Source organism: Diadema antillarum, unplaced genomic scaffold, assembly GCF_040938485.1.
Source record: "Diadema antillarum isolate AM-2024a unplaced genomic scaffold, OU_Dant_1.0 scf00000015, whole genome shotgun sequence".
In the NCBI taxonomy this organism is placed as follows: Eukaryota; Metazoa; Echinodermata; class Echinoidea; order Diadematoida; family Diadematidae; genus Diadema; species Diadema antillarum.
Genome location: NW_027270904.1, coordinates 4,158,585 through 4,219,214, shown reverse-complemented (window position 1 = coordinate 4,219,214; position 60,630 = coordinate 4,158,585). Strand labels below are relative to the sequence as shown.

Below are 60,630 nucleotides of genomic sequence, written 5' to 3'. Positions count from 1 at the left end.
AAATGCCTTGATCACAATACACTCCATGTATAATTACTCCTGATGCGCATAATATAATAATCCCAATGGAAACACGGGCAGTAAAATTTACTTTACCTCAACGTACATCGACAGTTCATATTCAAACAGACTTAATAAACTACAAGAATATATTATTTTTAATGATCAATAACAGTTCCAGAATTTACATTGTAGTCAATAGTTGTTGTTTTTTTCACAAAGAGCTTTGACATTGGCATATATTTATATATATATATATATATATATATATATATATATATATATATATATATTATATGTATACATATATAAATCCCATTGCCTAACATGGAGAGCGATTTGTTGAAAACGGCGTATACACAACACACAAAACACCAATATGATTTTCATGAAGTGGCCGAAAGTTACAATGAATGAAAGTACTGTGATATAGCAATGCAAAATGAATTTTCCCCCCTTCATTACGCACATATTATTATGTATACGCGCGCACGCACACACACATGCTGTATACCAGTAGAGTCTCTGATACTATGTGTACATAATATACAAAAGTTAATATACATAATTTGGGGCTGAAAATAATGTAAATGTCCGTGAGTAAAGTTTGTTCATAGACCGTACTGTTGAAATAAACCAATGAATTAACAGTTGACTGAAACAAAGATATCAGTTCACAGATCTCTTCATAGTGACATAATTTTCAGTCCTTCTCTATGTATGTATTTTTGTAGTTCAACGTCAATCTTAAGCTCAATTTTCAAAGTTCAAAAGATTGTTACATTTAGCCACCACAAAGTAAAATAGTATATTTGATACCACGATGGACCTGTTAAAACGAAGATCATATTTATAAAATGCCTATATCCTTCTGTTTATTTCTACAGTGACATGCAGTAATCGACTACATGATTGAATTATGATTGGTTTATACACGTAATTGGTTTAACATATAATCTAATTGGTTTAACATATAATCTAGAAAAAAACATATCTATGTGCTCCGTGCATTGCCCGGCCTGACGTAAAACTGTGTACAGTAACACTTTTTTCAAGCAGCAGAATCCTATAAATCGAAGCAAAACAATTATGCTTTCATTTTCATAGTCCATCATTATGGTTCACGTTTCTTATTTTACGCGTAAGTCCATCCCATTACCACTCACGGAATGCATATGGCATAAATTACATAAGATGAGAAATTGGTTTCAACTGAAACAGCACTAGAAAGAAAGCAGTTAAGAGTAAAATGAAAAATTCATCATCTTTACTCCTTAGATATTAATACGAAAAGTTTAGAATCCTCTCCGTCTATATTATTATACTTCTCGTACTGAGATTAGAAGAGAAAGCTAACTGCGAACTTTTGAGAACTGTAGAGCAATTAAATCTCCTTCTGTAGTTTACATTATGCAATTCATGATTATTATGATGTAATCACACAACCCCACAACATGTTTCATGGCCTGCTACGATTTAATCACATTATATTCGGGACCGTATGGGAAATGTGTTATGTTGCGCGCGCCATCTTCGGTCACAACGAGTATATTGTGCTCCCTGTAGCCTCCTGCCCCAGGCTCTCCTTCCGGTATTGTGATCATTGGTTCCATGGACACCACCATGTTTGGTTCAAGCACCGTTTCAATGTCTTCTCGCAATTCCAGAGCTGGGAAGGAATGAGAAAGATAAGTGTGATATGACCTGTGTTAGTGCTCTTTAAACACGGCGTTTTAGCAGAATACCAAGGAGGTACTGAGAATACTATCTGTCAACAGACTATACGTACGGGCTACATTTCTAGTATGAACCGAACCGAAGGTATGATATGCTTCAAGGACAAGTTCACCTTCATAGACGTGTGGGTTGAGTGAATGCAGCAATATTAGTAGAACACACCAGTGAGAGTTTAAGGAAAATCGGACAATCCGTTCAAAAGTTATGAATTTTTGAAGTTTCTGCTCAGTCACGGCTGGATGAAAAGACTACCATAGCTTGTGATGTCACATGTGTACTACGATATAAAGAAAGAATAAAGAAAATTCAACATATTTCCATTTTCTTGCATATCAAAAGAACACTCGACTTCTCTCTTTCAGAAGGCAGGGGGGGATAATATTACCCTTAACATACGTCAGTAACAAGTCGAAGAAATGTGCATTTTATTCAAAAAGTAAAGTTTTGTGGAATTCTCTTTTCATTTTCCTTATATCGTTGAACGCATGTGACATCATACACTGTAGTAGTCTTCTCATCCAGCAGTGACTGCGCAGATACTTTAAAAATTCATACCTTTTGAACGGATAGTACGATTTCCTCAAACTTTCACTGATGTGTTCTACTAATATTGCTGCATTCTCTCAATCCTTATGTTTATAAGAATGGACTTGTCCTTTAAAGGGGATGGCTAGTAACCGATCAGTGGGAATCAGTGGGAATGCTTAGGGATGATTGTTCCAATCCTTGTGGGATTCATTTAAGAGTACATTATATATCTACTGTTGTGTGAAAATTAGTTGCTTCAGAACGGTCTCATATTCAAGTAATGTGCAGATTAATGCCCCGTCACTGACCAGGGACGCTTACGTGGAAACATTAAACTGCACATTACTTGAATATGAGACCATTCTGAAGCAAATTATTTTCACACAAGAATAGACATATAATGTACTCTTAAATGAATCCCACAAGGATTGGAACAATCATCCCTCAGCATTCCCACTGATTCCCACTGATCAGTTACTAGCCATCCCCTTTAAATGAAACCCAACTTTCGGCTTATATGTGAATTGAGTGAATGCAGCAATATTAGTGGAACACAAGAGAGATGGATTTGATTAAGATATCTCACTCAATGCGGGGCAAATTGAAAGCTCGTGAAAGGTGCATCCATTATAAATGCTTTAATCTTCTTCTGCTTGCGCCTAATTTGAAATTACCTGAAGGGATCCCCCAACGTGTCTGGACCTTCGCCTGATTGGCTAGAGTATTAATTAAGATATCACAATAAGTGGCTTTGCTTAATTCTTATTCCTTTGAGAAATTGTCATATGCAAGGGAAAAAAACAGTCGCGATAAAATGAGAGCCGACTGCATCTTTTTAAAGGTATTTTTCCTTTGGGAGCAGTTATAAAAACAAAAAGTATTCGAGTTATCACACTAATTGATGAAATTGTATAAATCAGTTGCATTACAAAACATCCTACCATGAAATAATCTTGCAATAAAGTCTGAAATATGAGGAGATATCACTGTTTTTCTCAATAAACCGTAACTGTAGACGGTTTATTCTACAGAAACAATTTTATCAAAGCTACTGTTCACATTCTGTTTATTTAACAATACTGAACATTGATTATACTGATTAGCATTTTTACATCGGTTGTTTTTATTCTTCACTTACATTTTTAGAGCTATTTTGAAGCACTACAGCTGAATTTTTGTTTCATCTGCATATGGTTAATAATCCCTTTAAGTGATGTTTGCGGGAACAGTGACGAAGATATTTTCAGTCCCTTGTACTCATTCATTATACCGGTGTCGCACTTTCGTATTTCAAACACCACGATCCATTTTGGCACAATAAAAAAGTTGCAATGGGGTGGGGTGGGGGAGAGTGGCCCCTCTCCGTTCCGTCGCATTTTATGAAGAGGTCTTCTTACATGATTTGTAATAAAGACTAACTTTGATATAAAGAGCTTCTATTTTTGGGTAGAAGACCAGTTACACCGACATGAATAGAATATCGTAAGTGTGTGTACCGAATGGAGGTTTACTTCGCGAATATGAATATATTAAAGTAGCTGGAAAAAATATGAGCTTCATGGTGTCGAGGACCTCGAACCTGCAAGTAATAAAACCAGATTTGTCTTTTTTTTTTCTTTTTTCTTTTTTGGCTTTTGCGACATGCTTCTCGACAAATTTGCCGACAACGAACTTCCGGAACTATCGCATCAGTCTAAGATATAAGGAAACTGAAAATAATAGAACACCAAAAGGAAATTAAAAAAGAGAAGAAAGAAAAAAATCGAAGTACAGATTTACACTCCTTCGGGATGAATGTAGGCCCTAAATGGTTTATCAATACATTATAATGTTTTAAACGCACGATGTATTTATCTGTTTGTGACCGCTTAGGGAGAGAGCGGAGATATAAAAATCAAAGTCCAACAGCCATATTACAGTTCAACAGTTGTGGTTTTTGTGGTGACGATTAAGAAATGAACAGGGAACTGTGGGAAGGACGACGTGGTATCTCGCCTTTGACGTATGTGAGACACACGGGACAGTTAACCCATGTCAAGTCACAGAAACCATATTTTTTGTGTTTGCGTGTGTGTGGTGTTGTCCACATTTTTTTTTAAATCACTCTGTTACTATTCATCGAATCAGTACCATGAGGTAGAGTGCAGTATATTTTCATATGAACCATTTCTTTTGCATAGGTTATTAGAAAAAAGGAGGGGAATAAAAGGAAGGACGGAAGTCGAAACTAAACGCATAATCCTAACCTGCTTCCCTTCCATAGTAATGACACAGAACGCCGAATGAGTGGCCGTAACCGAAGCTGCGGTACTTTAACAAGTCGTACTCGCGGTACACGTCGTTCAGTTCGGCCGCGATGTCGCAGCACCTCACTCCAGGCTTGATAAGTTTCATCCCTCGGCGGTGCACCTCGCAGTTCTTCTCCCACAACTCGAGGTGATGGTCGGACGGAATATGGTCGAAAAAGAGTGTCCGTTCCAGGGCTGTGTAATAGCTGTGTTATCATGCATGTGTGGGATAAGTTCAGAGTCCCCATGATTCAGTGACGCATCGTAAAAAAAAAAGTTTGTTCACATTTTTACACAACAATACATAATCACCACATATGCAGTACAATGTCAAAATCATCATCAGTATTGTATCATTTTGGTAACATAAGCACGTGTCTGTAATGCTCCCTTTGTAAACACATGGCACACGTATACACAACACTTTGCACTGAATCAGTGTGAAATTTGGGAGGGGTTTGAATAATTGCCACGTCCATCATAGCCTCACTCTACACAGTATTGTTTAATCGAGGGGAAAAAATCTATCTTTGAGAAATCGCTGAAACCCTTGTACAATATGACGCCAAAAAATAAAATTCTTCTGGAATTGAAAGAAAAAAAGAAAGACAAAATTTTAGTACAAACTTGCATGCGAGTGAATCAGAGTCTTGTGACACTGTGACATCTCGAATTATCTGATTTACATAAGTTTTTTGACTATTATAGATATCACTATTTCGTGGAAATATAATACGCAATTTTTGATATGATGATTTACTTCATATCTGATTTACTTTATATCAAATTCTATATGAACAGGGACCGGATGCAGCAGACTCCAATTTCGATTCGGTGACCACAATCTGTTGAGACATAAGGCGGTTGTACCTCTAACCAAGGCACTTTATCTTCATTGCTTATAGTCACTCGGAGGTTACCTAAAGCCGCTGATCCCGTGGTTGGTTGCTGACAAGCATTCATTGCTTCTACAGTAGCCACTTAACAAATATATCATAATTATGATAATACAGAATACGCTATAGTTATTATGGTCATCTAGTTCCATCTTAAGGAGATATGGTGATGCGAGGAATGTTAAGTAACCATTAATTTGCTAACTTACCCAGCGATCATTGGGAATGTGTTCATGTTCAGGATGTCTCCTTTTCGCACTTTCCGTGAAGTCACGGGATTATGAGCACCGTCAGTATTGATACCAGACTGGAACCAGATCCATGCTGAAAATATGAAAATAAAGGTATATGTAGTGACATTTGACATGAATTTTTCCTAGCTTCATTTTCACATTTCACAATAAATTGCATCTGCCTGTAAACCGTTTACATGATGAAAAACTTGTGAAAATTTTGAGACAAAGGTATACTTCTATCTCATCTACTCCCGTATACTTCTATACCGTTCTTTCGGTTAGATTCTACGCTATTCCTTTAACGCAGCGACGTCCGGGGTAATTAAGTCGACCTAGACATAACGGGTGGCTAATGATGTGCAAAGTGTGAAGATTGTTCCTTTGTATTTTTATCTGCAGATTTCACTTGGAGGTCAGCTATAACTTAATCACACATAGTAGTCATCATACGAGATGTGGTAAATGTAGTACAAACCAATTAACAAAACTTGAGGTCTATCTAACGAATCCATACTAGGGCTTTTTACACTTGTAAATTTTTGCTTAGTCCCGTACCAACGGTGGGGCGGGGGGGGGGGGGGGCCTTAACCCCACCGTTGGTACGGGACTATCCTTAGCCCACTTTCTGTTCTGAGTGTAAACAGAACGAAAAAATAATCCGGGGCTAAGCGACGGAGACGAAGTCCGACCCCCACTGACCAATCAGAAACGAGGTAATCAAGTGCTGCCGGTGCGTGCGTGTACGTGTACAGTGCACAGCGTAATCATGAATATTCATGTGCTTTGGAAAGTACCGGACTAAGAAATACGAGTCTAAAAAGGTCAATTTTCTCCTTAGCCCCGGACAAGAGCTTAGTACCGGACTAATTGGCGAGTGTAAAAAGCTGAAAAAAATTGGTACGGGACTAACGATAGTCCTGGGTCAGAGAAAGTACGGGGTTAAGAAACACAAGCGCAAAAAGGGCTTAAGTGAATGTCGGGTTGACTGAAAGTAGACTGAAAATACACTCCTGCGTGGAATAGGCGGACTCCAGTTAATGACGTTATATTATTGCAATTTAACAAAGAACTTGTAAGGAAAATCTTGGATATTTGTCTATTGCATCTACCGTATGTATGTATGTGTGTTTGTGGCGTGTTTCGATGTCTTCGCTGGTACCTGCCCGGATAGTGTATAGTGATATTCGCAGCGTGCTAGTACTCACTGTCTCTTAGCTCTGCGTGGGGGAAACATCGGGCGATCTCTCGTACCATAGCTTCCGTGCCACGCAGAGCGATTTCGTGTTCGCCAACGCCTTCAGCTACGGCTGCAACCACGGCTTCGCCACCGAGATCGCAGATTCGAGCTCCTTCGGTGATCAAAGCGATCTCCTCGTCGGATTTGATCGTCCTCCGCATCATCATCGGAGTGCCGACATCGACCACCTCCTTTCCCGCCACGGCCTGATCGAACTTTGCCTTGATGTCCAGTGTCATGTGGTCGAATTCGCAGCCGACCTTACCTTGGACGCTGTCGAGCTCCTGTTGGACGGCAAACCAGAAATTGTCACGATGCCAGTCCGTGAAGATGACGTTGTCGCCGGTGCTGGTTCGTCGCCACGGCTGTCCGGCGTCGATACCGGCCGAGATACTGATGACTTTGTCCTGGGTGACTACCAAGCCGTAGGGTCGACCGAAGGCGCAGTAGAGGAAGTCGGAGAAGTAGTTGACGTTGTGGATGGAGGTGAAAAGGACGCCGCCAATGTCGTTTTCTGCCATGTACCCTCGTACCATATCTATACGTCTGCTCATTTCGTCTTGGGAAAATGTTGGCTTGACCTATACGGCGTCAAGGAAAGGGGAGGACATGAAAGGGGAGGAGTAGGTGATTGGCGAGGTTCCATGGGTCAATGGTATGCAGTATACATCGGAATGCACCCTCCCCTAAACTGAGTATAACTTCCATGTTTCCATGTTACTGCATTAATATGATTAACAAAAGACATTGTATGGAAACATATAAATTATACTTAGTGTATAGGGGAAGGAGCATTCTAATGCCTTCTGTTAGTCATCGACAGAATCTTGGTTTGGATTTTGTTTTCTTTTGTGACGGATCCAAGAAATCTTAGGAAGAACAGCAGAAAATACATAGCACATTATTTAAACATTCTTTTGGACACATAAGTGATGATCTGGTAATAATACGAACTACTTCAAGTTGCTAGAACGTCTCATCCTTGCCCACATGAAACTGTTGGTCCAACATGAGCTTCCAAACAGACAGGTAGGTTTCCGAACAGGTCGCACAAAGATCAGCGACAGCCCATCAAATTGGGCAGCTCACTTGCGATATTGAATATGTCTTTGAAGTTAGTCAACAGGTGCACTTCTACAGACTTAACTAAAACATAATGCTACAGTCTTGCAGTAGGGTTTCAGCCTCGAACTTCAGGGACTGCGAATGGTCCCAGACCGTCACCTGGTCCGGTTCATATCCAATTTCATCTCAGACCGCAGCTTCATCCTCAAGACCTGCGATGGTAAGTTTAGTCGCCTTCGAAGGCTCAGAAATGGATTTTCCCAAAGGCTCAGTTCTGGCAACCATATCCACATCATCGACCTTCCCTAAACGACCTCAGCACAGTATATGGCTATGGCGACTACGTTGTCCTGCTTTACTCTGACAAGAGCTGGTCAAGGGTAGAAGAAGACTTTCTTCAGACATCACTGCAGCTGCAGAGTACCTGAAACTATGGAGACCCAAACTCAGGATGACCCAAACCACTGTTATATGACTTTCCATTTTGCAAACAGGGACGCCAACTGAAGATCAATCCTGGAGACATAATATTACCATGCGATTACACTAATATACCTTGGAGTTAAGCAAGATCGCTAGCTCACCTAAGAGCATGCAGCATCTTCAGTAGAGTCACACTGTGCGAAAATCTTATCTAGAAACAACCTTCTGCACCGTCACGCATATGGTTATCTTCGGGAGTCTTCACAAGCACTCGATCTTCGAACGAGTGCACTCTTCTTGGTCTACAAGGGCCGCAGAATGTGCTAACCCTGTCTAGTGTGTCCCGCCCATGCCAAGAAGCTGGATGTGACCCTCAATAACTCCGTGAGTATCATCACATGCTGCCTCCTTCCTGCACCAGCAAAGTGCTTGCCTGTGTTTTCAGGTATTGCTCCACCAGCTCCAAGCAGAGAAAACCACACTCATCAGCTGGTGAAGAAGGCCACTCAAGACCCTTCAAGCCCTATTCACACTTGAATCAAGATGTACAGTGCGTATCGAAAAAAAAAAGGTTATCCACATTTGGAGGGCTATTATTCTAAAATTTCAGCTATGGATTGCACAATGTTAGTTGTGAGGAAAGAGGAACTCTTCCTCTTTCCATCGATTCCTAGTTATGTTGACAAACGTTATACATGACTGAGCACATGAACAATAACAAATTGAAGTTTTCCACTTTTGGGTGTTATTGTGAAGGAACCAGGGAGCACCTCCCTGAAGGATGCATGTCTCACTGCGTGGATGAGATCTGCCAATGAAAGTGATCAAATCATCAATCCAGCCTGCACGACTGCATGCTCGCCTTTAGGGTTTCTTCTAACACTCTATGGTTCATATAAACCTTCATCATGGCCAATTTGTCGATAATAAACTCCTTGGTCCTTCCCTTAAAAGCTAAACCATTATCCATTTTCTCTCTTCATATTGAAGGCATGGTTTGTTGCTGCGAGCTAAGTGTATGAACAGAGAAAATGGACTGTATGGGTTGGTCTCTGTCGGAGGGACATGTTATCGGACTGGTGGTTATGTTAAAGGTTGTGAACCATAAAATGTTAGACAAACCCTAAACACAAACCCTAAACACAAAACTGCATTCGTACAGGCAGGCATATTTGGCCACTTTCATGGACAGATCTCACCCATGCAATGGGACATGCATTGTTCCTTCACAATAACATGCAAACTTGGAAAAAGTGCAATTCATCATTGTCTTTAAAGTTCATGCGCTCACTCACGCATGACATTTGTAAACATAATTAGGTACCAATGGAAAGAAGAAGAGTTCTTCTTTCCTCACAAGCAACATTGTGGTCTCCATAGCCGACAATTATGAAATAGTAGCCCTCCAAAGTTGGCTTACCTCTTTTTTTTTCTTCTTTTTTTCTTTTTTGATAAGCCCTGCTATAACCTTTGGACCCTAGCGTCTTCACTCTCGCCCCAATGTACCATCACACCAGACATCAAGCCCCACATGGAGTCCCCGTCATCATCATGGGAGAGACTGGGGAACACTCATTCGCATGCGAATAGGAGTTGACCGCTTTAATGCCAACATGCAGTGCTGGAGTCAATGCCCTTCAGCATCCTGTCCGTGGAGTCACCCACAACAGAAAGGTCATCACATCCGGCATGAGTGTTCCGGCCTTGGTCCATCCGCAGGAATAGATATTGACCTGTATTCCATGCAAGATCCCTGTCCTGGATTCGGCAACTTCACAACGATGTATATTAAAGTAGATCATACAGAAAAACAGAAAGAAAGCCAACGGTAAGTTTTCTCATCATACTACATGACGCGTACGATAAATAGAATATCTCAGAAGACCTCTGTATTGGGATTGTGAGATTCATTGCAAGGGCACAACTATCTCGAGCATGCGCAGAACACCGATGGCAATGTTTCTATCAGGGTGATGAGTTGGCTCAGTTAGTAGCACGTCTGCCTCCAGATCCAAAGGACCCGGGTTCAATTCCCGAGTGCAGCTGAGCAATGTTGTGTGTCATCATCCGTCCCCTTAGTAGAAGAGGAAAAAGATTCTGCACCTCGGATAGGACATGAAATAGAGGTACGTGTGTGAGGGAGTCACAACTCATGCACGTAAAAGATATCCCTCTTCATTATTTCATCTCAAAGAGCAGGGTGCATAACCCGGTGAAGTGGTCCCGCCTCATATCAAACTGGACTCCATGGAAGACCATCTAGTGCAGCTGAATATTGGCCATCCAACCATCTTCTCAGGTGGAAAATGAAACAAACAAACAAACAAACAAATAAACAAACAAAATCAGTGATTTCTACTACATGAGATACTGAAAAAAAAGACCACGTTTCTATTCGTCTGGGCGAACTCTGTATTCAATATTGGTCCAGTAACCCCAGTTAAAAGTTAGTCTGAGAAGAAAGAGTAACATTAGATAAGCACAACAGTGAAAATTTGATCAAAATCAGATGAACAATAGGGATGTTATGAAATTGTACATTCATGAACAGTTACTATAAATGTGCAATTGAGTGAGTTGGTGTCATCGCCTAATAACTTGTGAAATATTTTATACCCAAAATCTTGCAGTTTCAATAAGCAGTCTCAAATTCCAATTGTTTACAACTTACGCATCATTCTTTTGAATTTATTCGGACGGAAATTACAAAATGTTTTACACGTTTATGGCAGGATAATTGAATATTTGACAGCTTATGTGTTACGATCAATAGAAAATTGCGAGGTGATGAAACCATCGGCTGACTCTGAAATGAACTGAAATGATAATCGAATCTTTACAATTCAATAACTTATAATAACTAATCATACAATTTTACAATTTCTCTTCAGACTGATTTGAACTGATCCGAATTGGCTTTTAACTCACTCGACCAAACAGAATAATTGTTTCATGATGATGATGATGATGATGATTACTATTATTATCATTAATGTTATTATCATTATTATCTTTATTATTACCTTGTCTCCATTGGGCATTGATATAAGTTTCGGCATGCTGTCATAGGTTGCCGACTGCACGCCTGAACAGTGTCGAACAAGGCTGCCAGGATGATTGTACTTGAATGCGTTTTGGAGTGACGTGGAGCTCGCAACTCCTCCGATGACTGATGCACCTGCACCTCCGCAAGACAGAGAGGTGGGATGGAGGCCACTTCTCAACAGGTTACCCTTAGCCCAAGCACAGGTGGCGAGTTGGCGATACATGCCTAATGCTTCGACGATAAACTTCGAGGTGCAACTATCAAAACAATCCTGTAAGGTACGAGTAAGCAACCAAAAACAATGTTTCAAACACGACGTCGAAATAAACAAGTGCTTAAAAAGCGAATCAAACAACTATCGAAAATACTGATGACCTTTACATTATCAGTCAGCATGGAGAAACTGTGTAAAAGTCACGATGTTATGAACAAACAGACCCACAGATGTTGCCTCCTGTCATCCCGAAATACCAGCATTCGCGACTAGAGCGCGTCGCTTAAGTCCCCGACTCCAGGTCCTTTGGCTTCCAATAGCCTACAGTTTAGAGGTGTGAGACCCGAAGGTACTTTTAAAAAGGCCCTCGATCCCGCTTTAGTAATTGCGAGAGGGGTGGTAGCCAACTTGTGAGTGCCACCTGGTGCCACCGAGAGGACGACGAGATAAAGCCTCACTTTCCGACCTTTTTATGGGTTTCACTATTAAAGGGGAAATCCAGTCCAAATATAAGTTAGTCTAATAAAAAAGAGTGAAACCTTATGAGTTCAGTGGTAAAAATTTGACTAAAATTGGATGAAAATAAGAAAGTTATGACATTTTTGAAGTTTTGCTAATTTCTGCAAAACAGTTCCTGTACAGCGGGTATGAATATGCAAATGAGTGAGCTAACCACGTCATAACCTCACATTTTTCATTGATCGTGTACAAAAAACAAAACAAAACAAAAAAACACGAAAATTCAATGTGTTTGTCAGTGAAGTCTGAAACATGATGTTATTCCTGGTCGAATAACTTCAGAATAGTGATCAGTTAGATGAGGCCTATACCAAGATTTGAGCCTCGAGCATAATTGCCTTTCGATGGAAAACTGGAAATTTCAAAATTTTATGTACAAGCTATTTGGCAAGTTGTGAGGGGATGACATGCTCACTTTGCCATTTGCATATTCATATTGATCGTTCAAAAACTGTTTCCTGAAAAGATAGCAAAACCTCAGTATGCCATGTCTTCCTTATTTTTCACCCGATTTCGATTCAATTTCACCGTTGAACTCATAATATTTTACTCTTTCTTATCAAGCTAACTTATATTTGGACTGGATTCAAGTAGCAAGAAGGCGAAGTCCGAGATCTTGGCTTTGGCTTTCCAGCTCTTCGTTTACTATACCATCAGTACTAACAGCAGCGCTGTGGCCCTCGAGAAAGGCTACTCAGTATTTAAAACATTACTCATTGCTCAGGGGCGGATCTAGCTTTTTGCAAGGGGGATGGGAAAGGGATGGGACAGGGATGGGGGAGGTGTTGACCCAATGTCGATGGGTCATGGCAAGGGGGAAAAAATGGTCTTCGCCATTTGTGCTGCCACTTCTCTCCCAAAATCGGCTTACACTGCGGCAACAACAACAGCAACAAAGGCTCTATCTTCACATTTTCTGCTACGTACCACTTCTCTGCCGAATTCCGCAGACGAGGAAAAAAAACACACACACACACACACACAAAACGGGGGTGGGGTTAAACCCCCTAAACCTCAAGAAAAAACAAAGAAAAACAAAAGCAAAAGGAGCCATACCAAGTGGGGTTAAATTGACAACCCTCCCCTGTAGATCCGCCAATGTACGTTACTCTTGAGGCCCTTACCTATTCGGGTATTGATATGCATGGCAAGAAGGAGTCTACAAGTTGCACTCCTCCTATATGTCAGATCAAGTTGATCCTGAGCTGAGACATCAGGGTGCACCGAGTTTAAAGATGGCTCAAAACCGATGAGAGAATGAGAAATGGATTGCCTATCCAGTAGTGTGGAAAATCAGGCATGTACGTAAAAAGATAAAGAGAATACGGCTTACCACAAAGTCTCAAAGGTCAAAAAGTCCGACAGCAGTCTCAGAGGCTGTAGAATCTTGCATGTGTAGAATACACACTGCACAGCACCACTCGGCAAGATACAAAATGTAGATCAATGCTAAATTATATCGGAAGCTCTTCTTTGATTTTTCCGGTCTTGAGGGTCTGTTACTGAGGTCGCAGTTACGTTTATTCTGGAAAATTTCACTGCGCGAAAGGAGGATCAGGGGTAGGAAGTATACTGTGAGATCAGTGAGTGTTGGAAGAATTAACCTTTTCCCTGCCAACATAGCGGTTTAATTCCGGCGTTGATAACAAAATTACAGATATAAGTGTGCTCCGTTTGTGTGTAAGTGGATGGGAAGGGCGTGTTTGCATTGAGAATTGTTAGGGTAGCAGTTAACCGTAGCCGTACATATTTATTGCACGTCCGTATACATGGATGTAGTAACTGAGTCGAGGAGGCAGGTACATGAATGGAATCAAACCTTGATTCACTGGTTCATTGTATTTACCAAGTCAACAATCGCCACAACAAACTTCTTTGATAAGCACCGAGAGCACCAGGGTATATCGAGCATTCCATCGCGAGGTTTCCCGGGTACGTTCATTTGCATGTCATTCATTGTGAACCGTCAGGTGCGGGGGCGCTGAATGGATGGACATCTCGTGTTCAGTACTGCAGCTGTATCTATGTGTGAGAGATTAGCGTTTTGATAAGGAGCAAAGTCCTTCCGTGTGGAACGTTACAATGGACGGAATTATGCATTTGTGCATAACGAGCCCACAATTATATCCCGGCAGCGTGAAAAAACGGTCACGAAAAAAGAAAGAAAGAAAGAGAACAGGAACGACTGTCTACTGTATAGGGAGCCACAATGCCAAAATTGCAAAGACGTATCGTACGGTACCATTAGGCGTTTTCACATCAGCCCGATGTTTCGAAATAGCGCGCTATTTTCTCACTTGGGAAATCAACCCAATTATGAAATAACGCGCTATTTAATAATGTGAACACAAATTAGCGCGCTAATTGTATATCTCTGATCGAGAAAATTTGTCGAGTCCAACTCGGGAAATTTCTGAAATAGCGGGATAGTAGCGCGCTATTTGATAATGTGAAAACGACTCGAGAAATTAGCGCGATGCATCCCATCATGCCTAGCGTGTGTGACCCGATCGATCGAGGCAGACTGCACACAAATCATGAGGAATTTTTAAGAGGGCACACACATTACTGATGCTGTTTGCACATACTCAGCTGTCGAATTAGCTCGAAAAAATTGCGGGCTAATTCTCTTCGGGCTGATGTGAATAAGAAATGAATAGCGCTCTAAAATTATATGTCAATGGTTACAGTAGGCGTTTCCACATCAGCCCGATGTTTCGAAATCGCGCGCTATTTTCTGACTTTGGAAATTTTCCCGATAGCGAAATAGCGCGCTATTTGAAAATGTGAACACAAATTAGCGCCCTAATTAGGCGTTTTCACATCAGCCCGATGTATCGAAATAGCGCGCTATTTTCTGACTTGGGAAATTAACCCGCTCACGAAATAGCGCGCTACTTAATAATGTGAATACAAATTAACGCGCTAATTGATCGAGAAAATTTCTCGAGTCAACTCGGGAAATTTCCGAAATAGCAGGATAATTAATGCGAACTAGCGCGCTATTTGATAATGTTCGGACTGATGTGAATAGGCGTTTTCACATCAGCCCGATGTTTCGAAATAACGCGCTATTTTGCTGACTATTTTCTGCGAAAAATATCTCGAGCTTGGATTTTTATCGGGCTGATGTGAAAACGCCTATTGGGAAATGAAATAGCGCGCTAATTTGCGATCGCGAAAAATGTCTCGAGATTGGATTTTTATCGGGCTGATGTGAAAACGCCTATTGTATCGCTCTGATCGAGAAAATTTCTCGACTCCAACTCGGGAAATTTCTGAAATAGCGGGATAGTAGCGCGCTATTTGATAATGTGAAAACGACTCGAGAAATTAGCGCGATGAATCCCATCATGCCTAGCGTGTGTGACACGATCGATCGAGGCAAACTGCACACAAATCATGAGGAATTTTTGAGAGGGCACACACATTACTGATGCTATTACATATACTCAGCTGTCGAATTAGCTACTTTAAAATTTTTAACTATTCGGGCTACCCCCTCTTCGGGCTGATATGAATAAGAAATGAAATAGCGCTCTAATTCGCAATCGCGGAAAATATTTCGAGCTTGGATTTTATCGGGCTGATGAGAAAACGCCTAGTGTACAAGGAGGGAAGAAGCTAATGATCGGAATGCAGGTACCGCATATCGTAGATGTCTTATGATGATGATGATGATCCACAGCATTTGTATGGCACCACTTACAGTTTCATTCATACAGGCATTCGTTTCATATTTCAGATTATAGTGTCAATAATATGTGCAAGACGCTATCGGAATTGCATACCAGTATAGTAGGAGCCACCTACTATTAAAGACCAAAGACTCTCAATCTCTAGGTTACTGCATATGGTTCGAATCCATGGCTGCTGCAGCGGTTGTGTCTTAGGTGTTACACTACGGAAAACATTTCCCACTTTTGATCCTTAATAGTTCGAAAACTATACATCAGATAACACTGTCATTGACATGAGTAATAGCTGAATAGTGTACAATTTAGTTGAAGGTGAATTGAATGTGAGAGCATGAATCAGTTTCGTTAAATCCATGATTAATTTTAAAGTTAAGGTCCAGATTTTGGTCAAATTTGAACATCTGTACAAAATTGAACTTTACACAAGAACCAATGATGTGTATGTGAGTGTGTGCTTAATTAGGCGTTTTCACATCAGCCCGATAAAAATCCAAGCTCGAGATATTCTTTAATTTCCCAAGTCAGAAAATAGCGCGCTATTTCGAAACATCGGGCTGATGTGAAAACGCCTAATGATCCTGAACAATAGACATGAATACCACGAATACCATCTTTTCAGAGCTCTGCTTGCGGACTCTTGCTCCAAGGCACATGCATGCTTTATTAATCATTCATGATGGACTGCCCTGGGTACTGCTAGTCTGAATTCATGGTAAAGAGTAAAATGCATGCACATGAAAAAGCATAAGCACATGTTTTCATATGCTTGCATACACTACATTTCATGATGAATAAAGACTAGCTGTGATAATGGGATTTCTCTGAATATCTACTATAACTACAGCATTCCAATCCTGGCCATTGTTCTGGACCATTGTCAGGGTGTTATCACACACTCCCATACACATATTGACCCCTGTGCAAAATCAAAATTTTGCACAGAGGGTTGAAAACAGAGCAAAATCTGAAACCTAACTTAAGAATAAATCTTGAATTTAATAGAAACTGATCTATGCTATCATTTTTAAATTACCTCCAGCAAAATTGCACACTATCAAGCTATTGCTCATATTATCAATGCCAGTGTTATCTGATAAATAGTTTTTGTACTATTAAGAATCAAAAGTGGGAAATGTTTTTTGTAACACCTAGCATTATGCAAGGTACTGTTAGAGCATGGTTGTAGCTAGGAAAGTGACAGAGAAGGAGTGGCATCTCTTCCCAATTTATGCAAATTTATGCGTAAGTTCTGTGGCAAGACAATACTTAGCATTCCAGTGGCTTTGATGTTCCATGCTCCAATACTCTTCCATAGATTTTTGAAATGGAAACCCAGGGACGGATCCAGGAATTCCCGTCACACTTATTCGGAATCAGCACGAATCAAGCAGAACCAGCCGGAATTAAAAATTTTCCACATTCGGGCCACATTCGGGAGAAAAATTCAAATTCTAAAAGTTTGATAGGGAATGCTGTTCGAATACTTGGAATGCACTACGAACCCTTCTCGAATCATTCTTGCACATTCCGAATGAATCAGCTCTCGAATACTGCTCGAATGTACTTCGAACGCTGTATAGGAATATTCAGAATACTGTTAGAATGCGGTCAGAATCTTTACGGCCGTGTCACACCTTTCCGGGCAAGCCTTGCGGGCGACTTACAAAGAACAATTTTTACTACCCGGAGATCCCCGGAATGAGCCGCACATGACAGTACCTAGCACGTATCTCACCCGTAGTCACCCGGAGGTGTGAACGCAAATCTTTTTACCCGCAACCATGTTTAGGCCCTGTCACACCTTTCCGGGCAAGCTATGTATTTTGTTGCGTGTAGGGATTTTCCAGCATACCGGGAATTTCTGAGGGCGAACAAGGATTTGGGCGAGCCAGTGCATGTGTCTTACTTTCTGGACGCGTTCTACTTAAATTCTACTTGCGGGTATACGGTGTGACCTTTGTTCGAGTCGCGTGAGGGCTGACAACTCAATGACGGAATTCCTCTGAAGGAATGACTAAAGTCCCATGTAATGTCATTATCTTGGCTGCATACGGGGAGTACGAAGTACCTGCGAGGGAGTTGCCTGCGAAGTGCTGCCTCTAAGGGCCTCCTACTGGCGTTCTGCGTGGGCCTCTCCGGGCATCCCCACGACTCACTCGGAAAAAGTTTTGGTCATGCTCAAAACTTGGGTGCGGTTAAATCGGACTTGCGTGAGCACCTCCGGGCAACTACAGGCGAGATACGCGCTAGGTATCTGTCAGGTGCGGACCAACTGCGGATAGCTCCAGGTAGCAAATTCGTTTCCCCGCAAGTCAAGCCGCAAAACTTCCCCAAATACGGTATAACAAAGCCTTGAGCATGCTCAAAACTTGTTCCGAGTGACTCGTGGGGTTCGCTCGCAGAGGTACAAGCAGAACACCAGTAGGAGACCCTTCCCGGCAGCACCCCTCAGGAATTGGCTCTCACGCAGGTCACACGGAATGCACGCAAGTAGAAGCTAAGTAGCACGCGTCTAGTAGGTAAGAAACAAATGCGAAAATTGCAAACATTCTTGTTCACCCGCGGGAAAATCTTCTACGTGCTGGACACTACCTCCTCGCCACAAGTCCGCGTTGCTTGCCCGGAAAGGTGTGACACGGCCTTAAGAAAGCACTTCGAATGCCACACGATCACGGTTCGATTGCTGCACGAAGTCTGATGGTCGGAAAGCGCCTCGCATGCAGTACAAACTCATTTCGAATGCGGTCAGAACGTTCCCGGAATGGCTACCAAATATACTTTGAATGTTGACGAATTCAAACAGAATGCAGCCCGATAAATTAGAATACACTTAGAATGTACTTAGAATGCAACACGAATGTCCCGTGTGTGTCAAGAATGTCGCCAGAATGATCTCTGATAGCGTATATAATGGTGATTTTCAACTGTCTCAACCCGATCATCCTTGGACCATATTGCTTTGGATTGCTATAGATTGCTGTCCTCCGGGAAGACCTCCTTGAAAGAGAGTGTCTAGGCCAGTTAACCCCCGGGCAATTACCCCGGACACTTCCCGTGACCCTAACACTACTCCTAATACTGGACCTAATCCTAATAATCCTACTATAACCCTAACCCAAACTCTTATCTTTACTCTAACCTTTTCACTCACCAGTATTTAAGTGGGGTAATTGTATGAGCATTTGAGATATTTTGGCAGAATTTGAGGTGCAACACCGTTCCGATTCTCCCTCAAATGAGGTGAGATTGTTTCAAATGCTGTTGGAATGCCGTCGGAATATTTAGAATGCCGTAGGAATATTTAGAATGCAATCAGAGTCCAGTTAGAATACCCTTCGAATAAAGATCGATATTTCTCCACTTCGAATGCTCCCCGAATGTTTTAAGCATGCTTAAAACATTAGGGCTGGCCACAAGAATGGGCCCGAATGTTTGGAACGCACTCAGAATGTCGTCAGAATTTTTAGAATGCACCTCGAATATGCAGGAATACAGGAAGAATTTTCATTCCAACGGCATTCCGGCTCATTCCGCCTCTAGTGTGACGGGGGTATGGAGGCGCCTTTGCAAAATTAAAGGGGGGGGGGTGCACGCGCCCCCATTCTTCTTTTAATTCATTTTGTTTAACAAAAAATAAATAAATAAAGAGGGGGCGCGCGCCCGGTGCGCCCCCACCCCCTCTGGATCCGCCACTGGAGACCAAAGAAGAGGTTATTGATTTTAACCATTTTAAGCTGCATTTTTCCATTTATGTGTGTGTGTGTGTGTGTGTGTGTGTGTGTGTATGCTTGAAAGAAACTTCACTTCACAATTTATTTGATGAAAATTGGTCTTGAAATGACTGAGCTATCCAAAAAGCGATCCTAATAAAATGCTACAGGCACGTTCGACTTCTTTTAGGTTCTCTTTGTTTTACCTTGTTTTGGTATGTTTCAGTCATTTCAAGACCTATTTTAATCAAATAAACTTTCCATCCCCCTAAAGGCCGTGTCACACCAGCCTTGCGTGCGACTTGCAAAGAACAATTTTGACTACCCGGAGGTCCCCGTAGATATCCGCACATGACAGTACCTAGCATGTATCTCAAAAGTAGTCGCCCGGAGGTGCGCACCCATATTTTTTTACCCGCAACCGTGTTTAGGCCCTGTCACACCTTTCCGGGCAAGCTACTCGGGCTTGTCACGTGTAGGGATTTTCTAGCATACCGGACATTCCTGAGGGCGGAAAAGGATTTGTGCGAGTCAGCGCATGTGTCTTACTTGCTGGACGCGTTATACTTGCGAGTATACTGTGTGACCTTTGTACCAGTCGCGTGGGGCTGACAACTTAGTGAAGGAATTCCTCTAATGGAATGGCTGAAATCTCACAGAATTTCATTATCTTGGCTGCATACGGGACTGCGAAGTACCTGCGTGGGAATTGCCTGGGAAGTACTGCCGCTAAGGGTCTCCTACTGGCGTTCTGCGTGGACCTCTACGGGCATTCCCGCGACTCACCTGGAAAAAGTTTTGGTCATGCTCAAAACTTGGCTGCGGTTAAATCGGACTTGCGTGAGCACCTCCGGGCAACTCTATACTGTCAGATACTGTCAGATACTGTCAGGTGCGGACCAACTGCGGAGAGCTCCTTGGAGTAAATTTGTTTCCCCGCAAGTCAAGCCGCAGAAATTCCCCCGTGCGGTATGACAAGGCATGAATGAAAATTGCAAACATTCTTGTTCGCCCGCTGAAAATCTTCTACGTGCTGGAAACTACCTCCTCGCCACAAGCCCGCGTTATGGTGTGACACGGCCTTTAGAATTGTATGCTCCTCAACATTTCATAGAGTGGTTTCTAAATATCTCGCAAAACGTTAAGAGCTGAATCCTCACCTCAACCAGTACTATAGGCCTAACGCATCCCTTTAATTGAGAGGAGGTATTCCTTCCCACCCGACGGAACTTTTGCATTTTTTTTTAAAGAAGTGACAGATCTGGTGCACACTTTGATGAAATATACAGAAATCTGTCAACATCTCGGGAATTATGGGGGCGGGGGGATGGCAAAATGATATGTTTGCTCCCCCCTCCCATCGACGCCCCTGTTCTACACACTAAATAACTGCTGTCAAAATGTTGAAAGGGACAGCGAACTGCTTTCGCTCGATTTATTGTGATTGAGGAATGGTGCACATTTTCCACGTCTTACAAGCTTGTCTTTTTAGTGGAGCACTTTTTCCATCGTTATGATTATTTACTATTTTTGTTGCCATGACAAAGTGCATTGTTTCTTTTTTTAATGATATCATTCGTGCATATGTATACCAAGGGATATAATACACTGTTCTCCCTCATTGGAGGATCAGCCTCGCGGAACAACTTCTGGCCACCCATCATTGCAAAGCTCTGGTCCGCTTACTGTATCCCCAGGATGTTGTACGGGATTGCCGTTGTGAGGCTCAACAAACGTTCTCGGGAGAAGCTTGACTCCGCACAGGCTCTCCTCTTCAAGAAACTCCTTGGCCTCCCCAAAAGTGCTGTTAATGAAGCTGTGTTCCTTCTGACAGGCATCCTTCCTCTCTCCCTTCATGCTGATCTCTTCACTATCCTCTCCCTCGGACAACTAGTCACACTGCCTTCAGACAGGTTCGAGCACAGGATCCTTCTCCATGCACTTGCAAGCAACACCCCCTCCATCCCCTACTGGAAGCAGCTTCTTACCAAGCTGAATTTACCCCCTCTCCTCTCAGACACCCCAACATCGACTACCAAAGCTGGAGAAGGCTGTGTCGTCAAGCTGTCCACAATTACCACATTGCACAGATTCGCCTTGCCGTAGATACTAGGCACTCCCTTGTTCTATGGAAACAGTGCAGAAGCCTGCCAACCCCTACTAGTCTGTTTCCAGCTTCCCTGCCTCCACACCTCCGCAATGCCTCAAGACTCCGCTCCCAGCTCACAACTGGCACCTACCCAACACAGTACCGCCTGATGTCCATAGGCAAGTCCTCCACCCCCATCTGCAGACTCTGTGGAGAGGAGGAGAACACAACCCACTTTGTTGCTTCCTGTCCAACCCTTCAGACCCATAGAGCTGCTTTGATTCAGCACATCAGTGCACTCAACCCTCCAGACCAAGTCATCCAGGATTTCACAGCAAATGACATCTTCATCTTCACCACTAGCACTCTGTTTCCCTGTCTCTCATTACCTACCTCTCTCTCTGCTGATATTACGACCCACTGCCTCCGATACATTCTCAAAATTCACCTTGCACGCCTGAACCTTATATCACAGCTCAACGCGGATAACCGCTGATCTCCGAATACCGGAGGAAGAACAAGCAAGAAGAAGAAGAAGAAGTATACTTCATATTGTATTTGAAAAAGAAAAACTGCCCTTATCAGACGAATGAAAGACAAATCGACAACTTGTACCGCTTTGAATCATACTCTCTTTTTCTTTTTTGATGATGGAAATAAATAAACTATTGAATTGAATTGAATCGAATTGAACTGAATTGATTTTTAACAGAAATGCTGTCTTTTGTCAAAGCAGCTAATCAACATCTCCGATAGAGTGCATAACTTCTCGGCTGCAATTGCAGCCGAGATACAAAGTAACTACAGTAAACCTCGGATAAGTCGACGTCGAGTGAGTCGAAAATCACTTAACTCGAAGCAAAATGAAAAGTCCCGATTTTTCCCTATGTATTTTCTCTAAGAAATATTTGGATAAGCCGAAGTACGAGAGTCGAATTTCGGCTGTGTCGAAGTAAAACATTCAGTCCCTTTTGTACAAAATACACGTAGTTTACATCACTTGAGCCGAAGAAGATTTGACTGGCATTCTCATTTTAAGAGGAGAACAAAAAAAAAAAAAAAAATCGGCATGTCGCAAACTCCGTCCCTGACCTGCTGCAGGTAAGCATGCACACTCACCGTACCGCTCCGCACGCATGTCGAATACATACACATGTATACATGTATACACACAGCACATCGATCCATACTTTATCCATACACACAGCACATCCATACTTTATCCATGTCAAGCCAGAACTCCTTGGTCAACCAATCGCTGCTTTAATATTCTAGTGACAGGCCAAGTGGGCGGAGCTTGTTTGTGCGTGCCCCGGCTGTTCAATGGAGGTGGGATGGGCCTGGGAGAGTGTTTGTCTCAGGGTAGATTGACAGAGACGGCTACCTATGTTGCACCATTGCATGGACATAGCACATGCACATTACCACATTAGCGCAGACATTCTCAGAACTACGTTTAACTACTAGTATTGATACAAATTCCATGTTCAATTTAGAACAAAATAAGAACATTATCTTCAAGAACAGACAAATTTGAATGCAAACACACACCCGCACGCACACACACACACACACACACACACACGCATGCATGCAAATGTACTATAATACATGTACTAAACTGTGAGTCGAAAAAAAATCGACTCTCGCGAGAGTCGAAGTTCACTTAAGTCGACGCATTTTTCTCAGTCCCGAGAGCTTCGACTCATGCGAGGTTTACTGTACAATGTATAGATACGAATTGAACATACTCTTAACTCTGCGTTGATAATCCTTTGTCTACGGCGTATTACTTATCGAGGAATAACAACATTTTCTTTGGCTATTTGAAATATTAAGGGTTTCTTTTTTTTTCTTGATGGGCCCAACAGTTTAATGCTTTCGGTAGAACGAATGTTTTTCAGTTTCACATTATCTATAGGTAATGGTCGGCGATATCAGCGAAAAATCGCTGTGAAAAAAAAATGGTATACCTCCTTTATAGTTTAAGTACCTTCTAACAATTTAAGTACCTCGGGTTGCTTTGCTTTAATCCTGAACGACGTGAACGTTAGTCAAACCCGTGCAGGTTCGTTTAAAAACCAATAACAAACAAACAAACAAACAAACAGAAAAGAAGAATGGGGAAACATCAGAGAAGGTCTTAAAGGGATGATATATAGTTTTTGTTCAGACCTGGTTTCAGGTTTCTAAGTTTTTCGTTGAGATAATGAGAAACCTCTTGTGAAGCCAGCGACATCATCTAAAAATGTCTGTGAAAGTAGAATGTACAAAGAAGAAGAAGAAGAAAAAGAAGAAAAATGCTCCATTCACTCGCGTGCTATCCTGGCGTGATGTTTAGTATATTTAAGTCTCAAAACTGGGGCGGATCCAGAAATTGCATAAAGGAGAGGCGCCTTTACAAACTTTAAGGGGGCGGACGCCCTCCCCCCCCCCTCCATTTTTCTTTCTATTTCTTTCTTTTGTTTTAACAAAATATAGAGAGGGGGCGCGCGCCCGGTGCGCCCCCCTCTAGATCCGCCATTGTAAAACGTATCATTAAGGTATCATGAGTTTTATTTGATGTGAGGAATACATTTTCGTCATTTTTGTTACCATTTGCACTAATTTGAACACGGAGTAGGGCCTATACACTTTTAGATACATGTACTTTTATAGTGGTTTCTATAGTGCGGCAACAGCGCGTGCAGTATCCAGCGTGTATATTCCTGCAATCAATAATTACATTCACACGTAGTTGCCAAACTTGAAGTTTAGGTCGAAAACTTAAGATACAATTTAGGTATAGTAAAACTATATCTAACTTACGAATAATATTATAACTGAACGTTACGTTCACACGCTGTTCCAACTCTTGATGATTAGCTTGTAATTTAGCGCCGTTTGGACGCACTCGAAAGTTATAGCAAAGTTTGGTCTATGATTAGATCCACAAGACATCTTTCGCTCCGTGTGGGTGGACACACACTTGTCGTTCGCTTCGACCCAGGTCAATCTCCAACTGCGTTATTTTGTATGGGCATATGGTCATAGCGAAGACTCTGCATTTCCGGTATATAATCACCGAGCGGGATTCGTTCATATTAAGTTGCAATCTTAAAGGGGCTGGCTAGTAACTGATCAGTGGGAATCAGTGGGAATGCTTGGGGATCGTTAACAGACCATTCGTTAACGGGCGATCGCCTCGACACCCATGTACAGGCATGCCAACCTGGAAACATTGAACTGCACATTACTTGAATATGAGACCATTCTGAAGTAAATAATTTTCACACAAAAATAGATATAGAATGTACTCTGAAATGAATCCCACAAGGATTGGAACAATCATCCCCCCAGCATTCCCACTGATTCCCACTGATCAGTTACTAGCCATCCCCTTTAAATTTTAGGTACGTGTGTGAACCCGCGTCGTGAATGCAAGAGTGGAGCTAATCATCGACAGTTAAATTTTCGACCTAAACTTCAAGTTTGGCAACTGTGTGTGAAGGTAAGTAGGTAATGACTTCAAAGTGTATAGCGCCATCTCTGGGGAATGCTTTTATGTTATGACTAAATAATTTTTGTCAGATGAACTGACCTCGACTGCATACTAAGTATTCTGTTTCCAAATCTGGCTGGCTCTGCAGCTGTGAATAGATTGTCGACTTCTCAAATGGATCTTGACGAGAGTCTGTCGTCTACGGAGTGGAGGTGCCACCGAGATGATGGGATAAGTCGTCGCCTTCTTCACCTTTACAGGTGCGTAAAGTTGAAATGTGAAATCTCTTCCTCTCATCTTATATATAGATACGATTAAAGATATACACACATAAATCAACAATTCACTTATACATTCAACATCAATTTGCATGGTGTGCATGGAAAAAATAATCACAAAAGTGAAACAGTCTGCCAAATGCTGTCAAACAAAAGGCTTTTATGGCTGGGTTTAAATATAAAATATTTAGTTTTATGAATTTCAGTCAAATCACTTGAGTTTCTGAAACATCTTCAGAAAGAACAGAATATGAAAAAAATAGAACGAAACCAAAGGACATCGAAACATTTACTACAGCAAATATATAGAGCAGAACTGCCAATAGATATTACCTAAGAACCTGACGGGTGCACGTCACGAGACCGACACCCATGAGTCACACAGCCCATGAGTCATACAGCCCATGAGTTCGACACTAAGCAAACAAAGCCCACGAGACCGTCACATTGAGCCCCGTGTTGTATCTGTCGAACTCGTGGGCTGTTTTTACCTAGTGTCGAACTCATGGGCTGTATGACTCGTGAGCTTTATGACTCATGGACCTGTTTTTACTGTCGAACTCGTGGGCTGTATGACTTGTGGGTGTCGGTCTCGTGGGATGACCCCAAGCTGACTTACCTCTGATTACGCCCAGTAAGTCAAGGACTAGTACAAAGATGGTCATTCAACAGATCCAATCTGGTCTGGGTGCCAGAGGCTGAACCTTGTTTTACCGTCCACCCAATGTTTTTTGATGGTTTTACCCTATTTCGGGAGTGCTGAATCCGAATCTGGATGATGCAACTCTTGCATCCTTGAGGGTTTTGAAATATTCAAGATGGCCGCCAAAATGGCCGCCAAAACCGGAAATTCCCACGTATTTCCTTCTAAATGGTGAGATGTTGAAAACAATTGATGGTTTTACCTTATTTCGAGGGTGCTGAATCTGAATCTGGATGATGCAACTCCTGCATCCTTGAGGGTTTTGAGATATTCAAGATGGCCGCCAAAATGGCCGCCAAAACCGAAAATTCCCACGTATTTCCTTCTAAAAGGTGTGAAATTGAATATAATTGATGATTCTCCCTATTTGGAAGGTGCTGAATCCGAATCTGGATGATGCAACTCATGCAACCATGAATTTTTTGAGATATTCAAGATGGCCGCCAAAATGGCCGCCAATTAAAACTGGAAATTCCCATGTATTTCCTTCTAAATGTTGAGAAATTAAAAACAATTGATGGTTTTACCCTATTTCGAGGGTGCTGAATCCGAATCTGGATGATGCAACTCTTGCATCCATGAAGTTTTTGAGATATTCAAGATGGCCGCCAAAATGGCCGCCAACTGTAAAACCGAAAATTCTCACGTATCTCCTTCTAAATGGTGAGATGTTGAAAACAATTGATGGTTTTACCCTATTTCGAGGGTGCTGAATCCGAATCTGGATGATGCAACTCTTGCATCCTTGGGGATTTTGAGATATTCAAGATGGCCGCCAAAATGGCCACCGAAACCGAAAATTCCCACGTATTTCCTTCTAAATGGTGAGAAATTGAAAACAATTGATAGTTTTACCCTATTTCGAGGATGCTGAATCAGAATCTAGATGGTGCAACTCCTGCATTGTTGAAGATTTTGAGATATTCAATATGGCCGTTAAAATGGCCGCCCAAAACGAAAGTTCCCATGTATTTCCTTCTAAATGGTGACAATTTGAAAGCAATTGGTGGTTTTTATCTGATTTTGAGTGTGCTGAATCCGAAGCTCAGGACACAACTTTTGCATCCTTAAGGGTTTTGAGATGATAACGATGGTCGCCAAAAATGACCGCCAAAATCGGAAATTCATATGTAGACCCCTATTTCCTTCTGAACGGTGTAAAATATAAAACAGTTGGTGGTTTTACACTATTTTGAGTTTGCTGAATTTGAAGCTCCAGGATACAGCTCTAACTTCCTTGAAGGTTTTGAGATAATAAAGATGGTCAAAAACGAAAATTTCCATGTAAGCCCTATACCTTCTAAATGGTGTAAAATTGAAAAGAATTGGCGGTTTTACTCTATTTCGTTGGTGCTGAATCCGAACCTGGTTAATGCAACTTTCGTATTCTTTTTTTAAGGGTTTTGAGATGTCCAAGATGACCGCCAAAATAACTGTCAAAAATTGGTAAATTTTAGGCCCTATTCAGCACCCTCGAAACTTGGTTGTTGAAATTCGTCCATTCTTTAGGGTTTTTAGACGTCCGAGATGACAGCCAAAATAAGTGGCAGAAATTCCAGTGTTAATATATTTTTTCTTGATGGTAAAAATTAAAAATAAATTGATGGTCTTACCCTATTTCGAGAGTGCTGAAGGTCTTTGAAGGTTTTCGGACATCTATAAATGTCCTGTATGAACGGAAACTCCTTAACATTTTCTTATACTAAAATGGTGAAGTATTGTGCTCTAACGGGAAGCGGGGGATTAAACCCATGCAGGGTGAAAAGCAATAATTCGTATTCTTGAATTCAACTCAGCTGAGCGAATTTGTCAAATCAGCCAAAAGTTATTGACATCCAAAATGCTTGTCACAATGGTATTGTAATATACTGAGATATTCTGATATGTCTCAAAGGGAACTTTAACACGTACTGGAAAAAAAAGAAGTGATATTGACATCATACTGAAACGTACAAACACAAAGAAAGATACGACTGAAAATGTCTTTATGTATAATTGTTAGAAAATAATGCTTGTGGTCGCCAATAATATGGCTCCACAGATGTGAAGTTAATCCTTTTCGGCTATCAATAGAGTAAAATTGAATTATGGCATGTTGATATTTGGTGTTGAAACTTGTCTTGTATTCTGACGAGTCTCGCCTCGTATTCTTATGAAACTTGTCGCATATTCTGAATAGGTCACTGGAAATGGTTGCATCCATGACCACTATAGTAGATATCAATAAGGGTAATTTCAAAAGCACTCTGCGCGATTATGATATTCGTAAGTACTGGATTATCAACTATTACCTTCCATGTTGTCGTTTGTTTTTTTATTCAGTTTTTTTTTTCACGGCGCGTTACCTGTGATTTGTCCGTCCCCTCGTGTGTGTTTGTAATAGATTATATATACATATATATATATATATATATATATATATACATATACACATACATAAAGTTACATCGTATTGAAGAAAAAATTGAATCATAACTATAAAAATGTCCCACTCGTGTCTTCAATAATGTCATCAAGACCACCAATATAAACCAAATAACCAATTTGAGTGTTCATGGATGAAGAGATTAAAACTGCTCATGGATTAAGACAGGTAATGTTGGGTAATTTCAGTACACTTCTCTTGCATCACTATCACAATATGATTTAGATGAACACGTCTTGTCCATTTGTTGTTAGCGTTCAAAACTTATCCATTAGTAGAGGAAACAGTGTAATCTTGCAATTATTCAACCGCATCTGTTGTCTTGAAGGGTTCATTGCTGGCACACTTGTATCGTACCAACTCAAAGATATCCGGTAGAGCTGGTTTCACTGTATATACAGCAAGTTCAAACTGTGCCATTGACGAAAACCTGAAATCTTTCAGTCAAAAAAAAAAATGGGGTAAAGCCATCAATTGTTATCAATTTCTCACCATTTATAAGAAGGAAATACATTAGAGTTTCCGTTTCGGCGGCCATTTTGGCGGCCATCTTGACTATCTCGAGGTGCATCATCCAGATTCGGATTCAGCACCCTCGAAATAGGGTAAAACCATCAATTGTTTTCTATTTCTCACCATTTAAAAGTTAATACATGGAAATTTACGGTTTTAATTGGCGGCCATTTTGGCGGCCATTTTGGCGGCCATCTTGAATATCTCAATACCCTCAAGGATGCAAAGTTTGCATCACCCAGACTCGGATTCAACACCTAGAAATAGGGTAAAACCATCAATTGTTTTCTATTTCTCACCAATTAGAAGGAAATACATGGGAATTTCCGGTTTTAATTGGCGGCCATTTTGGCGGCCATCTTGAATATCTCAAAAACTTCATGGATGCATGAGTTGCATCATCAAGATTCGGATTCAGCACCTTCCAAATAGGGTGTATCATCAATTATTTTCAATTTCACACCATTTAGAAGGAAATACGTGGGAATTTTCGGTTTTGGCGGCCATTTTAGCGGCCATCTTGAATATCTAAAAAAAAACCCTCAAGGATGCAAGAGTTGCATCATCCAGATTCGGATTCAGCACCCTCGAAATAAGGTATAACCATCAATTGTTTTCAATATCTCACCATTTAGAAGGAAATACGTGGGAATTTCCGGTTTTGGCGGCCATTTTGGCGGCCATCTTGAATATTTCACAACCCTCAAGGATGCAAGAGTTGTATCATCCAGATTCGGATTCAGCACCCTCGAAATAGGGTAAAACCATCAATTGTTTTCAATATCTCACCATTTAGAAATAAATACGTGGGAATTTCCGGTTTTGGCGGCCATTTTGGCGGCCATCTTAAATATCTCAAAACCCTCAAGGATGCAAGAGTTGCATCATCCAGATTCGGATTCAGCACTCCCGAAATAGGGTAAAACCATCAAAAAACATTGGGTGGACGGTAAAACAAGGTTAGGCTCAAAAAGTGGCTTTGGCACCCAGACTAATCCTGAGCATGTAAGATTTCAATGCGATGTATCCACGGGATGGTCAATGTATGCAATCTGTACACTAGATTAATATGTACATGTGTACTCCTGTTTCCGGAGGTCGGTGAATTTAGACTTGATGATGCCTTGGCAATATCAGCAGAAAGACTGCTAAAAGAATTTATCTATCTCTGGCTGAAATAGTATAATTATATAACATCTTTTTTAGTGCGACACCTTCCCTTATACGTAGAAATGGTATGCAGCAGCCATTTTTTTTTATCATGGCTACTGATAACACTGAAATATCAGTGCTTATTTACGTCAACAAGGACAATTTGTCAATCGTCAGCAAAAATAACAAACAACCCCAAGACAAACAAACAAAGAATAATTGCTTTAAAACAATTAAGTTCTTCCGATTTTTTTTCCTTAAATATAAAGATTCCGTCAAATATCAATACAACCAGCAATCGCATAGTCCTCACCAACAATGAGGTTGCGTGATGTAATTCAAGAAAAAAAAAACAACTTTAATATAATTCGTGATGGTATTTTCTATATCTTACAACAGTTTCTTTTCGTTTCTTTGTTTTGCCTTTCATGATGCTTTTGTGTTTGTGAAATTCTTAATCGTAACATAATTTTATACCTTTGCATGTTGACCATGTATAAATAGTTAATAAATCCTCCAATAAGTATATGTGTAAAGGATCATTGCAAGACGGAGAAATAGAATACCATGCAGTATAAATGAACTAGAAAGTTAAAACGATGATACTGGTTTAAAGGACAAGTTCACCTTCATATACATGTGGATTGAGTGAATGCAGCAATATTAATAGAACACATCAGAGAAAGTTTGTTGAAAATCGGACAATTCGTTCAAAAGTTATGAATTTTTAAAGTATCTGCGCAGTCACTGCTGGGTGAGAAGACTACTACAGTGCATGATGTCACATGCGTATGTAGAACCATATAAAGAAAGCATAGAGAGAATTTCACAAAATGTTACTTTCTGAAAAAAAAGTGCACATTTCCTCGTGTGACTTGTCACTGACGTATGTTAAGGGTAATATCCCCCCTGCTTTCTGAAAGAGGCAAGTCAAGCGTTCTTTTATTATGCGAGAATATGTTGATTTTTTTAAATATTTTCTTTGTATAGTTGTACACATGTGACATCACAAGCTGTAGTAGTCTTCTCATCCAGCAGTGACTGAGCAGAAACTTCAAAAATTCATAACGTTTGAACGGATTGTCCGATTTTCCTGAAACTTTCACTGATATGTTCTACTAATATTGCTGCATTCACTCAATCCACATGTCTATGAAGGTGGACTTGTCCTTTATAGACACCGTTTAACAATGCTTCAAGTTTGAAGATCTGAGCTGAATTGTCCTACATGTCACCAGTGTCTCTAATATTGTGCACACAATCATGAAGCTATGAAAACACAAAATAGGGCTGAAAATAGAGATAAAAGCTTAAATTAAGCGAAATCTGTGAGTTGTTATTTTTTTTAAAGGCAGGATTGCTCGACAAACCCATTAAATTGATTGTTAAATATAACTTCTGTTCGTTGATAGATCTCTACATCGTTACATTGTAGTAATAAAATAATCATCGGTATCGCCAGTGCGCAAAAACAACGTTGTAGAGCCCTGTCACAGATGTAGGACCTACTGTCATGACAGTAGGATAAAAGCTTGGAAGCGCTTTATCCGATCTCTCTGGTTTCAGCAGTTCTTGTTAAACACCCAGTAGTACGAAGTCTCGTTCGTGTTTTACATTGATATTAGCCACCACAATGTAAACAACGTCCTGTGACAATGAACCTGTAAAACGTGTCTGAGAAAGAGTTACCAATTACATCAGGATTTCATTTCGTTCCATATATCATGCTATGGGCTAGTCAGGTGGAGAAAATTTTTCGTCTACATAGAAAAAAAAACCCTATAATCATTATTAGTATTAACAACGCTGAGCCTCAGATGATATGTTTTAGTAATTGCTTAAAAGAGATTTCTTACATTCAGTTCGAAGTTATTAAAACTAGCGGCAATTTTAATGTTAACTCAACGGGATTCTAGAACATAGGGCTGCTAGACACAAAAACTGATTTTATAAAAAATTGTGCGTGTCAAAGGTAAATGGAATTCACTCGATTGACCATAGGTTTTATTTTTCGTGTTGTTTTTTCTAAGACAGAGTATAAATAACACGCGGTAAAACATTATTCGTCATTATATTTTTGAATTGACCCAGTCGAAACGTATTTATCTAAAAAAGATTTGCTTTCAAAAAATAATACATCAGAGTAAAAATGGGAAGGCATATTACAGATAATGCAAGAGTATTACTGCATTACAATAACATTGTGTTCATTAAGTAATTGATAAGACAGTTGAAACACGAGTAAGTTTTTAATAATAATCTAACACTGATGCCGGAATCTTGTATGGGGTATACCCTATTGTTGAGACCAGTAAATTGTTGAGACCAAGAATTTATGTCTGATTGTGTCATCGAATCCAGGTCTATAAAAAGGATCTTGTCTCGACCGACTACTCTATTAGAGCAATGTAATTTGTCTTGAAGTTTTCGTCACCATAATAAAGAATAGCCTTTGCAACTTAAATTGGCAACTCCGATAGGACATGATCTTTGTATTCTCATTCGGACATAATGATCACCGTGCTAGTTTCATGATGTGTTGTTATGATTTAATGACATTATACTCGGGACCGGACGGGAAATGTGTTATGTTGCGCGCTCCATCTTCGGTCACAACGAGTATATTGTGCTCCCTGTAGCCTCCTGCCCCAGGCTCTCCTTCCGGTATTGTGATCATCGGCACCATGGACACCACCATGTTTGGTTGAAGAACCGTTTTGATGTCTTCCCGTAATTCCAGAGCTACAGAAAAGAATTAAAAATATGAGGACGAAATTATCGCGCTAGCTGCTCTTTTAAATGGGGTTACAAAGAGCCATAGAGACACAGCAATATTAGTATAAAGACACAAAAAATGAAGTTTGAGGAAAATCCGTCGATCCGTTCAAAAGTTATGAATTTTAAAATTTCGGTGTTGCCAAAGCTGGATGACAAGACTACAAAAGTTTTTGACATCACTGTAGAACGATTTACACTTAATGTAAGTAAAATTCAAGGTAGATTATTTTCATTTTTTCTATATGGGCAGAACAATATTGATTAAACTCCTTCAGCAAGCAGGGGGATTTTATTGCTTTTAAGAACGAAGTTGAAGGAGTGTAAACTTATATTCTTTTTCATTTAAGAAAATGAAAAATCGTTGTCATATCGTTGTTCTGCAGTGCCAAAACTTAAAAAAAAAAATTATTACATTGGTCGGATTGTCCAATGTTCCTCAAACTTTGCTGTTGTGTTCTACTAACATTGCTGCATTGCCTCAACCCGCAATCACGTGTGCCTATATATTTGCCTATTATCCTTTCTGAAGGATTTTTTAGGCCTATAATCCTTTGGAATCACTATAAAAACAATTATGATATAACAAATGGAGTTGGATCTTACTTAAGCACAGCTTGGAAAGTTTACGTTCTTATGTTTTGCTGTCTTTTACTATTTTTAAGTATTCCTTATCAGCAGTCTTATGGTAGGGTCTAATTATATGTTTTTTTAGGTCCTATTGCTATCATGCTTTTCATTTAATACACCGCTGTCACCCCATCTAAAAAGAAGTATGTTTGATGAGGCCATACTGTTATAGACCTACGCATCGCAATCAGAGCGGGTAAAGTAATTGATAGTATGAAAATATCTACATTATAATAACTGATGTTCCTTTATATGACATTTTATTGTGTTTCGCCTACACACAATTTGAAATTTGAACGAAGAGATGCGTCCTTGTGTCTTGACCTTCGTCTGATTTTCCAGAATATCAAACTGAAGACGTCACACTGAACGGATTTTTGATTGATTCTAATTCCTTCTACCTATATCATATCGGCGTCATTCAGCGGGGGCAAAAAGGAGAAAAGAGTCGCGATAAAGGAAGAGAGAAAAAAAAAGATAAATTTTACACTCCATTTGGTTGCATATAATGGATCATAATGATGCCTTAAATGCACTTCCGGGCATATATTTTTTGTGTGAAATTGTGTGAGATATGGGGATATGGGGAGATAGAGGGGACATAAAATCAAAGTGCAACAATCATGAATCAATTTCTATCGTATTTTTGTGGCTGTAATTTTACGAGAGGTAACCACCAGGGACCTGAGGGGCAGTGCGAAGTCGTATCTTTTATTTGGTATGTGTGAGAACCACCTACGAGTCATACAGCCCAAGATTTAGACATTAAATAAACGTCCATGTGTCATACAGCCCGCGAAACATGTAGCCCATGAGTTCGACACTATACATGTAAAAACAACCCATGAGTTCGACATTACAATTTGGGGCTTATTGTGTCGGTCTCGTGGGCCTTGTTTGCTTTATATAGTGTCAAACTCATGGACTGTATGACTTTGTGGGCTGTATAACTTGTGGGCCGCATGACTATAGTGGGCTGTTTAACTCATGGGTGTCAGTCTCGTGACGTGTAACCGAAATAATATTTCTGTCGCTTGGATGTGAATCATTTTGATCACATTTTTTCTACCATTAATGAAAGTACCAAATGAGGTAGGGTAAAATATTATTTTTCATTTAATTAATTTTGAGCCATTTGTTGTGTTTAATGTTATCATTCAAGTTACAGAACTTTCAGAAGCCCTTTGATTGCTCATTGCATGCAGGGGCGGGTCCAGGAATTCCGTAAAGGGGGGGGGGGGGGGCGCAAACAATATTTATTTTGCTACTTCCGGGTTTCATCTCTTTTTTTCTTTTCATCTCTATTGTTTTAACAACAAATAAAGAGGGGCGCGCCCGATGCGCCCCCTCTGGATCCGCCACTGCATTGTCATGCGGTTGCAGAACTGATTCTTATGTTGGCAGTGCATTTTACATGATTAAAGTGCCGTATCTTTCTCTTATTGGCATATTTTTACCAACTTTATTTGTGATTTTGAGAATACTTTATAATCTAACCATTTCCATCTATAAGTTCGCCAACATCAGAGTTGCCAATTTCTTAAAGATAATGATATCCGCGCAAATTTCCCCATAGGAATTAACGGGTAATTGATATAAATGCAATTAAAAATAGCGATCATTAATCCTCAGGTCTATATCTAAATCAATCATGGCATGGACGATTCGTACACGTTGCATCTTCATCTAGACATTTCCCTTGTTTTATTTTTTCTGATTGATCGTTGTTTCACTTCATATACTTGTGAGTCTGAATTACAAACGCGGATTTTAGGCAAGATGTTGTTGTGCACATGCGCGCTAGACAGCAATTCCCAGTGTCCAAAGCGGCGCCGATCTCAAAAGCTCGCTTTTTGCGAGCTCTATAGCTCTGCGACGCCCATCCTACCACGCGGCTATAACTCTAAAAAACAAACACAAAAACAATACGAACAAGGAATCAAATCAAAGTAAAACAAAACAAAACATAACAAAACTGTTGTTGTACACATACGTGGGAGCTAGAGACAGTTTTTTCCATTGTCCAATCCGTTAGGAGGCGCGGTATTTTAGCAATAGCGTCGCTAATCTGCGACGCGAATGCTAAGACGACGCAGCCTCCCTGGTTGGTTGGACATTGAAAACAACTGCATGTCTCGCCCATGCGCAGAACACCATTTTGGGCCTAAGCGTCGTCTTAGCGTTCGCGTCGCAGATAGCTGACACGAGAACGCATTCCGGTCGGCCCTTTTATACTATTTATGGACAAGACGAGAATATAGTCGAGGGAAGTATGCCAAATGGCACACAACGTGTCGTGATCAGTGAAAAGGGGACGATCACTTGCGATCAGGTTGTCTGCATACTACTGGATGTATACCAGCAGAGAGGAAAGTACTACAGTATAATAGTATACAAGAATGATGCCCAGGACAGAGTGGATCGGTGAGAATTGGATGCGCGACTTTAACTTAGGAAGTGTTTAAACCCACGAGCGCAGCGAGTAGGTTTTAGACTGTTCCAAAGTTAAACGAGAGCATCCAATTGTCATTGATCCACGAAATAGGCCTGTGCATCATTTGTGTTATAAAATGGGCCCGTAAATTCATGAAATACAACCATTCTCCCCATCATGCGTCCGGTACACCTACAACGCTGTACAAGACTTGAGCCATGCATTCGGATTTTACCGGACGCATGGCTCAGTGTGGATCAGTAAAAATCAATGCATGACAATTGACCAATCAGATTGCAGGGATTCTAAAGCCCTATTTATAATCAAAACTAACAATCCTACCTGCTTCCCTGCCATAGTAGTGACACAGTTGGCCGAACGAGTAGCCGTAACCGAAGCTGCGGTACTTTAGCAGGTCGAACTCCCGGTACACCTCGTTCAGTTCGGCCGCGATGTCGCAGCACCTCACGCCAGGCTTGATGAGTTTAATCCCTCGGCGGTGCACCTCGCAGTTCTTCTCCCACAACTCGAGGTGACGGTCGGACGGAATATGGTCGAAGAAGAGTGTACGTTCCAGGGCTGTGTAATAGCTGTGTTATCATGCATGTGTGAGATGAGTTCAGCATCTATATATAAAATGTTGTAAGCCTATAGTGACCAGATTCAGGGACGCACAGTGAAACAGTGAGCCCACTGCATAGCACAACGTCAACAAAATATTATCAGTACAAGTGCATTACAATGCGGATGTATTCATTATCACCGATGTCGTTGTCGGCATGAGGTCGCTGGTTCGAGTCCCCTGGGTGCAGCCGTTGTGCCTCTATTATAGCATGGACACTTGGTCCTAATTGCCCAGTCTTTTGGAGTGTACGTCACGAGACCGACACCCACGAGTCATACAGCCCATCTGAGTTATACATCTCACGAGCCATACAGCCCATGAGTTAGACACGAGACCGACACATTAAGCCCCGTGTTGTATCTGTCGAACTCGTGTGCTGTTGTCCCTTCAGGACCACCATAGTTTTTACCTATACAATCCATGCCGAACTCATGGGCTGCATGACTCGTGAGCTGTATGACTCATGGACCTCTTTTCATTGTCGAACTCGTGGGCTGTATGACTGATGGGTGTCGGTCTTGTGGGATGACCCCGTCTTTAGGAGGCAAACTTGGCGGAGACCTATAACCCTTTGTGTTTCCGAAACGGCCACGTGATAAACAGCGAATACACTTTAAAGAGATGATGGTGCAAGCTGTGATGAATGATACAGAATTGACAGCAGAATACTTGCTAACTTACCCAGCGATCATTGGGAATGCATTCAAGCTTAGGATGTCTCCTTTTTGCACTTTCCGTGAAGTCACGGGATTATGGGCACCGTCAGTATTGATACCAGACTGGAACCAGCTCCATGCTGAAAATATTAAAAAAAAAGGGGGGGGGGGGGAGACAGATATACATCTATTGACGTTTGACATGACTCTTTTTAAATCTTTATTTCCACATTTCACAGGTTCATTACATAGTTATGCCTGTACAAATCGCGTGCAGTCATGGTTGATACATAAATAACAGACTTGATTAAAAAATCAGTTTTAAAAGATCATATCAACCTTATTATCTACTTTATTTCGAACATGGATTTTCACATTAAGATGTACTCGATTATCTACCATCGTTTTACTCTTTGTAATCGCCAAATATGTTCCGAAACTGTTCTGTTGAAATGATGTATTCATTATGTTCATTATATTATATCCCACAGCTTCAGTTTCAATGACGTTTATTATTTTTCAAACAAATATGAATAAAAATAAGTACAGGTAACGTACGTTCAACTTGAAAATGCTGGTGGCATATGTCTAGAAGTATACAAAAACTTGTAACGGGTGTGCCCTTAACATAAAATGAGAATTACATTCCATGAGCTTTATGCAGTATCATAGTTGATTATGTAGAAATACAAAATCTAAGGTATAAATTGAAAGGAAAGGACAAAGACAGAAACAAAGACAGAGACATACGGACACTGACATTGACGTGGACTTCAACTTCGACTTTTACTCGAGTACCGTATGTCCCCCTCCCCCCCCCCCCCAAAAAAAAAACAAAAACAAAACAAAAACAAAAACCCGATAACTTTAAAAATGGTAGCTCAATCCAAATACAATTTCAGGGTATGAAACTATAACTTATTACCCACGTCTTGCAGAAACCCCCATCCGATTTTCGTCAGTGGTCAAAGAGAAATGAAGAGTTTTGTAGAGCATGTCAGGAATCCCTTCCCTCCAAGTTCTGTCCATTGTGTTCACACATTAATATGTAGTTCCAAGAGCATCTAAGTGCTAAACTTGGAAGAATCACATCCACGACATGCTTTACAACGATTCACATTTCTCTGTAACCACTTAACCAAATTGAATGGGGTTTTCTGCAGAATATAGGTAAGATGTTAAATTCTTAGACCCTGAAATGGCATTTAGATAGTTTAATCATATTGGAAGTTATCAATTCAAAAATCCGATTGTATTTTTGGGGGACATATTGTATAACAATGATGATAGGGGTATGGGTAATACAGGGGGATTGTCGAGGGTATACAAATGCACAGAGAACAGAAAATGGGGGACAGCCATCAGGCAGTATAAACATGATAAAGCAATACATGCAGCTATCTATAACAGGGTGACTGTGGAGTGAAAATAGCATACATTTACAACGCCATACGCTTAGTCGTAAAAAAGTATAACAGAATTTAACAACGTTATATGAAATAAGATGATTCTTCAAACTATAGTTTAAAGTTGTTAAGCGATGTTTACTAAACTTATCATCATAAGCTTATCATTTCACGTTATACTGTACAATATTTCTCTCATAATAATTTGCGTACAGACGATAAAGGTGAAGAAAACTAGGATATAGAGTAGAAAGCTCCGAACAATCTAGCTGCCAACCATTGTTATCACTTGACACAATATTGTATTCCGTTCACAAGATGACGAAAGCGTGTCGTACTATCTATATCAGCAATGCTATCACTGGTTATGTACAATATTTCTATCCCATGCAAACACCTCGGTTTATGGTTATTTCTATATTACACCTTGTTTGCGTACAGATAAGAAAGGTGAGAAAAACTAGGATTGTGTCGAAAGCTTCAAAAAATCTTGCTGCCATCCTACGACATCCCTTGTTATCACTTTATCAATTTATTGCATTCCGCTCACAAGATGACCAAAGCGTGTCGTACCATTTATATCCGCATTAAAAAAATACTTACATACAGTCAAGTGATAGTTGAGGCCAAAAGTTGACATACACCCTGGTAGAAAAACAATAACTGTCCTCAATATCATTTTTACAACTTTTTTAGCTCCTGTCAACTTATGTTTTCATGAGAACAGACAGATTGTATATCTGCCTATAATGTGCATAGTATACATGACCTATAGTAAATAAAACAGTCAGAGGCGTTTGAAAAGTTCGTGATGGTAATATTTGCTAATATATTATGAGGGGGTTAAAAGTTTACATTCATCAACCATAAAATGTGTGTTACTACCTCTGTTTTCCTTCCTTAGTGCCCGTATTATAGTCTTGATGGGCAGCTGTATCAGCTTCTTTCCGACCTCCACTATGGGAGTTGTAAAAGTGATATTGCATTACTCATTATCATTGTTTTGAAACCCTACCAGATAACAGTCAAACAATTTTCTTGATTTTTATTGTTGTTGATGTTGAAATGGGATGACAACGATTTTTCATTTTTTTTTATTTCATTTCATTTCGTTTATTTCATTTCCAACAATGCAAGACATTTCCAACAATGCAAATTCATTTCATCATTACTGTAAGATTGTCGTGATGAATACCAAGACAGGGTATAGAAGGTTGGTAATTTCTAAATTATCAACCTCCCTGAAAAAAAAAGATCAACAAACAAACAAACAAACAAACAAACAAACAAACAGGACATCAGCTGTGAGGATTCGATTCACCTGGTTGGACAGATTCGTGTGTACGGTTTAACTAGACAGTTGTGAGGTGAAGATGTGACCATTATGATTTATGGTTCAATTACATTTGCCTCTGCGACAATTGCTCCTATTGTATGAAATATCCTCACGCTAAGCCAAACATGAATAATTCTACCCACAAACATAACCCTAACCTTAATCCTAATCCTAATCCTCACATCAAACTAAACCTAAATCCCTATCACAACCCTACCCTTAACCCTAAATCCTTGGAGAAATAAGACCGGAGCAATTGTCGCAGGAGCGAATGTCTTGTCACCATTGTTTATGCAGATTCCATAGCGGCACTATCATCGTATCTTGATATTCACAACTTTAGAATCCCATTTTGTTATGCGAAGTATGACTTTGGTGAAACTTGAGATAATTTGTTGTTTTTCCATGACAGCTAATGGTAATTCGCAAACAGCTACTTGGAACCTACTGCTTTAAGCCCCTTCTATGAACAAGCAATGAGGATAAAGTGTCAATTGCTCAGACACAACCGCTGAATCCGGGGTACTCGAACCAGGAACACGTGATTGATATTTCTCCCTTGCTGGGATTGGTGGCACTGTCTGTAAACTTTTCGTTTTTTTTTTCTATGATCCAATGATTGCATTTGATGTAATCGATCCACTGATTACATCTTAATCATACAAGCATCAAACGTAATCATAAAATGTATAATGCAGTATAAACCAATAATCAAAAACTTGAGCTCTATCTAACGAATTAAAGGCTTAGGTGAACGACAGGTGGACTTAAAATAGACTGGAAGTCATCTCCTTACTGTAGATAGGCGGATTCCAGTTGATGCTACCATACTATTTGATTTGACAGCATTCATATTCGCTATGGTGTAAGTAAAGGCGTATGTTTAGTGTGCACGCGCGGAGTACTCACTGTCAAGTAACTCTGCATGAGGGAAACAGCGGGCGATCTCTCGCACCATGGCTTGCGTGCCACGTAGAGCGATATCGTGTTCACCAACTCCTTCAGCTACGGCTGCAACCATCGCTTCGCCACCGAGATCGCAGATTCGAGCCCCTTCGGTGATCAGAGCGATCTCTTCGTCAGACTTGATCGTCCTCCGCATCATCATCGGAGTGCCAACGTCGACCACCTCCTTTCCCGCCACGGCCTTATCGAGCTTCGCCTTTCCGTCCAGTGTCAGGTGGTCGAACTCGCAGCCGACCTTGCCATGGACGCCAGCGAGTTCCCGTTGGACGGCCAACCAGAAATTGTCCTGATGCCAATCCGTGTAGATGACGTTGTCACCGGTGCTGGTCCGTCGCCACGGCTGTCCGCCGTCGATACCGGCCGAGATGCTGGTGACTTTGTCCTGGGTGACTACCAAGCCATAGGGTCGACCGAAAGCACAGTAGAGGAAGTCGGAGAAGTAGTTGACGTTATGGATGGAGGTGAAAAGGACGCCGCCAATGTCGTTTTCTGCCATGTACCCTCGCACCATATCTATGCGTCGGCTCATTTCGCCGTGGGAAAACGTTGCCTTGACCTAGAGTTAGAGTGGAATTCAAGACCAGTTAAGGATTGTCATGATTGTACTGAAAAGAAAGAGTAACATTGTGTAAGTCAAACAGTGAACATTGTTATCAGAATCGGATAAAAATGAGGGAAGTTATGCATACAATTGTGAAGTTTTGTAAACAATTTTCGCGTCCGTTGAAATGCATCTAGCAATTATAGCAATGGTATAATTATTTTCTGAGACATTCGGCCAAAATTATTTTTACTTGTCTGACAGATCTGGACGCACTGGGCAGCTTTTCCTCACACGACCAAACAGTACAGTCTCCTTTCAGTAACTCATGCATTTTTGGCCACTCCTGGCCCGAGCTAATTTGGCCCGCGCCAACTAGTAAAAATTGCGTTCAGTAAATAGCAGAGCCACGCGTGCAAGAAATTTAGGCCCGAGCCTGGCGCTGCTATCGTTCGTCAACTCTTCGATCGGCACCAGGCCCTAGCCTGGCCCTCGCCTGGTGCTAGCTGCAGCAGCGCCAAAATAGCCCGCTCCTCGCGCGGACCACTTTGGCCCGACCCGTTCATAAACTCAAAATTTTACGACTTAGCTCATTCCTGGCCCAAGCAAGAGGAGTTAATGAAAGGGGCACGATTACCTTCTCTCCATTCGGCATGGACTTAAGTCTCGGCATGTTCTTGTAAGTTTCCGACTGCACGCCTGAAGAGTGTCGAACGAGGTTGCCAGTACTACACCTGAAGGGCTTCTGGAGTGACGAGGACCTCTCAATTCCTCCAATGACGGATACACCCGATATGGGATGGAGGCCACTTCTTATCAGGTTACCCTTCGCCCAAACACGGGTGGCGAGTTGGCGATACATGTCTATTACGTCTATATGCTTCGATGATGGAACATGAAAATTATCCTGTAAGTTACAAGTAAGTAAAACAACATTGAAATAATACAACATGACATATCAAGCAAATCAAACAAATCAAACAAATATCGACAAGAATTTGCGACCCTTGCACTGTCAATGGCATATTCATTGGGAGACTGTGATAGGGTTAAATTGTAACGAACAAATAGATCCTGTTTGTTTGTTTCATTTGTCCATCTGAGAAGATAAGTCCAGTTGGATGTGAGGCAGGACCACTTCACCGGGTTAAACACCCTGCTCTTTGCGATGAATGAATGAAACGGGATGAGTTGTGACTCTATCACACGCGGTACCTGTCCTCAGAGCGTTTTGCCTCTTACTAGAGGGGACGGTATGATTACACAGAGCATTGCTCATCAGATAGACTCTGGAATCCAGGTCCTTCGGATCCGGCGGCAGACTCGCTATCAACTGAGCCAAATCCAGGTATGTTAACCCCTGTCATCCGGGAATATCAACTCTCGCGTAACTACATCCATATTCACATCTCCGACTCCTTGGTGCTCTGGTTTCCTTAAGGTACTCTTTAAAACATAGCCCTTGCCAAAGGTCATACCACTAGACTCCAGCGTGTGTTCGCTGACCCGTAGCACCGTGATTGAGCCAGCGCTATTCTCATTCGGTGTCACATTTGATACAGAATGGGGGAGGCAGCGTGTTGCGTTCGTCTCCGTGGCGCACAAACCATTCGCCACGATTGTAAGGCTTTAAGAGCACTAGTTAGCAGACTGTTCCACTCTTTAAACCATGTTATGAAACACTACAATTTGTCCCCCCCCCCCCTCTCTCTCTCTCTCTTCTTATTTGTTGTCGGTTTACAGATTCGGACGTCTAAATGAACAGTCGTTTCCCGCATACCATGTGCAACCCACCTTTGTCACAAATAGGCTGGTTAAGGGTCCTGTTTACATTGGGAGCAGTGATTTAAAGGGGCTGTACGGTACTGGTTGAGGTGGGGTTTCATGTTTTTTACATTCCTAAGTGAGATATTGAGAAACCTCTTAATAAATATTTTTTTTTTCAATTCAATTCAAAGTTTATTTCATTTTTCGACAAAACATATAAGTTACACTTCTTTTGACAACAGAGAATAAGGTAAACAGAACATTATGTATCGAAAAGAAAATAAAACAATTGAGGAGGACCACATAGTAATTATACATTATAGTAAAAAAAAAACAGAAGTGATCGAAATATAGTACGTGTATAACTTTGCTTAAAGTGCGAAAAATGGAGAGACCCACTAAAAAGACAGAGCTTGTAGAATGTGGGCCCCTCTGGAATAATAACATGAATGGAAAAATTAATTAAAGCATTATAAATACTATAGGAGAGGGGAAAAAAAGAGGAAGAAGTCTGGAAGCCCACTGAGAACTAGAATCACAGATAAATACACTTACTATTACAGACGTGAACAACATAGGACAAGACTAGACAACAAAACAACTGCTGGAGAAAAGGCTGTACGGGACAAAGCGGGATGGACAAGACTAACAGACGCGAAAAAAACATGAAACAAGACTAGACAGCAAAACAACTACTGAAGAAAAGGCTGTACGGGACAAAACGGAATGGAAACGATGAACAAATAGAAGACAAAATAGCAAACGAAAATGCACAACAGAGACAGCGATCTTCGACAGAAGTGTATCAAGGGAAACAGAAAATGGTTGTGGAGGGGAAAAAGTGATTGTAGCGTCTGAAAGGAGAAAAGCAAGGAAATGAAGGGACGTGAGAACAGGAATAAGACAGACATTCATGTCTTTGACTCTTTTGGCGAAAGCGTAGATAGCAGCAGACATCCAAAAGATTAGAATTTATTCTTCAAAGAGGAAAAAGTAAGTCTGTATGTGAGAAAGAAGGCCAAATGGCTAGTTGAGTCCTGGAAAGTCATACGACTGCAATAGAAAGGACTTCAGTCTCCTCTTGAAAGAATGTATGGATGGGGCGTTTTTTATATCATGATTCAGAGAATTCCAATAATTTGGGCCGATATAAATAAGTGTATTTTTAGCAAGAATCGTGCGTAAGAGGGGTAAGTGAAATTCATTGGAACGCCTGGTGGGATATTCATGAAATGATTGGTTTTTTAGGAACATGGAATTAAAAATAGACGGAAGCAAATTGTTACAATACTTATACATAAATTGGCCTAAGTTATACAAAAATAAATCTTTAATTTTTAAGAGCTTATTGGAAGTAAACAACGTGTTTGTATGAGAACGTACAGGGGAATGGCAGATAATGCGGAGGGCTTTCTTTTGCAAGAGGGACACTCTTTCAAGTAAATTCTGATGCGTGTTGCCCCATACTAAAACTCCATAATTCAAATGAGGCAATATTAACGACGAATATAACATAAGTAATGTTTTTTGAGGAATATGAAATTTCAATCTATTAATAACACCTGTATTACGCGATATTATATCACAAATATTATCAACATGTGATTTCCAGGAAAGTTTATCATCTACAATGACCCCCAAGAATTTAATATTTGATACTCTTTGTAGATGAGAATCATCTAAAACTATATTAGTGTTTAAACTATCAACAGTATTGCTGAAAATCATATATTTCGTTTTTTGAGCATTAAGTGATAACTTATTAGCTCTGACCCAATTTGTCACTTTATTCAATTCAATGTTAATTTTGTGAACAAGAAAATCAATATCATTATGGGCAAAAAATACGTTAGTATCATCTGCAAAATGAATAAAAGAGAGATCATCAGATACACGACAAAAATCATTGATATAAATAATGAACAATAACGGCCCTAAAAGACTTCCCTGTGGGACGCCACATTTGACTTCTCTGATAACTGAATCATTGTTTTTAATTGTAACAAATTGTTTTCTATCGAACAAATAACTCTTGAACCACTCCAAGGCCTTCCCACGTACTCCATAATGCGATAGTTTATAAAGTAAAATGTCATGATTGATGGTGTCGAAGGCCTTGGAGAAGTCCAAGAAAATACTAACTAAATGAGAGTGATTATCGATGGCATGAACTACTCTATCAACGAAATATAAAAGAGCATGCGAAGTACTATGTTTCTCACGAAAACCAAACTGATAGTTCGTAAAAACTTCATGTACCTTCAAAAAATTGCTCATTCTCTTATAAATAAGTTTTTCTAAAACCTTAGAAAGTGAAGACAATAATGAAATTGGGCGATAATTACTGACTTCAAGTTTATCACCTTTCTTAAATATTGGTATTACTTTAGCCAATTTCATTTTATCCGGAAACACACCGTTGAGGATTGACAAATTAAATATATGAACAAGTGGATCAGCAATCGAGGAAATAACACCCTTAAGTATGAAATTATCTATCTCATCATAACCAGAACTTCGTTTGTTCTCAAAACAGGAAACTATATCAATAATTTCAAATCGATGTTGGTGTCAAAAATATGGAATCAGAGTTGCGCTGACCTAAAAATTCAGTAAAATGAGTTTGTGTTGCAGGAATAGTTTGAGCATAATTTTCACCTATTTTTGAAAAATAGGAATTGAAAATATTTGCAATATGAAGAGAATCATTAATCACTTCATCATTCACTTTAATTTTATCAATGTCAGAGTGTTTACTCGGAACATTCATGGCCTGTTTCAGAATTTTCCAAGTATTTTTCATATCAAACCTATATCTCGAGAATTGCTTGAAGTAATATCTTTTCTTTTCAGAACGTAAAATCATCGTCAGAGTATTTTTGTATGATGTATATCTATTTTTCGATCGCTCAGTTTTTTCCAACTTATACTTATAATACAAACGATTTTTCCTATTAATTGAACGAAGGATTGATTTTGAGATCCAAGGTAATCTGGGTGTTTTTTTATAGTCTGTTCTATTTTTTTGTTTTGGAATTGAAAGAGCGTGTAATTTGAAAGAGCGTGTAATTTTAAGAAGGATTCAACGTTTATTCGATGAAAATTGGTTTCAAATGGCTGAGATATCCAAAAAAGTGGTAATAATAAAAGACTACAGGCCACGCCTTTTATTAGGATCGCTTTCTTTCACCTTGTTTTTGGATATCTCAGCCATTTCAAAACCAATTTTCATCAAATAAACGTTAAATCCTTCTTAAAATTACACACTCTTTCATATTTAATAAGAGGTTTCTCATTATCTTATTATAGAGTGGTTTCTGAATATCTCGCAAAACGTTAAAAGCTAAATCCTCAACTCGACCAGAACTGTACACACCCTTTAAGAAGTCACCGCGGGACAACGATGTTTTTGTCCCTGTGAAATAGTGATATAAACTAACGATGACTGTAGAAGACCACAATGGATTCTATTCTGGGAATATTGGAACATCACTGTGTGTTTTTAGGTGACAAGAATTTAATATTAGTGTTCTGAGTGGCCCTGGACACCCGCTGATACATTCTTGGACGCCCCAGTCCCATGTCCACTTTAAAGGCGTAAGTTTGTCTTCATACCGTGATATGACATTTTGTTTGAAATAGATCAGAAGTTCAACTTTCATTTGACTTGAGCTGCAAGAAAACAAACTGCTGTGTGGTCTTGCTCTTGTTTGGAAAACTCGTTGCCCTCTACACAAATATCGAAATCTAGCAATCTTCCACTATCCTAGTAGATAAAGCAATATAACTTAACTTATTGCTAGAAGGCATATTGGTTCTGTGTATGTGAACATTAGAGCATCGTAGTATGCTCTGAGATGACCGGAAGTATGTGTCTCGAGTGGCCCTGCTCAACGCCAGATATGATCTTTGAACGCCATTAGTTCCATCTAAACTTCCATGACATTTTTTTCGTGTGTTCGTCATTTCTACCAAAGTGGCGCCGACTACAAGGGAGAAGGTCGGTCGACTAGGTGGCTACAAAGCTGAGCACGAACAAAGCATTCCTTACGTCCATTCAGGACGTAGTGAAAGAAGCTGTCAGGAGTGAACTTGCCTGATTGTACGAGACAATTGAACGACAGGAAAGCCGCATCATGGATCTTGAAAAGTCAGCGGAAAGTTCATTGAAAGAGGTTGCTGCACTGTCGTCGAAGCTGGAGAGGAAGAATGAGGCGATCATCCATCTACAACAGGGGCCTGTTCCACAAAGGTCGCACTTAAGTCAGACTTAGTGCTAGTCAATTTTAGTCTAAGTGCGACTTTTTAAGTCTGTTTCACAAAGTCAATCTTAGGCTAAGACTGACTTATTCGATTTCAATAGTAATGTACGAGCAAAAAAATATGCAAATTAGCCGTTTGTTGTCTGCTGATGATTTTTGAGTAATTTCTGGAAAGGATATTGCTTTGATTTACGATTGAGCTACGATTCATATGGCATTACTGTAATCATTTGTTATTCAAAGTGCTCATTTACCAGTTGTTTACTGACTCATATTATTTTTCTTTTGTACATGAATAGCCGCTCGTTTGTTTATTATTTCGACATAAGAGATGTTTTGTGCATAAGGCCTCTTTAATCCAGTCCCACATGTTTATAATCGGACTGTGTGAAAGTTAGGATGGATACGGTTGCGCTTTATGATCGAGCTCGCGCAGCAGCCATGCACGCACTGATGATCTCTGCATTCTGTTATGTGCAAACCATTCACATTGGTCATAGCACAATGAACTGTGGGCTAGCCTCTTGTTGCACACGAAGAGAAGTTTTCTTTTCAAACTAGCTAGCTAGGGGTGGTCTAAACTACAGAAGTGAGTGTAGCTTAGTCTGTTAGTCATTAGGTAGGTCCTTGAAATTATGTAATATGAGCAAAAGAGATGATTTATCCAAGGGACTGAATATTATGAACTTTGTTGTAAATTTACTTGTATAAACTGTAGAGTCTGCTCATTACATTAGACAAACTCTATAGTATGATTATAACTATGCCTCAGGGGCGGCGCAGCCGTGGGGGCCGTGGGGGCTCGGGCCCCCACACTTTTTGTGCACCATACAAAGGAAAACATAAGGTGTCATCACTTTGGCCCCCCCCCCCCCCCCCCCCCCCCCCCCCCCCACAGAATGAGCTGAGGACCTTTTTTTTTTTTTTTACTTGTCAGCTGAAGAAACCCGGAAGTGGATTTGGGGACGGGGAGAGATGAGCTGAGGACCTTTTTTTTTTTTTTTTTTTTTTTGCTTGTTAGCTCATCAAACCCGGAAGTGGGCCCCCACACTTTTGAAAACAGTGCGCCGGCCCTGTGCCTAGTGTAGAGTCTATGCACTGTGTTATTAATCATGATAGGGACGCAGTGCCACACCTTCATGACTTTGAAGAAAACTAAGTGTATGAATGCCCTAGTACGGCTGCATGTAGTTAGAACCATAGGCCTACTAAATCATGGCTAATGATTGCTAATTGGTCGAATTTTAATAATGATAATAATAATTAGACAAATTTGTATAGCGCAGCTACTATGTAAATAATACTCTACTGCGCTGTGATGTAACAGAGCTCCTAATATTGTCACTGATTAGACACACGAAAAATAGATAACAAATTAATCAAAGGCTTCTGAGTGATTTCATGGATATCAATTCTGATAAATAACCAGGTGCTTGACCATGCAATACTTTATAAACAAGTATCAAAATTTTAAATACAATTCTCTGTCTTACTGGCAACCAATGTAACTTCATCAAAATGTGAAAATTTTGACGAACTGGACACAAGTCTCGCACATGCATTCTGCACACGCTGAAGCTTGGTTATCTGTGAATCTGGTAAACCAAACAATAGCCCTTTACAATAATCAAGCCTATTGCTAATGAATGCGTGAACAAGAGTTTCAGCGTCTTCCTGGCTCAAATATCTACGAATGTGACGCAAGTTATGCAACATATAAAAAGCAGACTTGCATGTGGTTGATATATGCTTCTCCATGTTTAAACGAGAATCAAGCCATACACCCAGGTTTTTCACAGAGCTCGATGGTTTAACTTCCAAATCTCCAACTGATATCTTACTAATATCCAGCTTTGCTACTTGTCTTGGTGTCCCCACAATAAGAAACTCAGTCTTCCCATCATTAAGCATTAACTTATGTTTGGACATCCAAAAACGGACATAACATATAGGCCTACAGGATTCTAAGTTTGAAATACTATCAATGTGTTGTTCACCATCAGGACTGAAGGCAGGGCTCGACAGTAACGGTGGCCCGGTGGCCCGGGGCCACCAAAAATGAAAGTCGGGCCACCAAATTTCAAAAAAGTGCAAATTTGGTGGCCCGCCTCGGGCCACCAAAATTTTTTGAAAAGTATGTCAATAAATTCGTAACTTTTTGCGCCGGAAATTAGCAGTTAAATTTGTTTAAAGGATGGATGAAAAGGACTGAATTAGTGCTTGAGAGTGAGTGTTGCGAGTTTGTTGAAGTTTATTTATGAGTAGATACGTCCAACTTCTAATTCTTACTATCATAAAACTTAAATATTTGACTCATTAAAAAAAAACAGGACTTTTAATTCTTTTTTATTTTTTTTTCCGGGACACCAAATTTTTCTTTCGGGCCACCAAAAATTTGAAATTTAGGATTTTGATGGCCCCATCGGGCCACCAAACAAAAAAGTTAGTGTCGAGCCATGCTGAAGGAAATATACAACTGTGTATCGTCAGCATAACAATGACAAGAAACATTTGGGAAACAACATTGAATACCCTTGATCAGATTACTTGTATAAAGTGTAAAAAGAAGGGGCCCAAGGCGTGACCCCTGAGGCACCCCGTATGGAACATTAAAATTCTTTGACATTACATCCTCTATCATAATCTTTTGCTGTCTGTTAAAAAGATAAGACTCAATCCATGCAAGGACAGACTCACTCATGCCAAAAGATGAATGTAATATATTCACTAATATCCCATGATCGATAGTATCAAATGCAGCACTTAGATCGAGCAATACCAAAAATGTTACCTTTTTATTATCCATTGTCCATTTTAAAGTCCAATTGCTGGGCCCCAAGTTGAATTGGGAAGTAAATATTTATGAATTTATGCATATTGGAATGTATTTGGGAACTGAATCAATCAAGATTAGGCATAGTATACAAATATGACAGGCCTGAGAAGCTCTGGTTGAAACTATGTGCATGAGGTGACTTCAATAAGCACTATTTTCTGAGGGGCGCAGCCCCGAAGAAAATAGTACTTATCAAAGAGTATAGAAGCTACGCTAAGAGGGCATACTCCCGTGATTTCGCGTAGTACGCTCATGGGCGAAATACGGACGCCATTAGCTGGCAGACCGATAAAGGGCGTATATTACGTGATCATAACCCTGATTATTATAGTAGTGATGTATGTCTCCCTTTCATTTTCCCCCTTTTTAGGGGGCATAAAGGGGAAAAGATGTAATTAGAACTTCGTTTTGTCATACCGAAGTATCATTCCTGTCTAACCATGAAATGCAATTGAAAAAATGTCATTTATTTTCCAATATGCAGTCCCACAAAGTTTGAGCTAAAAGTAGCCCGAGAGATAAAGAGATAGACGGCATTTGTCAGCTCAAATACAATCTTTGAAGGACTACAGATTGAAAAGTAATGAAATTTCTTCGATTTTTTTTAACGTATCGATAGAAAATATACATCTGCTGATATTTTGAGGTCTGAAACACAATTCTACCGCTGTGTGTTTCCTTAAAATGAAGAAAATGAAAGGAAGGTAGGGTTTGCTCCATAGGCTTACGTGTTAAGAAGCTCGCGGTATTATTACTAAAATGGCCGCCGTTGGGCTCCATATGGGGCTCCATGACGTACTACACAGGTTTGCATGCGAAATCGCGAGAGTACGCCCTCTTAGCGAAGCTTCTATACTCTTTGGTTTTGTCTACGGTGTGCCATAGTACTCATTCATGTACGTGAAAATTGACTGTGGTTCTCGCGAAGTGAAGGCGCCTCGCGATATCCATTCATTTGTACATGAAATCTCTCGCGAAGCGAAGGTGCTGTGATACCCATTCATTTGCACGTGAAATCTTTCGCGTCGCGACGCGAAGCAAAAAAGGCGCGAAATTCACCAGCGTGATATAGTTGTTTTTTTTACTATTTCCCTTGGGAGAATAGCGAGACGCGAATTTGTATGGTAGAAATATGTTTTGTCGTTTTCAGTGCTCTCGACCAATCAGAGGACGAGAAGCAATTTATGAGGGATATAAAAAGTATTATATTCCACATACTAAGAATGTTGCAATAGGATTGGTCCAGAGCTGATCACGTGATGAAGCGTAATTTTGCACATCACATCACCGGAGAAGAAAAGTTCGTTACACTCTATGTTGATAGTCCCTTTTGTTTCGCTGATCTCCACACAGTCCACACAGTCCTAACGCAAGATGAGTACGCGCGAAATAAAAGTGCGTTGCACTCACCGAACTAAAAGACGTGGAATGCGTGTCCCCATTCACAACATACAAGAGACCGTGCGCCCAGTTTATCGCGCTGCGTCGCCATCTTGCTAAGGCAATTTTAGTCTGGTTTAGTCTGGTTTCCAGACCCTTTGCCTCTTGGACTTCGCGGCGACGAAGCTGCTGCCCCGCGAGGAAGTCGCCGTCTTTGCCGAAGGCAAAGGCACAGAACAAACTCACCTAAACCTACTGCATTTTTCGACGTTGAGGACTCCAATATCCTGTATAGGGAAATAGTACGAGCAGAGGGTCTGGAAGCCAGACTAGGTCAATGTTTGCATAGGCGCTGTGTGTAGGCTGTGCGGCGCTATGCGGAGGACTCAAATTAGTTCTTCACACATGTTTGAGGGTTTTTTTTTTTGGTAATTTCTGGATTGCTTTATTAAATCAAGAATAACATGTACATGAATTTAGGCATAATACTCGACAATAGCAGGGAGGTGAGACTCACCTCCCTGCCAGTAGTTAGGCCTAGTGCTTCAGTTGCTTAGCAAAACCAGGCCACTTGCGTCTGTCTTTTTGCTCCTATCAGCAGTGCCGGATCCAGAGGGGGTGCACCGCGGCCGCGCGCCCCTCTTTATTTGTTTTTAAAACAAAAGAAATAAAAAGAAAAAAAATGGGATAAAACTCCGAAGTAGCACAAGTTTAATATCGTTTGCGCCCCCCCCCCCTTACAGAATTCCTGGATCCGCCCCTGTATCAGTGCTTCCACTTTTCAAAGTCAGTCCTCTTGAAATGAATACTAAAAACTCCTGGAATTTACAAAAATATCCTGGAATTTTTCAAACAGGCCACACTAACATGATATATTGTTACCATGGCAACACATTGTTTAACAATGATGAAATATGAAGTTTGCGCATGTCTGTACTATAGTGGTCGCTTGTGCCATATTTCAACGTAAATGCTCAAAGACTGAGGGAGTTAACTGAATCCACAATACTTTTTTTATTTTCACTCAAAATGTGCTGTTCTCATGGCAACGCATTGATCAACAATGAAAAGAGTATTCTAGCATGCAAGTAGGGCCTATGTGCAAATCTACGAACCATTTTGTGCTAAATTTCAAGCTAAATGCTTAAAAACTGAAGGATCATCGTCAATCCACACATTTTTGTATCATTGGTAAAAAAAACTGCTGTTGCCATGGCAACAGATTTATTCTTGCACACATACATACATCGAAGGTGTCTTGCACAACTACGCCTTACATTGATCGCATATCCCAAATTTAAACTGAATTGCTACAAATTGAGAGTGTAGTTCAATCGATCCTCAACATCAATTTATAAGATTTTCTTGAAAATCTGCCATTGCCATGGCAACGCCCATAATGAAAAAGGTGTCTTGCATATCTGCCTGTGATAGCGGTCACACATGCCCAATTTGGAGTTAATTACTTAAAAAAAAAACGAAAACTATAGTTCGGTCCACAAGTTTTTGCGAAAATTTGCCGTTGCCATGGCAACGCATTATGCGATATTACAGAAAAAAAGGCATCTCGCACATCTATCTTTGATAGCGGTCACACATGCCAAATTTGCGGTCAATTGCTAAAAAAATGAGAGAGTAGTTGGATCCACAAGATTTTGCAACGGACCGACCGGCCTGCTTGAGCGTGTGCACTCCGTGAAAAATTGCCCTAGCAAAATGGCGGTGGTCACGTGAGTTACACAAGTTTCGGTGGCTGCGTCTTTCCCGGGTGAGCACGCATTCCACTTTGTCTTTAGTTCGGTGGTTGCACTGTGGACTATCATGTGACCTAGGTCACTTGATAGTACACAGTGCAACCACAGAAATAAATAGGTATAGAATGATCAAGCCCATTCACAACCCACGCGTAGCTTTACACCCAGTTGCGTGCACATTACGTGCCGCCATTTTGATTAGTCTTCTGTTACGTCACGGCTTGCGATGAACAGGGGGAGGTAAAAAAGAAGGGAAAAAAAAGTCAGCGTAGGCCTGCTCTATGCTGCAAACTTGCTGCAAGCCCTGTTCTGCGCACGCAAGCCGTGACGTAACAGAAGACTAACCAAAATGGTGGAGATCGAGTGCGCTGGCTATACTACTTTCAGACCCCACTAATAGTCTGTGAGTGCAACGCACTTTCACTTCGGTGCCGCGCGGTGCGCGCAGCAAATTCATTGTTTTGTCATCTATACGCGCACACGTAGCCTAAGCCCTAAGGATACCTGAAGACAGCTAAAACGGTTTCAGATGTGGAATAAAATGGGAATTTCTAGGACCCTAGATGTGGAATAAAAGCACATAATCAACTTTTAGTTTCAGGCAATGAGACAAACTATCACTTCCTCGGCGATCTTAATGTGTACGCTATCTTTCCTCAGCTGCGCTTCGGAAAGATAGCTACATCCAGATCTCCTCGGAAGCGATAGTTTGTCCCATCACCTTCACTAACGTTGATTATTTGTGACCGTGCACCACAAAACAAACAAAAAGTCGCACCCCTTTGTTTTACGTAAGGACTCAAAACAGGTGAAATGGGTCAACTAAGTCAATCTTGAGTTTTTAATTTTTTTCTGAAAAGGCTATCTTTCTTCTACAATATACTTTAGTTTGGGATCATAACACGAATGGGAAAGTGTGTTTTCAGTAGTTTTTCTACAATCCCTTTTTGAAGGAGAGTACAGAGTATAATCCCTTCATTGTTGTTGCTCCGGTGGTTGACTTCCTGTGTTTTGTCCCTTTCATAGCACAGCTAGCGCGGCTTGGTGAAAGATTGAGCGCTTGAATAGACCCTGTACTTCAGAGCCTCTTTTCTCAGTTCACACTTTTCCAGAGTGCAAGGGGTGTGCTTTCTTTCCTGCATTTAGGTAGGTTAGGGATGTCCATCTGAATTGAGTTATACATCATTTTAAAGCTTAGAGTCTGCTCTTTCAGAATCTGTCCCTAACTAAAAATCCATGTCTGGCGACTTTTTGTTGGTTTTGTGATGCAGGGTCACATGCTTCCTATAGACCTCTACTAACGTTTTCTGTGTAACGTTACTGTAGCCTTTGATGCGAGGTAGAGGTGACTTAATTGTCTATTGGCTAACCGTTTCCTCTAACTGACACAAAATGCTGGGCGTTGTTTTGTTTTATTTTGTTTTGTTTTGTGTTTTGCTTCCAGGAAAAAAAAAAGAGCAGTCATCAAGATGTAACTGTTACCGTAGAAATGGAAACGTGGCTAATTTCACTGGCAGTCATGTGTAGAGGTAGACCAATAAATCTGCCTCTTGTCCGGTAGCCTCTTGTTAACTGTATGTATACGGTCGCTAATACAGTCGACCGTATTCTACAGTTAACAATTAGGCTACCGAACAAGAGACAAATTTGTCGGTCTAACCAGTTAGTGTAGATAGACACAGCCCCGTCCTGTACACAAGAGGTATTAATTTCTAACAAGTATATAGGTCTAACTAATTTGTTAGGTTTTCCTAAGTGTAATTTGTTGTGAATGCATGATATTTATATTAGGCATGCATTGATAGTCATGGGTAGGCAGCTAAAAAGATAACATAGGCAAGAAAGGATTGGTAGAAATATAATTCATTTCCGAAGTCCAGGTACATGTAGATTCTATAGAATGAGCTAACATTTTGGTTTAACAGTTCAAACTATCAGTAGGTAGGGATCTATTTTAGTATGACTATTTCTATTTTGGATCATTGTTCAGTGAATAGTGTTTTTAAACTAGGAGTAGACCCTCTACCAAACTAGTGATTCTCTAGTTTGTTAAAAATACTGCCATCTCACTCAGGATAAGATAAAGTGGAAGAAATCAATAAATATTGGGAGTTGATTATGCTTTGAAACTTCCCATTTTGGAATTTAAGTCTGACTTTACGCATGGCTTCAGGCCATTTATGCGTAAAGTTACGCAGGACTTGGTGGGACTTTAATACGCATGACTTAGAGCTTTGTGAACAGGTTTAAAGTCCTGCGTAAAATTACGCAGGACTTTGGGATTTACGCAGGGTTTGGGGATTTTCTTTGTGAAACACACCCCAGACATGTAATGAACTCGAACAATATTCACGAAGAAACTGCGTGCGCTTCTTCGGCATACCGGAGTCAAGGGGAGAGAACACTTCAGAGATATTTTTGTCACATGGCGAAAGAGAAACTTGGGATAGACTAGACCGGACAAGTATGTCTAATTCCGCGAAAAACTTCTCATTTATAGTAATGACATTTGCTGGGTCAGTTTTTCAAGAAGAGAAAAACTGACCCAGCAAATGTCATTATTATAAATGAGAAGTTTTTCGCGGGACATACTTGTCCGGTCAAGGGATAGACCTACAGAAATCTGAGATAGACCGAAGTCATCGAGTCGGAACGAAGGATATAGGAAACAAAGCAGAGAGAACGGAGACAAAACAGAGTACAAATACAAGAACGGAAAGTCACAGCAACAAAAAACATAGACCCATAATAGTGAAATTCGTATCCTACCAAACAAAGAAAACAGTACTCACCGAGAGACGGAAACTGAAAAAAACTGGAATCGCTATTTACGAAGGCCTAACAAAGAGAAGCAAGCAACTACTCACCGATACCAATGCCCACGATATTAAAAGTCCTCACAGCATGGACCTCTGATGGACGCGTTGTTGCGCTCGTTGGTGCCTCCGGAGGGAAGACGATCACACGAGGAATCCGTGATCACAATGACTTCGGACAGTGCCTGTCCCCTTTCCCTCCACATTATGCAATGATTACTATAATTATGGTTGTACATTAACACTTCATGGCTACGTACGCTTGTTCTTGTTCAGTCCAAGCAAATACCCTGTGAAGGTTAAGCGCCGAAATACCCTTGGAACCTACATGTTAGAGGCCGCCGAGGATCGATAAAACGGGAGGACCTGGTGACCGAGCGAGCTCGCCGAATCAATCTGTCTCAGTGCCAAGCGAATCGCCTTCACGCGCAACCGACAAAACCGCTTCGACTTGCCTGCGTTTAAACACACACGGTATTTTTCGCTCGGCGCGGAATGTGCTCATTTTCTCTCATTTTTATGTTTGTGGGTTAGTTAGATGCTTATGGACTCAGGAGAATAATAGTCCAGTCAATCTAGCGATTCTTAGGGGATAACACACCACTAATTGCAACAGTAGGCACCTATAGGAATTTCACTTCAGTGCAAGTCGTTGAGGCCTCCTGAACACCATACTAAAAGTCCCAAAAAATCCAGAGGGGCAAAATAGTAAAATTTGCATAATATGCATATTAGCACCTGAAATGAGAGAAAATTGACGGATCTCAGCTTCCCGTTATCCAATTTTAAAGATTTAAATGTATACACTTATATTTTGTAGGTCAACGAACACGATAGATGCCTTTTCGAATTGGTCGTACAAAAATTATATAAAAAATAAAATTAAAACATTTATTGTTAAAATGTATGTATTTATGGTCAACTTCATTGTTCTGTTTGTGGTTAACACGTATTACATTTATGGTCGATATTATCCAGGGTTAAGATGTATTGCACATATAGGATCGATATATATTTATGGTCAATGCACCATGGTTAAAGTGTATTACATCTACGATCGCCATTACATTTGAGGTTAAAGAAACGCATTTAGGGTCGATATTAAATTTGTAATTTAGAATATGTAAAACATCTATGGTCGATATTACATTTAGCCTTATAACTACATTTAGGGGGAATACGCGTTCCCCATCTTCCCGTTCGCATCAAATCGCTCCCATAGTGATCGCATAGTAATCCCGATTACCACCATTACGGTGCTTGTTTATTCATGCAGTTTTAATATGTGTGAATAGTCGCTTTAGATTAGTACGTGATACATGAACAATTCAGTTCCACATTTTTGCGCAACGTTGTACCAGAACGGCGCCCTTTCTAATGTCAGGCCGATTCTAAGACAATTACCCCTGGTGCCTGGACAATTACCCAGACCCTATAGCTCTAGTCCTAACCTAATCCTTACCCTATTATGAACCCAAACTCTAACCCTAACAATAACCCTTCACTCATAACCGTTAACATGGTAAACAATCACTCTAAAAACATCCGGGTCAGAACTGACCCGAAAGGGTCCGTTATGGGGTGACACTACGTTCCGGGTCAAAAATGACTTGGAATTTGAACATGAAGACCTGTAATGGGGTCACCCTGACCCAATTCATGACTCTGAATGGGGTCATATGTGACCCCACTCCTTGTCATTCCTGACCCGGAACGGAGTGTGACCCCAGCGGACCCTTTCGGGATCAGTTCTGACCCGGATGTTTTTAGAGTGATGTTCTTGCGTTTTATAGTGGAATGAAACACGATTTATTTGAACGAGAAGCGCAATATAATTAGAATTCTATAGTGGAAACATTATTGTATGATTTTGAACAGTATGCAAGTTTACAAGAGCAAAAATCATAAATGATAAACAGACATTGGTATACTTGTTGTGATGTGACAATAACCTAATACCCCTATTCCGACCCAATGCTCCTATCGAGTCGTGCGAACTCTCGCACAAAGTCGGGATCACTCGTACGACCTTATGCGAGTGAACCGATCACATAATGGTCGCGTCTATTAGTCCATGGGCCAGGCCAGATATTGGTACCATCTGAGGTGGCAAAACCTTTTTGGTGTCATTTTGTTTGTCGGGCATAGATATGCTTATCAAGCTATGATAGCATTTCCAAATGAGTAGCTTAGTCGTAGTAAATGAATTTTTAACCAATTTGGTCTCGTTGATATATCCCTATACTTCTGAATCGGAACTAACCGCTATACAAAGAAGAGCACTGTCTTCTGTATGTTCCTTAGAGCTGTAAAATGCAGCTCTGTGGTATATGTTCACAGGTGTTCTATTGTAAACGCGGTGCGCTTAGTCTTTATTCAAGGCAGCGAAGGGAATATCCAAAGATTATGATGTCCACGGCGCTTAGTCTTTATTCTAGACGGCGAAGGGAATATCCAAAGCGTATGATACGGTGTATATCCCTTTATCTAAAAACAACAACAACAACAAAAGCAATTCCTCGTGAATTTTCCGTATCTTTCAATTATTTATCATTTTCCGGCGAAAACGCTACGGTGAAAACGCTGATACCACGCCAATGTCGCTTTATTTCCCTCCAACAATATACGATAATGCAAAAACAATGTACCGGTACACTACGATACATTATAATGAATAATATTGTAAATGAACAGAGTGATTTTTGTTTAAAACTGATGTATTTGTTGATAGGGTAGTATAAAAACAGTATAGATAATCCCTTTTATGAGGAACTTTAGATATGATAACGGTACATTGGTCTAGATAAAGACTAAGCGCACCGCGTGACAGCTGTGGACATCATAACCCTTTGGATATTCCCTTCGCTGCCTTGAATAAAGACTTAGCGCACCGCGTTTACAACAGAACACCTGTGGACATACAGAAGGCAGTGCTCTTCTTTGTATGGCGGTTTAGTTTCGATTCAGAAGTTTAGGGATATAAAAACGAGACCAAATTGGTTAAAAATTCATTTATTATGACTAAGCTACTCATTTGGAAATGCTATCATAGCTTGATAAGCACTTGATAAACTGACACCAAACAGGTTGTGCCACCTCAGATGGTACCAACAACCCATTTTTCGGGTCTTGGCCCATGGACTATATAAATTTGGAGCATGTTCAAAGTTCAGATGCGACCAGTCACGACCGCCTCAGACTCCATGAGGATACCATGCAACGTCGCACGAACTGCCATTTTATTTCTGTTGTAATTCAGACTTCACATCTGTCCACGAGTTAATATAACATATACCTACACTTATATTAACTTATATATACTCTTTACAATGCAACTAAATTTATATGTATTATCACTTGGTATAGAATAGAAATAAAATGAAAGGGATTACATTACGATAAAATGCCTCCATACTGGCTTAAGATAACGTTATTTAATCACCCAAATCTCAATTGAACAACATATCCTAACTCATACCAAGATGCTTACTCTTCCTTGGTAATCATGTTATCCAAAACAGATCCCCTTTCATCTTTTTTTTTATTTACTTTCGCAAATTTTAAACGATATTATTTTGTTTTTGTATCGTTCATTGTGAATTAATCTATTCTTTTACTTATTCACTAATAGCACTTTTGAATATTATACTTAGAGGGATGGTATAGTTTTGGTTGAGCAGGGCCTTACAACTTTTATTTTGTAAAATGATGAGAAACTCTTATATGAAATATGAAAGAGCACACAATTCTAAGAGGAATTTAAAATTGAAATGGATTTTATTTGGACCACTTTGTTTTACTCTGTCTTTTTATGTCTCAGCCATTTCAAAACAGATTTTCATCAAATAAACTTCAGATTCCTCTTAGAATTGAATGCGCTTTCATGTTTCATAAGTGGTTTCTAATCATCATGCGAAAAGTTAAAGTCTTAACCAAAGCCATACTCTCCCTTAAAAGGCTACTCGGGATTCAGTAGGTACATCATAACCATTGATAACGCCCATACCAAATAATTGGAATGCAATCAAAACCAACACCTAACATAAAAGGACATATTTACAAAATGTGCGATAATAATCTGATATTAAACAGACATTCATCGATCGCATGAGCAGGATAAAAAAAAACACGCTTATGATAATCTGATAATGGGCTGTTATGTCCTTAACCATGCAAATAGCGATATCGCTGAAATATAATAAACCATA

General features: G+C 40.4%; 2 protein-coding genes across 2 annotated transcripts; both read right to left on the bottom strand.

Annotated features, from left to right (window-relative positions):
* Positions 1–1,417: 1,417 nt before the first annotated feature.
* Positions 1,418–13,376, bottom strand: LOC139723985 (creatinase-like). Its single transcript, XM_071635186.1, has 6 exons — positions 13,314–13,376; positions 11,434–11,727; positions 6,891–7,503; positions 5,659–5,773; positions 4,512–4,759; positions 1,418–1,669 (listed from the first exon to the last, which is right to left on the bottom strand). Exons 2-6 carry the CDS (start codon positions 11,677–11,679, stop codon positions 1,470–1,472), a joined length of 1,422 nt encoding a protein of 473 aa, XP_071491287.1. The 5' UTR covers positions 11,680–11,727; positions 13,314–13,376; the 3' UTR covers positions 1,418–1,469.
* A 19,404-nt stretch (positions 13,377–32,780) lies between these two features.
* Positions 32,781–56,628, bottom strand: LOC139724687 (creatinase-like). Its single transcript, XM_071635813.1, has 7 exons — positions 56,508–56,628; positions 51,883–52,064; positions 42,245–42,514; positions 41,010–41,622; positions 37,384–37,498; positions 36,420–36,667; positions 32,781–32,980 (listed from the first exon to the last, which is right to left on the bottom strand). Exons 1-7 carry the CDS (start codon positions 56,626–56,628, stop codon positions 32,781–32,783), a joined length of 1,749 nt encoding a protein of 582 aa, XP_071491914.1.
* Between the last annotated feature and the right edge of the window lie 4,002 nt (positions 56,629–60,630).

What these genes read in the sequence shown, in the direction of transcription:
- LOC139724687 (XM_071635813.1), bottom strand. Translation starts at nt 56,628, where the DNA reads ATGTGGAGGGAAAGGGGACAGGCACTGTCCGAAGTCATTGTGATCACG. An exon ending in ATTCCACGTCTTTTAGTTCG is followed by an intron (nt 42,515 to 51,882) that starts GTGAGTGCAACG and finishes TGTAACTTACAG; the next exon opens with GATAATTTTCATGTTCCATC. An exon ending in TCATGCAGAGTTACTTGACA is followed by an intron (nt 37,499 to 41,009) that starts GTGAGTACTCCG and finishes TAATATTTTCAG; the next exon opens with CATGGAGCTGGTTCCAGTCT.
- LOC139723985 (XM_071635186.1), bottom strand. Translation starts at nt 11,679, where the DNA reads ATGTATCGCCAACTCGCCACCTGTGCTTGGGCTAAGGGTAACCTGTTG. An exon ending in CAATGCCCAATGGAGACAAG is followed by an intron (nt 7,504 to 11,433) that starts GTAATAATAAAG and finishes GACGCCGTATAG; the next exon opens with GTCAAGCCAACATTTTCCCA. An exon ending in ACATTCCCAATGATCGCTGG is followed by an intron (nt 4,760 to 5,658) that starts GTAAGTTAGCAA and finishes ATGATAACACAG; the next exon opens with CTATTACACAGCCCTGGAAC.